The following is a 72089-nucleotide window of genomic DNA, read 5'->3' as shown; positions in this document are numbered from 1 at the left end:
GTAAATGCTGTTCATTCTGTACACATGACATCTATTGCATCTGTCCATCTGGGGAGAGGGATCCTCCTGTTGCTCTCCTGAAGGTTTCTTCCCTTTTTTCCCTGTCAAAGGTTATTTTTGGGGAGTTTTTCCTGATCCGATGTGAGGTCCTGGGACAGGGATGTCGTATGTGTATGGATTGTAAAGCCCTCTGAGGCAAATTTGTAATTTGTGATATTGGGCTTTACAAAATAAACTGAATTTAATTGAATCCAACATGCTTCCATAAGCCAAATAAATCATTCAACAGTTAAATATTTAACATCATAAATACATCTTTATTTAATGCAATTCCATTTGCACAAATATCCACCAAAATATCTGATACTAGTATCTATACTCAGAGCCATAAAATAAAATAATGTCACTGATTGATCAGGAGCGATGTAAATCTCTAAGAGGATGTGTTTACACCAGTATAACACCTATACATTACATATCTGTACAATAACAATATTCCGACTTGATCACTGTGTACATAACTATTTAGATCTGTAAAATGTCTGCTGAGAGATCAACATATATAGCCCTCATTATGCATTTTATAATATTTTTTTCTTTGGGTTATTTCTTTGACTTTGTACACGCTCAAACTATTGCTCAATAATGGTGTTGACTACAATGCAATTAACTCACAAGGTAAATTGTTTTGTCTTATTTACTGGGTAACACAGTTTAGTGTCTTGGCAGCCACAATAGTTTATAGAATTGAAACAAATAGATTAGAATAGCCAAAGGGTGGCTAGTGATTGACAGAACTTAGTATTAAATATACATACCAGCTGTTTCCGTGGATCATTTGGCTTGATTGACAAAATGTGATATTTGTCAACGTTTTGGACATTGATGTCTGTGTTCATGAATTCATTTAAATCTGTGTTAAATAGTAGTCTATCACGTTCTGCATTGCAAGTCAATGCACTTTTGCAGGCATCAAGAACCTCTGCAATAATGGTGAGTTGATGCATCATCTTACACATCTTGGGAACACTGTTATGTGTCTTGGGAGTCTCACTCCCTTCCATTTGAAAGATAAAACAGACTGTTGGTTTTAAATATGGACAAATGCCCTTGGGCTTCAATTGGGAAATTGCTAAAGAACCCCAACTACTATTATTATGCAGCTGTGACCTCCACTACTATCCCAACTTAGCCCAGTTCAACTGCTTCCACTGTATCAACGTGTAGGCCCGCACCTGCTCTGAATGGTCCTCATCCGCGCGTGGACCCGGTGGCGGTGCGGTCACGTTGGCACATGTCACTCCGCGCGCGGCTGCTCGCCACCTCGCTATTTGCTGATGTCAACGAGAGGAAAAGCCCAACTTCCTTGTTGGAAGGAGGCGTGCCTCCGCCCATGCCGCCGCCGCCGCCGCCGCCGCCGCCGCCGCCGCCCATGCCGCCGCATTTCAGCAGCGGCGACGGGACTCTTCGCATGGAAACATCGGCGGAGGGACACGTTGGCCGTGCGGCTCGTTTGAGGTGTTTTAAGGTAAGTTCTTGTCGTTAAGTCAGAACCGAAAGTCGGGAACAGAAGTCTTTCTGAAACTTCCGCAGCGCGAGTAACAACAGTTGTCTCCGGTCTGATACACCGGTCCACGTAAAGGTAATGCCTTCTTAATCATAACAAGTCATTCAGACTGGCCCGTTTTCAGAATCACATTTGTTATACAATTATAACAATATACAATTATCCTCTTACATCAAATGAACCCTTTTGTCCGTTGGGATGCTGAAGCAAAGATATAGTGGTCCGAACTGATAGATTATCTAAATATTATATAAGTATTATCTATGAGTCATTTATCACGCAAATGTGACTTTTGTCTCCTTTAAATCATTGTATAGTGTTTTCTTTCTCTGTTCGGGACTGCTGATTGGACAAAGCAAGACATTACAATGCCTCAATGAATCCACAAAATAATATGCAGATTAATCAACAAACAACCGATTATTAAAATGTTCGCAAAATATTTTTCTGTCAATCGACATGATTGATAGACTAATTGTTTCTCTTTGTAATAATAATAATGGTTATTATAATTAGTCGTGCATTAATGGGATCATCAGTTTAAAGTTAATTTGAACTACCTTGTATATACTGCTGGGTGGCTTAATCCATGATTGTGGCTTAATCCATAATAATATATTAAACTGTAGTAGTTGATTTCATATTCTGTATTAATCTGAATCTGCAACACAAGTAGTGGAGTAAAAAGTACTATACTGTCTTCTAAAACAGTAGAAGCATAAAGTATTATGAAAGGGAAATACTCAAGTAAAGTACAGGTACCTCAGCGCAGTCCTTTTATATTGTGTTTGTCCTCAGTCGCTTGAAATGGAAGAGATGAATGCTGATGATGCATTCTTCACATCTGTTCACCCGTGGAGTAAAATCCCCAACGCCACCCGTCTGAACCTCCCGGACTCTGACGCTTCTTCATGGATCTTCCCTCCACCCCTCGCGGCTCCAAACTGCTCCCGTCCCCCCTGTGAGAGAATGTACCCCAGCGAACCCGACCCCTCCCCGGGCCCCCAGCACCTGGAGGCCCAGCTGGACTTGTTCCACAAGCTCGGGTACTCCACAGCTCAGGTTCTGGCCGTTCAGCAGATGTTCGGCCCCAACACGGACACAGACAAACTCCTCGGGGAGCTGGTTAGGATCGGGGCCAGCCGGGAGGCCGGCTTGGGGGCCGAGCCGGGGCCCGTGACCACGATGTCGGTGCTGGTGCCCACAGGGGACCTCCAGACCGTGGGCCCCACGATGCAGCTGGCCCTTACCGTGTCATCTCCTCTGGGCAGAGAGGAGGGCAGCGTGGAGGAGGACGCTCTGAGACCCGTTGTTATAGATGGAAGCAACGTGGCCATGAGGTGAGAAACTGATTCACTGATTTCTAGCTTAAAAAATAGGACATTTTGCTGGTTTTCTCTGTTTTACATAATTGACGACTGGACCGATTAGTCAATTGATCGACTAGTTGATTATCAGAAAAATTTCAGAGGCTGAAATTCTTGCAAATTTTTCTGATAATCGACTAGTTATGCTGTGGCACACGACCGTAATCTGTATGTCCTTTGAGTTTTTTTGGTTGGACAAAACAAGACATTTGAACAACCTCAGCCGGCATTTTTATTTTAAAGGTCGAAACGTTTTCAAATGATTAGTTGCGGCTCTAATATAAATATACTTGGGTTTTGGACTGTTGGTTTGGCTGGTTAGTTAATTTCCCCTCAGACTTGTGATATGTAAATATATGTATTTTGTTTCTTTGGTTTATAGACAAATTATCCAATCAAGTGATGTTGGATGATTTGATGATTTCCTGCTCGAGGACGTTGAGCCCTTTTGTTTGATTGCTTGTGCGATTAGGTTTTTGCTCCTAAAGTTAATATCATAACCTGTCCCGCAGAAAACTATTAATGAACGTCATCTCAAAACCACTGATGCAATGCTCACGCTGCCTTTAGCAACAGCTAATATGTCAATACACCTGAGCTGTTACTTCACACGGAGAGACGATGTTTTACAAACACTGCTACGTTTGTCCTTTTTTAGGCGGTCGGAATGCACGCTGTGGCCTCTCCCACTTTTTTTTTTTTTTTTAAAGCATTGTGTCTTCAGCATTTCGCCGCCACTTAGACTCGTTTATGTCGCCCTTTTCCCCTAATTCAGCTTCTCCTACCGAGACATGCACACACAGTTTGAGGAACAGAGAGATAAGTGAAACACACGCACACACTTTATTTTTATTTTTCCCAGTCGGGCACGCCCGTTCTGGCACGGTGTTGGCAGACTGCTCCAGTATGTAAATCTGAGCGTATATACGGGTGTTCATATTACCTCAAAGACCAGCGCTGCTTATATGGCAAGACGTCATGTCAACAGGAACCGGCTCAACAGCATTTCACAGCCGAGCACCCCTCAAAGCTTTCCTTGTTCTTCTCATTTGTCTTGGCTTTGACACTTCCAAAAACTAGGCCTTTTCAGAGTAGAGCTAAAGTAATAGGTATTCTAATCTATCTATCTATCTATATATATATATATACATACTGTATATAATAGATACAACTATTCCCCAGAAGTAGATGATAATTAAACTTTTGCCAAACCACCACAAATACCAGAATCAATAGTTCGTGGGCATTTGTTTCTAAACTTTTGGGTCGGGACAAGTTACATCTGATGGGTCAAACCACAAATGGTCCCTCTCGTTGTTGTGCTTTTATTGTGAAATACTGGACAATTTGACTAATTGAACACAAAATGTGCAAATTGGTGAACTTGAGAGGCTGCTTCTGTCACCGAAGTGAGCCGGTCTAGCCGTCTCCAGACTTTGTGCTAAGCTAAGCTAATTTGGGGGAGTCAAAGGTTCAACAAAGCAAGTATGTGTGTTTCCAAAAATGTCAAACTTCTCTTGTAATGGATCACAATCCACAAAGAGGGAGATCATAAAGAGCTCCTCCGTCTTCGTTCTGAACCGGCTCGGTGACACTTAAACGCGTTCTCGTCCCTGTGCTCTGTGGTTTGTGTCGACTCATTCAGCCACGGGAACAAGGATGTTTTCTCTTGTCTGGGAATCCAGCTGGCAGTGAACTTCTTCGTGGACAGAGGCCACACCGAAATCACCGTGTTCGTTCCCTCGTGGAGGAAGGAGCAGCCCCGGCCAGATGTTCCCATAACAGGTAGGAAGACGGGAATTCACGGGCACTTAAATGTTTTTTACTTCCTTATTCGCCTGGCAGTGCGGCTCACACAGCGTACGCTGCCAGTAATGAGGGAATCGAGCGTGATGAGCTTGTAGTATTGTTTTCCCCTCGAGTCATCTGTGTTTTTCCTGGAGACTCCTAGTGTAGCGGGAACTACCACAGAGGCGTATTTGAGTACAGGTGTTACTGTGACTCGCGTTAGCAGAAATACAGTTACGAAACATTACAGATGTAGGTTCGAAAATGGGAGTGGTCCGAGCAAGGCCGCCGAAAGTAGGTGGGGTAGGAATTGGGTGAAGGGCCATCGTCTCGCTCCACGTTACACCCCTGGCTCAGTTCTGCACCACGGTGGGATCCCACTGTATCGTTATGCTCTTCTTTTTTTTTAATGATTTTAAAAAGTACGTTGCAGTGTGTTTTTAAAATTAGAGGTGAAGATGTAAATGTTTGATCATTCAAGCAAATGAAGGAGACTATGACTATCTATCACTGCAATAGATTTGTGTTTTAGGCCAAATTGAAATTAATTGTTAGCTGCAGCCACATTTGAAATGGTCTTTGATTTTCATAAAAGTAAAAGCAGTGAGAGAGCTCTGATGCAACAGAGTGAGCTCTATTTCTCAAAATGGGAAATACCCCATGTACGTTTTGTTCTCTCTCTCAATGCTGAAAGTACATGAGCTTTATCTGTAATCTAAATGTTTTTTTCCATTTGTGTGCCTTGCCAATACATTCGAACAGCTTTTGGTTAGCCTACATCTGGAATCCGCTACTGACGTCATACCGCTTTTTTGCTTCATGGAGATGAACCGATTGCTCTGATGAATTGTTTTATCGCAGGATGTGGTTTTAGGGCCTTTTGTTAATAATTAACCAGGTCCAATCTGCTGACTGGGAAATAACCCAAATGAATATGCAACAGTGGCTTCCTGAAAAAAAGATTATTAAGATTGAGAAGTGACGTGTAATGATTTTAAGTGGCTATAATCTATAATTGTTCACAGTGTGAAAACATTGCGACAACCTGAATCTGCAGCTCTCATTTTCAGTTAAACTCTCAAAGATCCACTGTAGATCATGTGCTCAGCAGCAAACAGCAGACAGACACCGTTAGAGACGAGCTGGAAAACAAAGTGCAGCTTAAGATACAGATATTTCCCTAAGAGAGTGAATATTTTACAGAAACCCGACTCCAAATGAATGATGGATGTACAAATATGCTTACTGATATGAAATCATCTTAAAAGATGATGTTTCTCCTGCCCCAGACTGGTAAAGAAATTCAGTAAATGCAAGTTTAACTGTGCATTCCTGTTTGGTTTCCAGATCAGCACATTCTGCGAGACCTGGAGCGGAGGAAGATACTTGTGTTCACACCGTCGAGACGCGTCGCGGGAAAACGGGTCGTCTGTAACGACGACTGCTTCATCGTCAAGCTGGGCTACGAGTCTGACGGCATCATCGTGTCCAACGACATGTACCGGGACCTGCAGGGAGAGAAGCCAGAGTGGAAACGCTTCATCGAGGAGCGGCTGCTCATGTACTCTTTTGTCAACAACAAGTGAGTTCTGCCGTGTGTGTGTGTGTGTGTGTCTCTGTCTCTGTCTCTGTCTCTGTCTCTGTCTCTCGGCTAATGTTTGAACCCATAACTCAGGTTTATGCCTCCTGATGACCCTCTGGGCCGCCACGGGCCCACCCTGGAGAACTTCCTGCGAAGGTTTCCTAAGACTGCGAAGAAACAGCCATGTCCTTATGGTGAGAGAACCTCTTTAACACATTATTGTTGTTGTTTGTGAAGGAAACATCTTTGAGCTAGTATATTACATGTATGCCAACACGCTAAAGTGACACGGTGAACATTAGAAACACTATAGTTACCAAACATCAACACGCTAGCAGTGTCATTGTGAGAATGTTAGCATCCTTGTTTGTAGGCTAACAGCTAGTTAGCATCCCACTGGTTCCCTCAACAAAAAGCCAATGGTATTTTTCCATTGGATTTTGGATTATTGCAGAGAATAAGCTGTGTAGCCAACACAAGTTAATGATACCTACACAGCTTGATATTCTTCACATTAACATGACTTTTATGATCCATAAAGTCGGTTAATGACGTTCTGCAGTCTCATTTAGCCACTTGTGAGAAACTGCCAGCATTAGAATTCATGAGAAGGGGGAATACTGATGTATTTTTATTGTAGAATAATAATAATAATATCTCTTAAGCTTGTGTGACTTAAAGTGCGACTTAAAGTGCAAAAAAAGCTGACTCATTTCGGGTATTACACTCATTCCTTCAGCACTCTATTGGTACGATGCTTTCAAATGAAAAAAACAGGTATTGTTGTAGCAGCTAATAAGAGTTTTGACTTTTTAATTGGTATCTTCATTGATTATTTAATTAAAACATGGTTGTAAAAAGCTAAACATTAATGTTAGCAGGCTAACGTTATCCTCAAAGTGTTGCTGTTCCGTCGTCACAGAGTGGCTGTAAGCACCTAGTTTTGCATGAAAATGCCCAAAATCAGCGGGGCTAAAATATTGTGTCTCGTTCTTCTTTCAGGAAAGAAATGCACTTACGGAATCAAATGTAAATTCCACCATCCTGAGCGAGCCAAACAGTCCAACCGCCTGGTTGCCGATGAGCTTCGGGAGAACGCCAAGCACCCGTCACAATCCTCAGCTCGCTCCAGTCCCGTGCCTGGACAGAGCCTCGCGCTGCTGGAGGACATGGCAAAGAAACTGACTCTGGGACATGAGAGCGGCTCCTTAAAGAAAGACCATAAACACGAACAGTTGAAGGCCAGTCACCAATTCAGCAAGAGAGCCACATCCAGAAAGGAGAAGACCGGCCAAAACCCGTCTTCTGACCATGGCTCGGGGCGGCAGAGTGGCTCTCAGGAGCAGCTGGACTCTGGTTTAGGCTCAATAGACAGTCAGCCAACAGAGGCTCCTTGGAGTGTGTGTGACCACCAGTATGGGCCGATGTACAGGAGCTCCCAGCACAGTGTGAGACAACAGTACTGCCCTCCGTGCAGCTGCTGCTCGCATGGCCCTTCCTCTCGGGGGACCGCGCCAGCTTTCCAGCACCCCAACCAGCATTACAGCCTCGGGCTTGTCAACAGCCAGAGCGCTGATATGATTCCCTACCCGCCTCACTATGCCAGCTACGGTGCACACTCAGTCGGCATGTCTGCATACAGTCAGCCGACAGACTTCCAGCGCAGCAGAGTCCACGGCCACCACCACCAGCAGCGGCAGTACTGGTCCGATCCGTCCGGGGATCATCCCCTGGGGGTCCGCAGCCTGCCGGGGGAGCGATCTCACTGGGAGCCTGCACGGGGGACGAGTCCCCACGGCGAGGAGAGGGAGGTCGTCCGGAAGAAGCTCCTCGCTATCTTCAGCGTCCAATTGGTGGACGTGGCCATGGACTCGTTTCCTCAGCTGATGGATCCCCAGATGCTGGTTGCTGAGATCCTCAAGCTGCAGAGTCAGAACAGGTCGCAGAGATGAGACGACGTCCAGCGGGCGGTCTGAACCCACGTCTTTCAATGGAAAGACACAAAAGATAAACATGAGTTTGTGTGTATTTTATGTATTGTGGTATCCACCTTGCTCTATTTGAGCGCCTTATTTTAAACTGTTACATTGCAAGTTGCCTCAATGAACTGCATAAAATGAGAGGATGTATATAGTTGATACAAATTGTATCTTTTATTTAAAAAATGTAAAAGGGAATAAAAGGGTACCAATCTTACGGTAGACTCAGAATCCACGTTAATGGGTCCACCTGTTCAGTCTAATTCCACTTTAACTGTTCTGCCATCAAATCAGCTTTTGGTATGCCTATAATGTCTCTTTGTGTCATATTGGCACTGTGTACGTTTTAGCTTTTACTACAAACTGGTGTAGAGGGTTATGATGAAAAGTTCTTGTTTATTAGGGGCAATACTTTTCATTTAAAAAAAAATATATTAATCTCAAAGAAAATTGAGATTTAAAACGGAAAACTGTTTTTATAATGCTTTTATAGCCAGTTGTGTTTGTGTATGTTCACGTCACTTTGTCCTATTTGCACCACTAGAGCAGTTATTTGCCTGTGGCTTTAAAGTCCCACCCAAAATCTACTCTGATAAATAAATAAATGTATTCATGCCTGAAGAGTATCATGTGCCTAGAGCTGCGACTAACAATTATTTCCTGATAAATCAATTGAGTGCTTGCTCCACAAATGTCAGACAATGGGGACAAATGACATTTCAAGCCCACAGGGACATCTTCAAATTGCTGGTTCAACCAAGAGTCCAGGAATTCAAAGATATATTACATTTACAAATATAATATAACAACCTAGAAAAGCAACATATATTTTGCTTCATTACTCTGCTACTGTCATTATAGTAGACGATGACCAAATACTGCTCTCTTGAGTATTTGAAGGGACTGTCTGATGGAGAATGTAAATATTTTGCTAATGAAATTGTGTTTGCACAGGTTTATCAGTCATTTCATATACTCTTTAAAGAGATGTATACATTTATTATTTACAGTGGCGGAGGGAGCATTCAGATCCATATGTAAAAGTAGCAATACTGTAACGCCACTTCGAGTACTTTTACTGCTATAACATTGTCGGATCACAATGGTCCAAGAAAAAAAAAAAGAAGGAAGGAAACGCGAATAAGCAGAACTCGAGATATCGTTTTCTCTTCTTTTTTTTCATGTATTTTTCTTTCGCATTCATTTTTGGAGTATAAATGAGGCTATATTCAATATAAATAAATCCATTCTCATCCTACACACTGGCCCTTTAAGTAGAGTACAAATGCCTCAAATTTGCATGTAAGCACAGCGAGTAAATGTACTTAGCGGAGGGTTATGACAGAACCGGTTTGTTGTCTTTGCAGCACTAATGTATTCTATAAAACATCTCTATGCAGCCTGAAGACATGGGGTCAAAAGGTCATCAGTGGTGCAGGTTAAAACAAACAGTACGAGGAACACTGAGCAGTTATGAGAAACCAAAATGAAATGAGGTCAAATGAATTTGCAAGAGATAATGATCAGTGTAGGGACTAGATATTATCAAAAAAGACAGAAAGAACAGTTGCACTTCCAAGAACTCATCCGCAGTTACCACCAACAGGAGTTACTTACTGTACATTCCCTGCTTATGTTGCAATTTGATATTGACTGAAAGCATATCAACGCGCTCACACTACGGGGACACGCACGTACAAGAGTCAGGATGTGGAAGGAAGACATGTTTTAAAGAAAACCACTCATGGCTTTGTGTAAATTAGTTACAGTGGAAATAAATATATTATGAATGAAAATATAGTATAAGAGGGCCCCATAAACATGCACTTTAAACTAGTTGTACAATACAAATGTACAGATTGAAAACACCAAGACATTCATTTGATAGCTACAGTTGAAAAAGTGAAAATGAACTTCTTTCACTGAAAGGGAACAGAGGAAACCACCTATGTTTAATCTCGTTGAGCTTCCAGCTGATCTCGCTGTCTTTAAAACCTGCAACAACTGATTGTTAAGCAACAGAACGTTGTGAACGCAACATTCATTAAATTGATATTAGCAAATATTGTTGGCAAACAATTGTTTATTTGCTCATCCAGCAGTCACGGAGCAACATTATCATTCATATGGGACTCTTTAGCTGCTAAATGCTGCGCGGTGTTCACAGAGCCGCTGTTTGGTGCTGAGCATCTCATGTTTGGGGCTTTTTGGGGGCTTTTTTTACGCCTGCTGCAGCCAGAAGGACGACGCTGCGAGAGCGGGGAGGATGAGCCAAAACAGTGACGTTGACAGCCGAAAATGATCTGATGTTCACTTTCAAGCTTTGTTTAAGTGGAGAAGCGCCGCAGGGGATACTTCTAAATTTGCATATAGCACACGCTAACTGATGATCCAATCCATGAGATACACATCGTAGATGTCACACCTTCTACCAAACAGAAAAAAGACACTCAATCTTGCCAGCACTCGCATGCCTTGGCTAGACACATTGTTCTAATTACACAATGTGGAAAATGGAAGCTTGAAGAGTGTTCTCCCTGAGCTGCAGCATAATATGCAAATATTGAGGTCGGTTCACCTGGAAGGACTCCACTGCAAAAGCACACATGTTCTGACTTGCTGTTCCTTGAGTTCAGAAGAGGATTAAGAGGAAACACTGTATTTAAATTGACGGATCTTTTCCTGCTTCCTGTAATTTTCCTCACAAGTGTTGTTCCCCTGGAAAGGCCGCGTTGAGCGGACAGCCGCACATTTGACATCCACAGCAGACTTTCTGCTCCTCCATTGAGACACAAAGTGATGGAAAATACATGTACTTAATTATAAATATATATATGCATTTATTTGAAACACAAAACATTTTGATGACTTCAGACACAAATTCATTTAATTAATAAATGTTAACGTTATTCCTTCCCAGAAAGTCGCACTCATCGATTTCCTGAATCAATTCCAATTTTTGTAATCAATATTTGTAATCATTATACAAACATTTTCACTCAAAGTTTAGGACTTGCCACTTGACTTGGGACTTGAGTGCAAAGACTTGAGGTTTACTTGGGACTTGCAAAACAAGGAGTTTGCCCCACCAATCGAGTGATATATAAAGTATTACATCAGGAAAAATGTAATACTTTAACACTTCTGCATTAGAGTACTTTTACTTTTGATACATTTTGAATTCAGGACTTTTATATAGTGGAGTATTTGTAAGACAACTGTGTTTCTACTTTTCCTTAAGAAGGCTCTGAGTGTTTTCTTCCATCACTTGAAACACGAGTAAGACAGATAAGATACCTCTCGACTACTTCATCCACTTCGAAATGCTGGTTAAATGCAGGGAGTGTAACTTCTGTCACTCCAGTTCAAAAGAACCTGACCTGATAATGAGAATGCAAAAACACTTTAGTTGCTAATAGGTGTGAAAGGTCAGAATACAGAATAAACATCAGCTGCACCTACAAATCGCCTTTCCTAGAAAAGGGCCGTTTTAATAGGGAGCTCGTCACCGGGTTACAGGTGTTGGACGATGTCGCCTCCTACTGGATTCTTTCATAAATGCAACTGTGCTTTCATGCATTTGACAGTAAAGTTGACATGAAGCACTTTGTGTTGCCTCGCTGTTGAAAGGTGCCACACAAATAAACGTTCCTTACTTAAAATGTGTTGTTATTTATGTGTTTATTATTCTTTAACGTATCTACCTCTTTGAGTGTCTTTATGTTGCATGTATTACGTTGATTCTGTAGCGCTACAATTCCTAGTATTGCATCTATTTATCAAAAGGCAGAGGTAGTACTTACAAGTCAGAGATCAGATCAGTTTTATTTAATAAAAAAAAGGAAACATTTTCGAAAGAATTTGAAATAGAATGTCTGTAGTTCCTAATAATGTGGTGACAAGCCGATATTAAACTCGTCCTCTGTAGGAGAATAACATGAGTTAAACTTTTTTTAAAGCACAGTTAAGCAGTCTAGAAATACATATTGTTTTTGTTATGTATATTACTCTGAACAATACTGCTTTGTTGCCCTCTGGTTCAGGAGAAGACACACTCCATTACCCAGGTGTCAAACGGAACTCGCGCGTGCGCAGTTGGACTCGCGTTTGTTGTCTTAACCCAGTTACCGTGTCTGCTGCTCCGTCTCGGTCATAACTACCAAATACACGTCGCAGTTATGTAGCACGCAGAAGGAGGAGGACTTCCCCCCGCGGTGACGAGCCGACGTGAGCTCACGTTACCTCTCCGGTCCGCCCGTGGAGCCACTGCGGCTGTCACCCAGCTAACTGGCGGACGAACTGAGCTAGCTTAGCTGGCGGACTAACTGAGCTAGCTGGCGGACTAACTGAGCTAACTAGCTGGCCCGACGCGATGTGCTGCCGCGTGTTTCTCTCTCACGTCTGAGGCTCACAGAGTCGTTGCGTGTGTGTGTGTGTGTGTGTTTGTGTGTGTGTGTGTGTGTGTGTGTGTGAGAGCAGCCGGAAACCCCGCGCGGCCCCCTCCGCATGCCGTCGTCCAGCTAAGATGTGGCAAAGCGTCGGGCTCACGCTGCTGGTCATCGTGGCCACGCTCGTCTGTGCGCTGCTCTTCATGCTGTTCGGTGAGTTCACGGGGAAACGTCCACGCCACCAGTTAACGCGCAGCTAGCTCCCTGAGCCATTTTGTAGCTGATTGGACGTGACTGTTGTCGTCAGTTGTTGTTGTTTGGTCACACACACACGCTAGTTTATCAGAGGCTTAATTGGCTGATAACTTTGCTGAACTCAGACGGGAATTAGGACATTGTTTAACCTGACTGTCCAGCTGCTCCTTGTCTGAGTGTAGAGTGTCTTCAGTGAGGAGTTTCTATTTTTATCCTGCGCGGACGAGAGGAGGAGTCAGAAGTCCGAGCAGAACCATGACTGCTTCTCTTATTAAGCCTCCAGACCGTTTTTTATTTTTATCCATGTCGCTACAAGAGTTTTGGTTGAGTTTATTGAATATGAGGATTGTAACATGCATGTAATGCACAAAGACACGATAGGCCAATACACTCACCTGTCCACGGAGGAATGTAATTAATAGAAAATGCATGCATTCGCATAATACATCCACAATCCAGTATTTTAAGATGTTTTAAATACTTTAAAAACAGTGTTAAATGTCCTTTTTTGGAGGATATGTATTAAGCAGAAAACACTTGTGACTGTGACTAAATGGTTTATGTGGTTTTAAGAGTGCCTTTATCATGCCTGTAAATACCAATGGTTTCCCCCTCTTCTCTGCCCCTCAGGTTGGTATGTCGTCTGGCAGCTCTTCCTGTCCAAGTTCAAGTTCCTGCGTGAACTCGTCGGGGACGGCAGCACCCCTCAGGCTGAACCGCAGCCGTCCGAAACCAAGAGCGAGCGCACCGCGGGCACCACGACGCGAAATCGGCCCCGGACCGCACGCCAAAGAGTCACCTCTCCGGAGAGCACTTCATAGATGGCCGACCGCGTGTTCCCTCCTCACAACCCCGATCGCAAACGACCCACAACTGTCAGAAGGCGCTTCCCACCGAGCCCTGCGCGCTCTACACTACGCAAGGAGCTTGTGTACACTCAGCCCGCCTCCTCACCGAGACACTTTAAACCGCCCAGGCAGATCGCCTGGCTTCAAAGGGAAAAGCCATTACTGTCACCTGTTCACATAATCATGTCCGGAGCAGCGAGCCTGGTCCTCCCGTTTGCCACGCTGCATCCTGCCGCCCGGCGTGGAGTGTGAGGACACTCCATCACGCAAAGAGGGATGCGTAGACTCTCTTTAACACACACGTTTTAATCTTGTGTTTTTAAAAAGAATGGAGTCCTACGTAAGGCAGATAAATGTAAAAAAGAAGGAAGCGCTCGTTTGCAACATTTCAACAAGAACAACTGAAGACTAAGTGAAGCGCTGATTTGTACAACTGACATTTTTCTTTTTCTTTAACAGAAATGAATGTGCGTGCTGTCGTTTAGTTGTTTCTCGCACCGCTGGCTCCGGCGTACGACCATCCCCGAGGTGACCGGCCAGTAGATAACGGCTAAAGCCTCCGAGACGAAAGAGAGCGAATAACTTTATTCCAGTTGTGTAAAATGTGACACCTTTTTTTTTCTTGCAACTTCTCTTTCACCATCTTTTTTTAATTTTTTTTATTAGATTTTATAGATTTGTACTTGAAGAGGAGACAGGAGAACGTTGGTGTTTAATACACAATGTCGGCTCAGCCTGCACCAGTGCCGGTCAAGATGGCATCCACTGTTTGTTTGGTTTCTAACTACGGGGCAAATCAATGCTGACCTAATCAATATTTCTGTATTATTCTCCCTCCAAGTAAAACTCATGTAACATGCACCTTTTTGTTTTTAATCAGCACTGATTTTCTTTTCTTCATTGGAGCAGTAGCTTCAAATAAATGATGCCATGAATATAATAAGTCTGCTTGTTTGTTTGGAAATAGGACAATGACATACGCCTTTTTGATATTTAAAAAAATAAATCACGTGTTCTTCTGAACTGGTGGAGGTATACTCAGTGAAGTATGAGAACCTCAGTCACTCAAGTACTTGACTACAATCTGGAGACACAAGCGCACCTTCACATGTATATTTTAATAATCCTAGTCTTATTTTAATAATCCTAGTCTTGGATTATTGTTGTTATTATTATTATTATTATTTTATTATTATTATTATTATTACTATGTTATCATTTGTGGTTTCATGAACACGGTGAATTAAAGTGACTTGTTCAAACTGGTGTCTTGCGGGTTTTGGATGGACGCAGTCCGGTGTTCAGTGTTTCTGGACACTCTGGAGTTTAACCACAAGGGGGCAGTGTGGCACTGCTGGAAACCAGCACCCGAACGAGCCACGAGGCGTAAAGGGGGAACACAAGGTTTGTCACACCATGTTATATTATGGTCTGTTAAGTATTTGTGATAACGGATAGATCATTTTCACCTCCAATCTATTTTATTTTTTAATTCAAAACTAGTCGAATAAAACATATTTTGACCTTTTTTATGTCCGACAGGTGTGATGACCAAAAAGACATTTTATTTTTGTTTTCATCGGTGTTGGGTTCATGAAGTTGCTTTAATATTCTGGAACACGCATGTTTTGGTTGTTTGGAGTAAGGAATCCTAGATGGAAACAAAATAAGTAGATAAAAAGAAGAACACACCTCTTCTAACTGTCCCGACGCCCTTTAAGCCATAAATGACTCCCTCCCCCCTCCCCCAGAAGTCAATGCAGTGAGTTAATCTACTGTATGTATAATGTAATTTAAGACCGTCTAGCTTTTAAAAAGACCATTTGAGTCTTTGACGAGGCTTAATCCATTTCATCCCGAGGGTCATTAGTTTATTCCTCAAAGTGCTCGAGGCCTGAAGGATGACTTTGAGCTACATTGTTTTTAAACTTCAGATTTAGTTAATTTCCCCAGAGCCTGTGTGTTTTTTTTCCTCTTCTTTTTGTTGCCCTTTTCTGCTTCAGTCGGCTCTTTTGGAAAGTAAAACAATCATTTCACAACTGCAACAACAAACGTGTCCTCTACATGCAGTTTTAACTTTAGATTTGCAGTTAAAGAACCAAAAGTACAGCAGCTAAATATATTTGCTAAAGTACCGTGCTTAAGTACAATTCTGCTATACTTTTAATGTTGGTACTCCAGGTATATTTTGATGACAAGGACCTTTACTTTAACTTGAGTATTCCTACTCCAGTACTTCATCCTCCACAATCTAATCCCACGCAAAGAAGACACGCATCTCCATCCCTTTAGAGTGAGCTGCTTGATACATGTCACTGTGGAGGCGGGTCCAACGCTGTTGATGCACTCGTCCCTCGTCTATGAGAAGAAGCCGCCCTCACGGTTGATTGACTTTGCCCCGATGAAGCGATAACGTCTCCTCCGCCTGCAGCCGGGGCAGCTCCTTCTGGGAGAAGGAAAAGAGGAGGCCCCGCTGGGAGCGACCAAGCTGTAATTTCAGAGCCTGCAAATACTTCACAGGAAATGCTTGTGGTGAACCGAGGAAATGACATAAGACTCTCCAGTGCTCCTCTAACTCTCTCTTTCTCTCTCTATATAATATGTATACAGTATATATGTATAAATATATGTATGTATAAACAAACTGGCTGCAGGTATTACACATTACCTCAGCAGTCTCACCCCACACCTGTTGGCCGCCTCTCTGTCCGGGATAGACGGGCACACGCACACACACACACACACACACACACACACACACACACACACACACACTGAGTGGGGTCCATGAGAGCTGCCAGGTCTATAATAAATTGTGAATCTTTCCGCCAAAAGCAATTTTGTTCCTCACTTGTTGAAGGCCACGATGTGTCCTGAGACGCAGCGGAGTGAGAAGCATTCAGTGGTTTTTTGCAACAAAAAAATAAAAATAAAATGTCCTGCATTCACAATCTTACTCAAGTAAAAGTACAAAAGTAAAAGTAGTCATTATGCACAATGGGCCATTTCTGAATATTATATGTTACTGGATTATAGTCATTATTGGATTAATGCGTCAGTAGTTCCTGCTCTGCTCGCGGAGCAGATTAGCAGAGAATGTCTAAAACGGGTTTGTAAAGCGGACCTGACGTCTCCTGATTTACCGTCTCTGTCTGCACTTTGTGTTCATTTAATTTATTTATTTTAAAAGTCATTGCAAATTCCTTTCTTTCTCATCTCCCCGGAGAGCTCCAAGTGGGATGCAGTGAACAATACATTTAAAAAAAAGAAATAAAAAAACAGTTGGGTAGCTTGGTATAAGTGGCAGCCTTTTATTGTTTTGTTTTTTCTTAATGAGATTTTGTGATTGGGAGCTGAAGTCTCACAGCGGCCGCCTCTTCTTCAGGCAATCAATCCGTCTATAAAGCTGCCTCTTCTCCAGAGAGACGACAGAACTCAGTTCATAATGAAAGAGGGGCAAGTGTTTCTTTAAAGTTGTGTCCTGTGGCTGCACAAGAGTGTGCGTCATCACTCTGAAGAAGGCCTCTTCTCACGGTCCAGAGGACCTCGTCCTGCACTCGGCCCTCATTATTCTCCGCGTGTCATATCGAATGTTCCCCCAAGCAAAAGGGAAGAATTATTTTTTTGACACAGGCACTCTTACTGAACCTCTTTTTAAAAATAATAAATACCCTTGTGACCATGCAAAAGAAAAAAAAAAGCGTTTGCAATCACTCAACTTTGTTCGTTGCATTCATAGAATAAGTGGCAAAAGCATTGTGTTTTTTTTTGCTTGATTACTATTTCCATATTTTTGGATCTTGACATGACACTAAGGAAACACCATTTCTGGATGTGGACCACGCTTTGATAAGAAAAGCTCTCAACTCGAGGTTCACTCAACAGCTTTTTTAGCTCGACAACGATGGACGGACAAGATTTACATCAGTGTGAAAGTCCACATTTGATTTGGAAGTAGTGCTAACAATCTTTTGTTAGCACTACTTTGACTACTACTACTGCGACTGGGCAAAACTCACAAGATACAGTTGGACGCTTCTACTTGGACCTTTCTTGAGTTCCTTTTTATGTTTTCGTCAAACTACCGTTCCCACTTTCATTCTCAAATAAAAATATCTTGTGTGATTTGTTTTCCCCGGAGTTTTTAGCTGCATCACGCTCTAGCAAAAAAAAAAAAGAAGCAGATTATTTTTTAATTTCAGTGTATCATACTTTTCAGTGTATCGTCATTAAATGTTTGAAATTATCAATATTTAAAATATATATATGGGTTTTCGTCCAAAAAAAAAAAAGAAATCAGTATCCTCAAAACCCCGATTTGGTTAAAAAGCCTGCTGACTGATCTTTCCCAACATCCCCAAAACTTTTGTTTAACGCCAAGTAAAAACTATACCACTTATACACGTATTCCTCTGACTTCATCGTACGATACGTATTCCTCTTTCTCAACTATAACGAACCTGTTGTAAGAAAAAGTAAAAGGACGCAGTCACGTGGTTAAGAACAATCCTTTACTCTGTAGAAGAGCTCCACACACACACACGCGCGCGCGCACACACGCGCGCACCCACACACACACACACGCACACACAGTACATTGACATTAACGTGATTTACTGTCGCACCCGGCAGTGAGACACAACGACACTACAGGGGGAAAAGAAAGGAAATAAAAACACAGGACATCTCATAAGGTGCTTCGTAATATGCGACAGGAATGTTATGAAAAAACGTCTACATAATCCTACAGAGAACACCAATACAGCACCTACATATATATTCATACCGTGATATAAAACAATCTACACAAAAATAGAGCATATATTTACAGAACGGATACTATTTACAACATCCAAAACTTAAAGATGAGCAGTGTGTATATATATATATATATATATATATATACACACACATACATACATACACATACATACATACATACTGTAAATATATATTTGTACTAGATTAATGGACACACAGAGTCTGTCCCCAGTCACAAGTTGGCCAGTTGCAACAACTGTTCTTTGAACTGCTGGGCGTGATGCGAGAGGTCGGTGACCCTGTCCACCATCTCCTGGATGGCGGCCGTGTTCGGGTAGTTCAGGGCGGCCGTCTTCGTGGCGGCCACCACCGTCTTCAGCAGGTCGCACAGCACGTTGCTGGAGTTCATCACGCGGTTGGCCACCTCGGGCGCCGAGGCCTGCCGGGACAGCGTGTCCCCGATGAAGACCAGCTTGTGGGCGCTGAGGATGACGAACTTGCTGTGCGCCACAAAGATGCGCGGGGGCTGCCCGCCGCCGACGCAGCCGAAGAAGGCGTCCACGGCGCCGAGGAGCGTGGCGAAGTGCTGCCCGCACTGCTCCGAGTAGAAGCCCAGCAGCTGGCGGTCCCGGGCGCACACACGGGCGGAGGGCGGCGGGGCGGGCGGCGAGTCCGCGGTGGTGGCGTGGGGGGCCGGGGTCGTGCCGGCGTGCTGGTGCGAGATCCACTGGGTGACGTCGTTCTCCACCGGCTTGATCACGTCCTGCTCCAGCTGCTTGAACTGGTTGATCTGCGAGGAGGACAAAGAAGTTCCATAAGATCTTTAGATTGAGTGAAAGTAGCAAAACCACAGATGTTTGTCTCCCTGTCCGGCTTCACACAAAGAGACCCTGAAGGTCAACATCTGTGTGTTTGGGTATGAATAAATACATGAATATACCTTGTGATGATAGAGAGGGAGAGAGAGAGAGAGATAGATAGATAGAGAGATAGATAGATAGAGAGAGAGAGAGAGAGAGAGCCTCACCTGCTCTTGGCCCAGCTGGACTTGACTCTGCTTGATGATGTTTTCTTTGTCCAGCAGCTCCTTCTGCTGACGCTCAAAGTCTTCTTTGCCCTGTGGAGGAAAACGAGGAGGTGAGAAGAGGCGTCACACAGCCCGGGTTTTAAATGAATTGGACTATAGTTTAATAGTTTAAAGTCAGTGGAAATAAAGGAACGATAAAAAAAACTATAGACATGCTTTATATCCAACTCCTGTGAGAAGGATTTAACCTTCTCTAGACCTAAAAATACATTCTGGTCCACACAAATGGACGCGACCCATGGACTTAAATCAACGGGCTAAAAGCATCACTTAGGTTGTTAACATTTTAAAGAAAACACTTCGTACCTGCAGGTGTACGTAATCGTAGTCCTCCATCCAGCTTTTCACACACTTCTCGCTGTTGTTCATGTTGTCTTTGTCCGGGCCGGAGGGCACGGGGAACGGCTTGGTCAGGCCCCCGTAGTTGTCGTTGTCGGGCGAGCTGAGCGGGTGGACGGCGCTCTCCTCCGGCGTGCTGCCGACGGAGAACGAGCCGTCGGCGTGCGTCCGCCGGAACAGCAGCTCGGCGCTGCTGCCTATCGTGGAGGCCAGCTGCTTGGCGTCGTCGGGCACCGTCCGGGACACCATGACGAAGCGGTCCAGGTCGTCGCTCTTGTTGTGGTGCTTGCCGGCGGACGCCAGCGCGTTCAGGGCCCAGCTGCAGCTCTCCAGCACCTGGTAGATCTGCAGGAGGATCTGCTGCGAGTCCTCCAGGCGCGCCAGCTGCCGCCGCAGCTTGCTGTGCAGGCTGGAGTCCGACAGAGCCGTGGCGTTCACCGCGGCCCCTCTGCCGAACACGACAAAGTCCCCGAGGGCGGCGCGGACCCGGTCTAGCACCGCGCGGACGTCGTTGGCGTGGCGCTCCATGAAGGGGAAAGTCCTCCAGTGAGGGGAGGCCGCCATGGAGTGCAAGGCGCCGACCGAGGCCTCCACGGCCTGCTGCAGGCGGTGCAGCCGCTGCACGGCCGCGTCCACGTCCAGAGCGAGGCGTCCCTCGGAGCCGCAGCCCGTGGAGGACGAGGAGGTGGACATGCTGCTGCGCGTGCTGCCGGTGCTGGAGAAGGAAAGGCGGTTCACGCCGTCCGTCACGTCGGCGGCGGCGCGCGAGTCCTGAGCGGCGGCGGGGATGTCGTAGACGCCTTTGCTTCCGTCCCTGTCGGCGGGCGAGGCCCTGTGCTGCTGCGGGGGCTGCATGCCCCGTGGGACGTCGTACACGTCGCTCTGTGACCCCGCCCCCGAGTGGAGGGCGGGCGGAGGCACGTCGTAGATGCCTTCGTTGGCGTTGAGGTGTGGGTGATGGGCGGGGGGCTCCACTGTTGGGGGGAAGTCGTAATGCGACTGGGGGCTCGGAGCGGGTTTGGTGAGGGCGGTGGGCGGGACGTCGTAGATGCCCTCCTGCTTGTGCTTGAGAGGCTGCGGGAAGTCGTAGTTCCCCTCCTGGAGGGCGGGGTTGTTCCTGCAGGGGGGCACCGAGTAGACCTGCAGGAGGAGGACAAGCGTTGGTGCCAACTTACAATCTCTGCGTTTACGTTTGCTATTTATTGTGTCATGAAAGTGCACATGGACTCCCTACACCACAGCGCAAATATTGTCTCTACAAGTGAAAATTAAAGTCTGCTCGACTAACGAGACGTTATATTTAATAATCCTCTTCTGCACGCAAGTAACCAAGGTTACTGTGGTAACCCGGTTGATGCAAATCTGTGTGTGTAGCTGCAGCAGGTTAGTAATCAGATTACTCCACAGACCCCTAACCGGATTTCGTCACCATAGCTTTTCTATTTTAACTTTAGAAGAGATAGACGCCGCATTTAGACTTCCAGGCTACTTGGTAAATGACACATCCACACATGCTGCTGAGGCATCACCAGTTTGTAGTAATCAGATTCTCAACATCTGCGTTCCAGTTACTAAGAAATCACCTGACTGGAAGGAGTCGACTGAATGTCAGCGATTTCCTGTCAGCGATTTTCAACACACTTGTTGCAGCGAGACAAAGCCCCCCCCCCCCCCCCCAAAGAAAATGCAATCAAGAACAACGCAAATAACACGTCGCGGCGTATTTCAGCTCAATACTAACACACCGATGGCGCTCTGCCCGGTCGGTCTGCTTAGAGGGTCTGGAAAGAGAAGAGCCATACGGCCTTGACGTTTTATTTTCTTTAGCTCAGATGCAGAACCACTTCTTTTTTTTTGCTGGCAGGCAAAGCTGTCATTTAGTGCCGCCGCAAGAACATCTTAAATATGAAATTTGACGTGTTTTTCATTTATCGCAGACAATTAAGAGAAATGCCGGCGGCTGTGTGAATAAATAACTGCAGCAGCGACCACTTCCTCAAGTCAGGCTTTGTTGGGCCGGTCTACTCACCCCTTGAGAGGAGGGGGGGACGTCGTAAACGCCTTGCGTCCTGAGGTCCATCTGAGACGGAGGGACGTCGTAGACTCCCTGGTTTCTGCCGCCGGGAAACATCTGGCCAGGAGGAATGTCGTACACCTGAAACGTGAGCGGAAACATAAATGCCGGTCGACTCGTAGCACCGGTTGTGATCACGGATTGTTTACTTGATTGAGGCCAATTTGAGGCCTTTTTAATGCTTTTAAATAATGCATCGTGCAACATTAAAAAGTCTCTTTCTTCGATTGAGGTTTATCTGCAGACACGACGACAGGAGAACGGCTTCACAGTCACGGATCCTTTCTGAGAAAAGTGGGGTCAGTGCAGAGAACAGGATGTGTGGTGGATTGAAGTACACGCGGGAGATCAAAGAAACACACACAAACCTCACGCTGCAGCTCCATTCCTGCAGAGCTGACTACTGACATTTTGATTTATTGTTTCTATACAAATTTTAAATATTGCTTTTTGCATAACAGTGGTGGATCAGAGCAAAAGTTGCATACGTGACCTTTTCCCAGTTATATATCCACAAAACTGGAACTTATTTAAGGAGCCGTATCAGTGCCTTTGTGTGCTTTAAACTGCTCACATTTTTGGATTTATTCATTTCTGTGCTGGAGGAATATCATTTGGTTTATCTTAGAAACATGTTTGAGTTTTGTAATGCGCCACAGTGAACTTTAGTGAACTTTGATTAAACAACTCAAAAGAAGGATTTTTTATTTACATACGGATGTTAATGGAACAGGCATCCACAGAGCACGTCGCACTGCGCCTGTTTGTTTTGGTTTTGAAGGGAAAGTTGGCATTTTTCGTGCAAAATATTGACTTAATTAGTTTTTTTATGTTGTCGAGTCCTTTATGGGTTTTTACATGGATTAATAAATTCCAGCTAAAATGCCACTTAAATCCTCCTGACTGGTGGTTATGCCCATTACTAGTTTCAAGTGTGTAGAATGGTCATACTGGTCGTACTGTGGGAACACGAGACACTCACCCCCTGTGATCTACTGGGTGGGACGTCATAGAGGTCCTGCTGGTTGTGCTGGCCGGGGCTGAAGGTGTAGGATTGTCCCACTCTGGTCGGGGTCACCACCTGTCCGATCACAGAGGAGGGGGGGGGGGGGGGACTGCTGTTAAAAACCGACACGACACATGAGACACAGCGGTGCTGAAGAGAAATACTTTGAATCACAAAGTACAAACACGATCCTCCTGCCAGCAATATAGTGTTCAATATCTAGTACAACTGAAAATACTAAATAGGAGTCCAAAAGCCCACAATGTTCTCCTCACAATGACATAAAGAACCCTGACACAAAAGCTAGAGCACAGAGTTCACCGTGAATATAGAAATACTATTTCAGCCAACCGCTCTACTGGAAAAAATACAGAATAAAAACTGAATACAAGACTCAGTTGAGCAATTATATTTTTTCCATTCTATCTTCTTTTTATTTTATTTTTTTAATGGAGCAAAAGTGCAACTTCAGCAGTGCTTTGTGAAACCAACGGGAAGGAAGTTGAAACCTTGAGGACTTCAGTGAGAGGGGCTGAAGTCATCATCGGTCATTGGGAGTGAGGAACAACCTCAGATTTAACACACCTGTAAAACATTTTACACCGTGGTGCAGACAGGATTACTGCTGGGAGAAAACACACACACACACACACACACACACACACACACACACACACACACACACACACACACACACACACACACACACACACACACACACACACACACACACACACACACACACACACACACACACACACACACACACACACACACACACACACACACACACACCATTTTTGCCCCCGTTTAATTTTCTCTTTTAGCACATTTTCCCTCCTCTCAGTGCTAATCAGTCCCTCCACACCTCCTAATCCCAGTGTTTCCATACCCCCCCCCCCCCCTCTAAAAGCAGACCTCCACGCTGCGTCAGACAGACAGAGGAATGCTGGGAATGTCCCTCCCCGGGCCCAGTGCTCCTCTTCTGCCCCCGCGCACCACTACCGGCACACCGGGTTCATTAATGGGGCTCAAAAATAGAAACCATACGCACGGCTTCCTGGCAGAGGGGCAAGTCTCCGGGGAGGTAATGAGACTCGAATCCCCGGCATTCACTCATGACTCTCGAGTTAATATCCGAATACGATCTCCCGGACATTTATCTGAGCGCGAGCAGCAGGAGCTGTAGCCTCGGCCAACTCTGACTGGGATTAATGTTTCTGGGGAAGCAGCAGCAGGGATGGAGGGGAGAAGGTGGGGGTGGGGGGTGGGTTTGTAAAAGAGATTTATAAGAAAAGAAAAAAAACAGTGGTGGAAAGCGAGAGGAACGGAAAATGAGAGCACGTCGCCTAGTATGGAAAGGAATGCCATTCATCTGAGCCGGACTGAACCGGAGTCCATATGGTTCTCATAAGTGCGGTCTGAACCATAAGGTGTCCATTGTTGGCATTCCTGTCCGTGCGTACATCATCCCAACAGGGCCCGTGGGGTCAGAGCTGGAACGCACACCGGCGGCTGAAATAAACCGGCAAAGGAATAAATAGCGCCACTGCCTCGGGGCTCCAAACACTTTAGGCTGTTTACAGTGGAAGTGCAGTGGTGGACACATCTGGCTGTGTAGGACTACATTAAATAATATATATATATATATATATATATATATATATATATATATATATTGGAGTAAATTACACAAATTGGAGTAACTGTTTTGTGCGTTAATGGTCTCTATGTCGGTGTGAAAACGCAAGAATTGAGAGCTGGGCTTCACATTAGATATTTTTATTGTTTGCAGGATAAAAATGTGTTTTGAAAGAAGGCTGTCAAAACTTCCAGACACAGCAGATAGAAAGCCAGCCTTTCACTGAGCAACAACAAAGTGATGCTCGCTTAAAGGTCACTACAGCCCGGCTGCTGTCCCTGGTGGCGCTGGCAGGCTGCTGATAAAAGGGGGGGGCAGGATGCCTCCTGCGCCGGTTGGGTGAGTGAGTCACGGCTCGCTCAACAACGCCGTGTTTACTTTAGCACCCTGGCAGGCTCGGGCTTTAGCACGTAGGACTTTTCGGCTTTACCTCGGAGTCATTTGAGAGGCGTCGCCGAGAGCTTCAACAACTACCTCATGTGTTTGTTCTGTGCTCCCTTCCATTTGACGTACGGCTGGGCAGCGTGAAAACGTTTCCCTTCAGCCACCCAGTGTGTCGAATGATGGACTTCTGTTGGATGGTAAAGAGACCAAATGCACTTCTGACCTGCTGCTGCTCTCGGGCCTTTTTAAAAACGTTGGCCATTGCCTTTTACTACCGTCATTTTTGGGACGACTCAATAATACTGAATTACTTTTTATCTTCTATCTTACTCTTTTTTAAAAATCCATTTGTGACTTTTGTTACGTCCTTCGTCTTTTTGTTTAAAACCTTGTGTGTAAAGCACCTCGCTCGTGTTGCCGTACATAACTGCTGTGGTCCGAATGAACGAGTCTGTGGAAGCGGTTGAGAAGACGTTGGTCACCTGTCATGCAGAGCGGTGGACGCAGCTCACAGCTGCCGGACACCAGTGAGACACTTCACAGGTGCTTTCGGCTGTAAAATAATAAAATTAATCAAAAAGATTTGAGTCTTAAAATATCATGTTTTCAACCATATCGCCGTTGATTTCTGCACGATTGTCCGTGCGTGAGTTCAGGTCCTTTGTGTGTGTGTGCTTAACAGGAAATCATCATGTCACACCTGTTCATAGATCACACACACACACACACACACACACACACACACACACACACACCCGACGCTAATGGCCTGCTGACACAAACCAACAACCAGAACGAGGCTTTTCACACCAAGGTCGGCTTCATAAAAGACGCTGACAGCAGCGTCAACCGTCAAAGGGGCGCTTTATTGCATCCCATCCATCTCCTCCTTCACGCCTCCTCATCTGCGCTCCACGCGCGCTCATCCATCCGTCTGGATGCTGACAAAAAGACGACCTCCGGTGGGTTTCCACCTCTTTAGCTACGTCAGCGCTGGTGCACCTCTTTTCTTTTCCTTTTTTTTTTTTTGTGAGCGCCAAAGGGCACCAATCTGAGCACGCCAATCTGAGCACGCCAATCTGAGCACGCCGTCACACACGCATTAGGTAAGGGGGTGTTTTGTGTATGACTGCATCTCCTAAACGACGGGGTGTGTTGCTGCTCTGCAGTAACCTGCCCTCGTCTGCTTTGCTGAATTACAGCTCGGTGTTGCAGGCCCCGACAACGATGTGCCCGTGCCCCCCCACCCACAAGTGCCAGCCTATAAGTGCCAAACTAATTAATGCAGGTAATTAACTCGTGAGTCCCGCGAGGCTTTCGAGACGTTTCTCCGCAGCGCGTCCGAGTGGCTAAACCCAAACAGACAGCGGGCTTAATGAGGAGCATTAAAAAAAAAAAAAAGATATAATAAAAGAGAACGCTCGGATTTTGGCGCTGCGAAGGATCATCGTTCATCCGCTCTGATCATGAGCCGTTTGCCTGCATCTCTATAGAGAGCCAGACTAAGAGTCTACAGATTCGGTGAGGCTCCACTTCTACCGAATGCTAATGCTAACATGCCTACAATGACAAAGCTAACATGCAGATGTTTAGCAGGTGTGTTGATACCATGACAAAGTATTCATCCTCTGGGGAATATGAATGATTGAACCAAATCTCGTGGCAATCCACCCATTAGTTGTTGAGTGGTGGAGCGACCGAACATTTCCTGCTTTTCTTTGTCTCCTGTGATGTAAAACTGATTCTCTTTCAGTTGGTTGGATAAAATCAAAAGGGCAATTTGAAAATTAAATGTGGGCTTTGCCATCAGTTTACCTCTTTATCACACCCTCGGCTAAAAACGTTCAAGGGGAGAGCGTCCTCAGTACGCACACACGCCGCAGAGAGCAGATTACTCTCGGTACGACTGATTTATGACCTCGCTCCCTCCGGTCAGGCCTCATGGGCCAGCGATTCATCACAACGGCGACAATGGCGAGCAGACGGGTTGTCTGAAGGAGCTGGCTTGCTCCAGGAAGAAATAACTCACTTATCTGGTGCCGGGATTGTCGTGCGCATGATTAGGCTGAGAAAATATGTCCCGGGCAAACAAACAAGCCATTCATTTCACATAACCTGGTTACATCCAAGATAGGACTTTTTATGAAGGTGAATGGCACACCCACACGGGCCCCGTAAACGGCCATCAGGGCCACTTCCTCGAGTTGTGTGGGAGTTTATCAATCCCTTTGTTGCACCTCTGCCTCTTTATGGCCCCAACGAGCAGATCGGATCTATGGGTACGACACAGAAACGGGAGGAAATGCCCGTACAAGGAGCAGAACTCACCAAGTCAGGAAGTTGGGGAATGAAAACGGGTCGTCTGGTAGGAGTAGATAAGAAGCTTGGCAGAGATCTTTGAACTCTGAACCCAACCCGTCTTTGAGCCCCGGCGGTGCGAAACAGACACACCTTTCAGACGAAGGAAGACCAAGAGCGGCGGGCCGAGATGAAAAACGGGCCTTTTATGAGCGTACTGATAAAAGGCTTCTTCCGTGTGAGGAGGCCTCTTTGTGCGGCTGAGAGCTCCAGGCATCAGGCACGGTCCCAGCTCGGAGGCCTTGAAGGAGGGAGGGAGGGGGGGGGGGGGGGGGGGGGGGCAGCTGCGTAGCTCACCCTCCCAGGAGGGTCACCCAGGGACAAGGCCGCGGCATCAAACAGCCAGAGAGGAATGGAGGGCCAAAGAGCATCAGTGGGCCTTTTATGTCGCAGAGCCCTACGCCACATGAAGAGAAAGCAACCCAGTCGCCAATCTGGGTTTGCACTGCGGGGTCGGCATTTGCAAACCCGCAGAGAGCGCATGCACGCATGACTCTGCACAACACACAGCGAAGGACATGCAGGAAGGAGGGGGGGGGGCTTTAGGGTAACATGAGAGGGGAGTATCGGTCCAGGAAGCCCATGTCGGTCTCCATAATCATTTTGGGAAGCGAGCGAGTGTCACCTGACAACAAGAGAATGGCTGTTCTTTCCCCCCTCAGCTCCATTGGCCGATTAAGACGGCATGCTGGGTGAGTCAACGCTCCGCGGGGTCCGTCATCAATACCGCTGCAAGAGGACGAGCAGTGGTAAACAGTTTGGTGTTTTGAAGAGCAAAGGTCACGGCTTGGATTTCATGTCAACAGGCATGATCTCCACAAATTCTGTATTACCGTGCCGACAGAGTTTCAAAATGGAAGGAGACACTTTAAAGTCCCTCGGATGATTCTAATTTGACTCCAGGTTTATACTGTGGTCACCAGTCAGGCTTATTCTGGCCACTTTGGCCAGTAGTTTGCCACTGTTGTTACTGTTGCTATGGAGAAGAGGCCACAACAAAACACCACATTGTAAACTTCACCAAACTGAGTAGCACAAATCGGACATACCATGCTTCATGTCCCAGATGTTTTACATTTGTTCCCCCAAAATATAAGATTTTTTTGTTGTTAACGAACTATAATTAAATGAGGGACGTGTTGAGGTCAACCCGCTGAAACATTCTGGACTTAAAAGATGAAATGTTGTATTTTGAGAAAAGCCAGCATGATTAAGGCAAGACGGCTAAAAAAAGTTCTGTTTTGGGAAGAGTTGTGCGTCATAATGAACGTTGACTGACTTTCATAGAAGCCCAAACGTATCCTTTACCTCAAATAAATAAATAGTTGTTTATTGACAGTAAATGGACTAAAACAGGTTAATGCATCATCCATTTTCTTATCACGAGCTAACAGAGTCAGTCTCCTCGTGTAAAGTCTTCATGCATCTTTGACTTCTAACCAAAGAGCTAAATTACTGCCTGGAGTATCTTTGAATAGACAATTCAACCACATGCATGTCCATCCAAGCCTTTGAGGGCAACACATTTACATTGTCGATGCAAAAAAAAAAAAGGGGACTTTAAACTTTGAACCCAGGACGCCCAAAATAACTCCTTCAACGTCCACTCTATAAACCCTGAACTGGAGATGTTGCTGGCCACAGAGGCTGATGGCGCTTCTGGCCAACCGGCAGATACGTCACTGGAAAAACAACAGAGCCTTGTCTGAACTCTGAAATACACCAACAGTCAAAATCGCTCTATTTAATAGACAGAAACCACCGCCGGGGGGGGAAAAAACTGCACCACTTTGATAACCACAGATTAGAGGGAAAGTTAAACGTCCAAGATTTAATTTAATCTCTCCAATAACATGATTACAGCCCAATGCACACTGTCATTTGATTTTCCATGTTATCACCGAAGCTTTTTAAAAATTATTTCATTCCGCTCCTCGCGTAGGCCGCCGGGGCTCGTTAGTGGTAACGAGAGGTGTCGGTTGGCGGTGTGCAGGTTGATTGGCAGGTCTCTTCCTCTCGGGCTCCGTGGCTCTGACTGACTATCACAAAGTCCTCTAAGCCTTCGGGCGCCTGCTGCCTATTTACCTTCTGGAAATGCATACCGTGGCTCATTTCTATGATGGCTAGAGCTGATTTGATAAAAAAGAAAAACACCCCTGGGGATTTCAAAAGCTCATCCAGCATGTAATTACTCTCCGTCTCCTGGAGGGATGATCTGGTCTCAGGTGCTAAAACTAGTTAAGCGGTTGAATAAACAGGAACAAATCTTCCCTCCTGTTTAGGCACACACCTGCCAATGACTTCATTTTTGTATTGGAGGAACACTGGGCGCACACTTGTCTGACTGGTGCAAGACTATGCAAATTTAGCTGAACAATGGCCACTAATGACAATTTATTGGGATAATAGGAGATTATGAAATGTAGTGTAACAGTAGCACAAAATGAGAAGAGGAGTCAAATTAAATGACAATGGCGTCTGGATGCGTGGGCTGGCAGCGAAAAGGGTTTTTGAATGGCTAAATGCCAACACATGCATGATGCAGGATAATTGGTGAGATAAAATCATGGTGTGAGTTTTTCTTTCAATAATTGAGACTCTTGGACTTCACGACGCTCTGGAGTTATTGGAGATGTTTCAGTCACACGAGGTGAAAGCCATGCTACGCAGCCACCACTGGGATTTAATTCTACAAATAGTACAATACTAATAAAGGTGTAGCCGGATGCTTATCGGCAACCGTGCAGAAATACCGTGTTTCTACACAATAGACAAAAAAAAGATTGGGAATTCCAGTGTCAACGTTATGGATGCTTCAAACTCCTCGGTTGAGCTCCACTTCTACTTTAGGAGGGCACTACTATTTTACTGTCCATTATCCAAATGATATACCATCTAGTGGGTACAACAATGGAAACACTGCTAGGGGGATTAGCTCCATGCCAGGTGTAATGGGTTGGCCCGCCTCCCTTTGTATAGCATTCAAATACCCAAAAAAACTACTTTCAGGCAGCTGGGTTCCACCAAAATAAAAAAAGAAACAGCTCTGTACTGTTTGCTTTGCCACAAGTTCCCATATTCACTGCCCATCTGTGGCTTAGACTGGCTCTGCTACACACCGTGTGCCAATATACATATAAAGCCAAATGGGAGCCCTGCACAAAAACACTACCCTGCTCTGTGGTAAGCACCGGGCCCGGCACACCCTGTCCACATTTCACATCGCAGACCCACAATCTCTCCGGCCTCTCGGCTCCCCGTGTGTGCAATCACACTGATGAGAGTCGTGGCAGACTGGCAGGATAACAGGTCCCGGTGTAAATGCCATGTCCCGTCACATCTAATGACCCCACGCATCGCCAGTGAAGGCCACATTCACCGGAGTTTACATTTCAAATCCTCTCCGATCCCAAACGAACCATCGTTTGGCCTTTGAGTGTTGAAAAGTTTGTACTCCACTACTACTTGAATACCCAATCACATAAATGATGGAAACCCTTTGCAGAAATGTCAGCTTAAACGATTAGCTGATTAATTGACATTCATCAAGGCATTTGGCCGCATTTCCAGCCTATCAAAAGTGAGGATTTGCTTTTTCAGTTTGTATCATTGGGATTTTGTTATTCTTTGGGCTTTGGACTGTTGCTTTGACAAAACAAGCTATTGTAAGCTGTTTTTTCTTTACTTTTCATTGACTAGAGAGCCAATAGTCCACAGCTGTTCCTTCCAACCAGCTGGTTTCCCCACTACTTTAAGGAAAGGCTAAAACAACAGATTTGGAATCAATGAATAATAAAAAAAAAAAAAACAGATTCACTGATATTGAAAATAGTCCTTAAATGCGGCCCAAGGAAAATGCTAGCCCTCTTTCTGACTCACCTTGCTCGGGGTGTTATCAGCAGCGAGAGTACTCCGTGGTGGGACTTGGTAGATGTCTTGTCCTGGTGGGACTTGGTAGATGTCTTGTCCTGGTGGGACTTGGTAGATGTCTTGTCCTGGTGGGACTTGGTAGATGCTCTGTTGACTCTGCTGCTGTGGACTCTGGAGGGACGGTGGCACCTGGTAGATGCCCTGAGCCCCCCCCGAGCCAGCCTTCTGCTGATATGCCGAGCTCTGCGGGGGCGACTGGGCAGTGGCGGCCGGCGACTGGGCCTCGAACATGGGCCCGATCAGCAGCTTGAGGCGATTGCCGGGGGCGATGCCTTGGCGGCCGTGCAGAGAGCAGAGCCACCAGCCCTCCAGGCCCCCCGTGTTCTGCTCGATGACGGTGAGGATGTCCCCTTTGCGGAAGGCCAGCTCCTCGGGAGACTCCGGCATGTTGTCATACAGCGCTTTGGCCATCAGGTTCTGCAGAAAAGACAGAGCATCACACAATGTCAGTTTTCAGGACATTCATTTTAACATAAAAAGGAACCTTGTACTTATTTGTTTCTGAGCTAAGATTAAGATGAGAAGATCAATGCCAGTCTCATTTCTCTACTTTAAATATAAAGCCGCTTAGCTTAGCTTAGCATAAAGACTGTAAACCAGGGGAAACGGCTAGCTTTCTTCTGTCCAGCCTTCCAACGCTCACCAATCAACACATTAAATCTTGTTTGTTTCGATTCGTACAAAAACAAAAATGTAAAAAAAGACATTGGTTCTGTGGTCTTGATGCTAAGCTAAACAGCTGCAGAGTGTAGCAGTGGTAAAGACAGTGGTGTCACTCTCCACACAAAAAAGCCAAACTATTCCTTTGAAAACACTAGCGTTTACGATCAACTGCGATACTTATCTATGGCCGCTTCAAAACGCTTTGGCGAAGGACATGCTGGTGAACCTTTCTCTGCATTTTCCCATCAGCCCACAGCTCCACACCAGATGCCGGTTCAGACCAATCTGAACTTGATGGGATTTTCTCAGCTCGCTCTCTCCGCTCCGGGGCACAGTTATCTAAAAAGGGCCAGCGAGGGCTGAGGGATAATGACTTAAAACCACAGATTTTGGAGATAGGAAAACCCCCAGAGTGTGCCACTTCTGTGTCTGAGAGGGGCATTTAAAGACTAATTGCCTCAGTAAATACATAAGTCTTTTCCCTTTAGCCTTTATTCATCCATAGAGGAAGTTAATTGAGTATGAACGCTCCACTTCAGCTGCTTCGTACGCGCATGATGACAAACTGTCCAGCACAGCAACAGTCCCATGCTTTATATGTTATCTCCATAAATACAATTAGGGGATTAACAGCCTTGCTCAAGGGCACTTTAATGTTAGATACTGGGGGAAAGGAGAGCGCTCGGTTTTCCCAGCATGTCTCTGAAGCGAACAACTCAACTAACATTTATTTTTGCAGCAGCACCACCACCACCCAGTCGGATGGGGCCCTTGTGAAGACAATATAAAACAATAAAATAACTTAACTTGAAGGTGCTTCTGCAATAAATCTAATAATGAAACTGAAGCTTCAGACCGGAGATCAAAAAGCGATATCTCGATCATCAGCAATGCTTAAACAAGAAACAGTGTTTGGAACTTGTTTTGAAGCATCTAAATACAGCGTTTCTCAACAGTAAAGTATCATTTAGTTTCACTGATCTTTCTAGTACTTATTTTTTTTGTGTCGCCCTATGTCATTGTCGCCTCATGGGAATGAGGAAGCCCTCTTTAAAAGGCTTTCTTGAACCCTCGTTGGCCTTCCTCTTTCCTACCCGGCCTGATTCATGCAGTTCCCATGTGAAACTCTCTCTGCCAGTAACGTCGTTATCTCTCGCTGCAGGGCCTGGCCTCCCTGGCTATTGTCTGGGCGCACTGTCAGGGCCATTAGCCGGCAACACCAGTCGCACAATCACCCCCCAGCCCGCCCGCCACCAGCTAGCTGCGGCGAGTTTCGCTGTGACCCCCTGAGTTCGGCGTCTCCCAATGAGAGCGGACCTGGATGTTTGCTCGTCGCAATAATTTGATCAAGTATGGCAGAGGCATCCACAAGGAAAAAAATGTTCAATTAAATACCGATTGCTGCGATTGCAACTGCAGCTCCAAATAGGAGTTTGAATCTATATTTGAGACATTGGGCCTCATGCTAGAACCTTGCTGATCATAAACTCCTCCGGGACGTTTGTTTGTACAGGATTCACCAAACTTTGTAATCTCCACTAAAACTCACTCACTTCACGTTTGTGAGTTTGATCGTTAGCAAAAATTGCCATGTGAGGCCGCAAGCTGTGTTCTGATTGTGAAGTTTCACTCCCCAACATATTTTCCAGAAACAAAACAGTTCCACACTACGGAGCTTTGAGTCCCGCAGACAAACAAGTTTAACAGTCTCCGGTGGTTATGGGACGCAAAACAAACCAGTGATGTAGGTTTAACAAAAAACTAAAAATAGATCACAGAGTAATATGAGTGATGAGTGATGTTACACTGTCGGGTACAACAATGCTGAATAATGGATTGATTTCCTGAAACAACACTGAAACGTAAAAGTTTTCGTGCTGAAATGTGCCAAAAATAATCATAACATTAAAAAAATGTAATTAAAACTCTTTAAAGTAAATCAAATTACAAAGCCTTTACGTTCGATGACGCTCACGAAGCCTGAGCAGCGGCACGGGTGGCGCCCACTTTAGTCTCGGCTAATTACAGCGATGCGACCAGCTGCCAAACCAAGAACGCTGCACGTGCGCGCGGTCACAAACCCACGTGCGCACAACATACACCGGACATTGAAAATAAGACAAGCTCAACACACTGCAGCCGAAGAAAAAAAGTGTGCCGCACGTGTTGGTGTCAAATTATCGAAGATGTTTTTCTTCATTTCCTTCTTTTTTTTTTTGTTGCTCTACTTGCATGTGCTTTCAGGGCCGCCGTGCGACTGAGTGTTTAGTTTCCTGTTCCTGGAGTTTGGTGCAATAGCACGGCGTTATGGTCACGTTTGTATTTCCATCAAAGTTTCCACTTGAAAATGTTTATACTTTATATTCAAATAAGGTCATGGGGAAAGACTAAACTAAACTATTATTTTTTGCAGAAATCTTTATCATTTTTACACCCGACACTGAGGACACAAAGCCAACGTGAATTACACATAAATACTATCACCATCAAGATATTAATGACACACCTCTTTTAGGATTGCCGACACCTTGATTAAAAAGCTTTGAGCCTCGGAGCCACGCATCACTTTGAGCTTGTGTTAAAGATGCTGCAAAAAACTGAACAATAACCCCATAATGCGTGAGCTTTGGCCACCACAAGGAATCCCAAGAGGGAAGAGTTGGGACACAGTCACCCAACCTTCATGCTCACTGAATGATGGTTGAATGAAGGTCGGGGCAGAGTTTGTGGGGAAGCAGGCACACAAATGGTGATCACTTCGAGAGCGCCTCCAGTGAGTCATTCGCTTCAGTCGGCTGCGTGACCGTAATCGCAGCAGGTGAAACTGGCTATTAAAGCGGGCGTCAGATCTCTGGCGTAAACATTGGTTAGTCATGACACGGTGACTCCACCGCTCGCCATTGATCCTCCTACAAACACATGTGTTTGCCATTTGTCAGTGGGCAGATGGGAGGGGGCTTATCCTACAGAGAGAGCTTCTAGGAAGTTATCCGCTGGATGTCGGCGAGGCGAGAGGCTTCCCGCTGCTTCCCAATGTAAATATGCGGCGTTTCCGGCCCTGACCTTCAAATCCTAATGAAATCACCCGGGTTGGCAGAGGTTCGTGGGGTTGGACGGTCAAAATGAGGTTTTATCTCTAGTCGACGTGTCAGGTCTTTTAATGGCTTTGCTCTTTATTTCAGACCTCGTATTGCGTCATACGAGCTACTGAACAGGCTTTTTAACGTTATTTCAAATAATAGTGAATTAGATATTTAAATACTGGATACATGAAATGTCTTATTAAAATAGACTTTCATCAGAAGGTTTATTGTGATTTTTGCCATATACATTTGTTACCAGTGAAAGCTTCAACCATTTGTCGTGATTCAGAGCTGCAACGATTCGTCCATTTACGATTACCCGTCTGACAAAGAAATACACCTGCAACTATTTCACACCGCTACAATGCCGTACCCGGATAAAATAATGTGAGAATTTCTCACTTTTCTGTGTCACACCTGATTTAGTTTCATCTTGAGCTGCAACAAACAAACATTTTCATTGTCAACTAATTGGCAGATTTTATTTTGCCAATGAATCGTTCCTTCTATGAAAAATAAAACTAAAATAAAAAGAATCCCAGAAGAAGTACTTGCCCTAAACAACTAATAGTTTTGAGATGTTAAAGATGACAAATGATGATGCGCCGGATGAAGAGGCTTCAAAAGATAAAAGGTGGTGTAAAACTCCTGTACACGTCATTTTATTTTATTATTTCGGGGTCTCCCAGGTCACATACTGCCCTCTGCAACATCTGGTTTCGGAGATGCTCTCACGGCCTCGTGTGCTTTTCCGTCATTAGAACCCGGCACTCGATGCACAGCCTGAAGACCCGGCTGTCTGAGCCCTTCCACTCTTGACGCTCACACATCTACACCAACAATGCAGCTTTTTTTTTCCTTCTCCCCACCAGCATCCAGCATCTTGCGTCAACACAAACAGCATAAAACGTCCTGTGTGGAAAGCCCGCGGTGACCATCCAAAAATGTAAAAAAGGAAGACCTTATGTAACTTCACCGGCCTGCTGAAAGGGCCCACCTTCGCTTTCAGTAAGAGCTCTCTGGGTGGTTTTGGTTTCTGCCTCTGTGGGGTACACGTCAGTCTAATAATAATAATGAAGGTGGCTTTGGCTAAACAAGCGCACAAATACAAGAATTCCCCCCGCTGCCGCAGCCAAAAGCACAACCAACACAACATACCAGAGACACAGCGTCCCCACGGCAACAGGAGCAGTCCTACTTTCAAAAGGGACGTTTTCCACCCAAACAAACACAACCTGCTCCCAAAAAGAAAAGTGGTACGCTCCGACTGTGGGGCCGTACCAACCGTGACGCGCGCGTCCCTGGGTTGGTTTTCGCCAAAACGGGACGAACCAGCACACTCATTTGGCCTCATTTCGCATGGTTAAATATAGAAAATAATTATAGTAATGACGGTAATGAGGACCTGATGACTTTTTACGAGCCGTTCCTCAGAGTACGGGTGAGAGCCAGTTCAAATAAATGGGCCGTGTGAAGGGCTCTGGGTAGGAAAGGGCTCATGGGAAGCGGTTCAGAGCTCGGAGCACATGGTAATTTCTTCATTTGGACAGTTTTCAGGAAGGTTGACCCTCTGATTACAGCCCAAGCCGGTGGGCCATGCATTAACGTAATTACACAGCCGGCTCGGTGAAACTTCACCTCCGCTATTTCAGAAAGAGCCTCGCGGAAAATGTCACAACTTAATGGAGCTTGGCTTTTTCAGTCGGGGAAACGTGATCCAACTCCTGCACGGCTGCCACACGACTTGAATGATTGATGTATCTTAAGCAAGCCGCTGTAAATCAATAGTTTGACGCAGTTACCCGGATAGAGTTTGAACTAAAAAAAAAAAAACAGATCGATAGGCTATTTTAGCTGTGTGACCTACATCATGGTCATTGATTAGAAAAGAATAGAAGTCACGTTGTTTGCATGTTTGTTTTGCTTCTATTCCAACGAGCTTAAAAGCAGAATTTAGTTTTTGTGACTGAAGATTTTCATGAGGCCACAGACGTCAAGACGCACAGCGCACCAAGCTCCTCCAGGTTGATAGAAACCCTTCTATTCATTCTGCATACAAGACTATTGTATCCCCAGTGTAAATATGACACCCACCCCCTTCCCCTCGCCTCTCATTTGTGATTCACGAGCTGCAGCGGTGCTCCGAGGCAAACCTTCGCACCCTGAAACATCTCGAGACAGCAACAGCATGGCCACTGGTCTCTGAGACAGGATGTGTGATGTGCCGGGTCGCGTCTAACCGCACCGCGAGCTGTTTTAAACCACTGATGCTCCAAAACCATCTCTGTTCTAACACGCAAGCCAGCAGCTCTAGCGCCAATCAGTCACAATAACTGTTTGAGGTCCTTTATATTTGTCATCATCTGTGCACCTAAGTCATCCCTGACATTATGTTCTCAGAATTGTGCATTATTTAATTCAATAAGTAGTTGCTGAAGACTTGAAAAACAAGCCCTCAAGATAGCGCGCTTGCTAACCGTCTTTCAGTGAGCTAGGTAGCTTGGCTGCTATAACTTCAAAGTTTGAATTGTATTTGTACCAAAAACCTTTCTCACTACTATCTTCAAACTCCTCCCCCTTTTGTGGAGCCTTTTTTATATTTTGACAGACAAGGGATACTTAATTAGTTCATAATACACGGCTTATACTGTATTTTGGACTCTGCGGTTGGTACTGTCAATGTGGATGAGTTATATGCAACAGTTTGCTAACAAGTTTGCTAATAATAAGTTTGCATTAGCTTGTTTGTTTTTTTGCTGTCAGTTATTCCTCAAGGAATTTAACATATTGGGTTGTTACTATGTTGTTATCGTATTGGAGTATTTCTACTACAGCTGAAACTATTAGTCGCTTCATTCATTAGTCGGTTGACAGAAAACATCAATAACAATGATTTGCAATGATAACAATGATTTTCTAATTCCAGTTTATCAAAAGTTGAGCACTTGGAATCTTGCAATCCGAGATCCATAATTCTTAAGTTACCTAATGTGAAGCCAGTTGCAGCAGTAATAACCATGATGCAATACGACGTGGCCCGCCAGCCACTTTTTTGATGAAGCCACAGGATCCGATTTGAGAAGCTTCTGTGGTTACAAATGACTCTTAACCTCCTCACTCTGTCCAGTCATCATTTCCGTTTTTTATTTCTTTACTGTCACATAAACTGCGAGGTAACTTGACATGGCGCCCTCCTCCTTAGCCTGCAGCACTTCCTGCGTCCTGCAGGACACTAAAGTGATCCAGGCTGCCAGAGACCTCGTCTCTTCTCACGCCGGTCCTGGAACACCGAGCACAACCTATAATTAGACGCGAAAGCCACACTGGAGATATTCCCTCAAAAAGTGTATCGAGTTCTGCAGGGGAAACGCATTGTGCAACTTTTAACTTTATTGCTTATATTCTGCAGAGTCATTCCAGGGAAGGGAAACTGTCCTTCAATTTTAAGGACCCTTATTGGCCTCATGCTGTGAATCTCTGAAGGTAAGGTTATGTTTGGTTGCGAACGCTGACCTCTGACCTACAAAAGACAATTTACTGCATCTACAGCAACACACACACACACACACACACACACACACACACACACACACACACACACACACACACACACACACACACACACACACACACACACACACACACACACACACACACACACACACACACACACACACACACACACACACACACACACACACACACACACACACACACACACACACACACACACACACACACACACACACACACACACACACACACACACACACACACACACACACACACACACACACACACACACACACACACACACACACACACACACACACACACAGAGTATGGTTGGTATTCATGGGGCCCCAGCCAAGAGGCACTCCGCATTGGCAGAGCAGAGAGGCGGATTATTTCCAAGCTCGGCATTGATGCCAAACGAGGGTACACAAGTGCATCGCGGTAACCCCCGGAGACGAGGGCTAATCCCTCCAGGGGGCATTCGCCGAGAAGTGAAATATGTCTCATGGTATCTCTGCAGGGCCACATTGAATGTTTTTTTACATACAGGAATAGCCAATGGGATGGAGATTCACTCCAGTGTCTCCTCGATTTCACGCCGTGCAAAGATCTCCCAGACACAAAGAGACAAACAACTGGGGCTGCCATCTTCCCTCTTTGAGACAGGAAGGCCATCTGAGATGAAAGGGGAATCCTTTTGTTTACTGCTCACCATTTTGAACACTTTAGTGCTTTTGGTGATGTACTTTTACATGTTGTATGCTATTTATTTCTGTCAAAGGTTGGCCATGCTGCAGCTAATCTTTATTATACATTTATTTGATGAGTATTTTTATAAATCGTTTTAATTTAAAAAATGCCCATGAAAAACCTCTCAGAGCCCAAGGATCCAAAGTATTGTATTGTCTAATAGTCCAAAACCTAGGATCAGAGAATATTTAGAATTATTGCTGATAAAATGACTTAATTGAGTATTAAATAAGTTGCAAAAGTTGTTAATAAGGTGGGGTTCAATGGCTGACAATATCCTGAGTAATCATCATTAACGTAGTGTTGGCTTCTGTTTATTGTGCACCAACCTTCAACAACCACACAGATGTAACAGAGGAGGATCAGATTCACACTTATCTACCAAGCCAAGCCTCACCAAACCCCAACAGTGCTAAACCTACAGCTGAAGTCAGAAATTGGGACTACACTATCATTCTCCATCATGAAAATAAGTCAAAGTAAGAAGTTCAGACATCCGTTGAACCCTATTTCAAGAATCTGCGTCGATGCATAAACATAGTGTATTACAGGAAGTGGTGAAACAAATGCCCAATATAGTTTCCCAGAGCCCAAGGTGGCGGCTCAAATGTGCTGGTTTGATCAAAACAATGGTCACAAATCCAACAATAATCAGTTTCATTTCCTATATGACAAAGAAAACGGTTAATTCTAACCGCAACATTTTTCCCAACGTGCCACGTGTGTTTCGGCAAGTCGAGGTGCACAAACACGTACACTACAGGCTGAACTGATTTAGTGGTGTTTAAACACTCTTTCTTCTGCATCTCGGAGAGATGACCCTGCAAAATAGCTAGCATTCCTTTAAGGGGGAGGGAAGGAAGGAAGGAAGGGGGGGGGGGAGAGAATGATTTCCAAAGGTCAAGCATGGAAATGATTATATTGCGGCTGATGTTGCGTAGTCTCTCTCTCTCTGTGGCTGAAGTGAGCACACAATGTAGTCTGTCTCTCTGCTCTGACCGTTTTCAAATGTTAATGACTAGCTCTCAGGGGGGGGGGGGGGGGGGGTGTCACTATTCACTCTGGCTGGGGGAGCAAACTTGAAGACCGCGGCGCACAAAGATGTCGCGAAAGAAAAACCCAGACGTCAAAGTGTGATAACGGCGAGACTTTTCAACCGGCAGGGGTTTGGGAAACGGTTTGAATTCAATCTCAGTATTGAGACGGAGAGCTTGTGTAAAAAGCTATTTCACATTCATCATGCAAGGTTTTTTCCAAAAAGGAGCGGTTTGCCTGGGTTTCTTTTCTTCCCCCGAGAACACGAGTGCCTCCTTCTGCCCGGCGTGGAGACGAGACCGTGAGCGCCCCGGCGCTGCCAGACTCATTAACAGCATGAGGGCCACATTGAAACAATCATGTGCATCTTCCCAACAACCTTCCCACGCACGATCGCCAGGAATGCTCTCATTCTCACGGGGCGCTCCTTGACCTCCAGGGCCCCCCATCCACCCCCAACCCCCCTGCAAACCCCACCAGCCAATACATCCAACTCTGTTTGCCCTCTCGTCTCCCCCACACAACTTCCTCTTTCTTTCATTTTTTTCTGCAGGCCCTTTCAGCATCGCAGATCCTCCTCCTCCTCCTCCTCTCAGAACAATGTCTGCTCCGCTCTCCTCCAGCCCTCGCTGCTTTTTGGACCAGTGCCTGGAACCTGAACCCATGAAAAAGAAACACTAAAGAACACACACACACACACACACACACACACACACACACACACACACACACACACACACACACACACACACACACACACACACACACACACACACACACACACACACACACACACACACACACACACACACACACACACACACACACACACACACACACACACACACACACACACACACACACACACACACACACACACACACACACACACACACACACACACACACACACACACACACACACACACACACACACACACCAGAATGTGGGTTCACCTAATCACTCCTCACTGTGGTTGTGAAGCTATTTCTGCAACAGTTACGTCAGCTGCGAAGGAATGACTTTGAAGGTTGTGGAAGTCTTTGGGTGAGAATGTATCTTTTCTTTTCTTTTTTATTATTATTTTGCCACATAAAGTTGTGTTGTAAAGCATTAAAAGGAACATTTTGACACTTTGGGAAATACACGCATTGTCTTTCTTGTGTAGAGTCAGACAAGAAGATTTATAACAGTCCTAAATCTAAAGCCGGGGGACAGTTAGCTTAGCATATAGACTGGAACCGGCTAGCAGCAGCAGCATCTCTGAAGCTCACTAATTAGCATGTTGTATTTTATTTAAGCAGTACAAAACTAAAAGCAACAACTTGTGGTTTTGGGGTGAGTTCAAAGAACGAACAACTACTCTTTATTCTCTCTGCTACGCGTAGCTTCCTGGCTGCTAGCTGCCGCCTTATATTTAACGGACAGTCCAAACCATTAACCGTTGCCTCCGGTTTTATGTCTCCCGCACAGACAAGAGTGATATCAATCGTCTCCTCTAAAGCTGCGTTCAGACCACGAGCGGCCAGACGTGACCCGCTACATCGCCGGCAAAAGTCGCCATTGAAGTGTTGCCAGTTGCAGGAGTGACGTCGTTAAAAAGCACTGGGAACGAGCCAACGGCATCTCTTTATTTTCAGGGTCAAACCAAAACATCCGATTGGTCGCCGCTGGGAAGAGTTCAAGCTAATCATCAGTGTCCGTCTGTAGCTTTGTGTCACCTGCTCGCCATTGAAATGGACTTGCAGCATGAAAATAAGCCCATTTCCCCAAAATGTTGAACTATACCTTTAAACCTCTGGGCCTCACGACGCTGTAAGAGATCCGTCTGTGTGCGAACACATGGGGGGGGGGGGGAATACGCATTAGGTGACCTATGTAAGACAAGCCTTCTCATTCACACCTGAACACAAGTTGGAAACTAGGAGGGAGGGAGCGAGTGTCTGGCCACAGCACCTCACCTCAGGACACGTGACGGGGAGGTTTGGGGGGCCTCCAACCGGTTCGTTAAAAGCTTATGTTGAAACATTAGCGCTCTGTGAGGGGAGAGTGGTGCTTAATATAGCTGTGAATAATTCATCTGATGGAGGTGTGGGGGGGAAGAACAAGGTGAACTCTGGCACTGTTTAACAGATTTTAACCAGCAAGACGATCCATGACTACGAGAGTAGCGACACACAATGTGCCAGGCATTCCCCCTCTGTCCTCTGGCTGTGTTGCATGAGGCAGATATGTTTATCATAAGCAAAGAGCACTCTGCGTGGGTTTTCTACGCTGCCCCTTATCTCGCCCGAGGCAAACAAAAGAGGTGCAGACACAGATTTTCACGTCAGAGATATAAACTGAGATCCTGATAGAGGTCCTTTCCCTCCTCTGATGTCCTTGTTATGCTTCACCGTGGACAATGACTCAGTTCGGACCGTGACGCACACAGACACACACCCTCCAATCACACAACCGCACCCTGCTAAAGGGTGACACAAGGCCCAATGGACTCCGAAGAAAAAGGGAGGCCAACTGTGTCAAGTCCAATGTCTGAGGCATTGAGCAGCTACTTCACACTTCAGCAAACAGCCACTGCCCTGAAACAAAACCCAACAACCTCTGAATCACCCAAACACAAAAGCACAGTTTTGGCCTCCCAAATATGGCGAGGCAGACTTCAGACTTAAGTGTAGGCGAGATGACGACGCTACGCAGCAGCAGTTCGAGGTGCCAAGTCTCCATCCGAATGGCCGGTGTTTCACAAATGAGTGTCTAAAAAGTGAAAGAGACTTTTCCACGACGAACAATCCAAACAAAAACCTCCATGACTGACGGAGAATCCTCCGATTGGTCACGTGTCGTAAATCTGAGAAATTGTGTCTTTTTTTTTTGTTGGAGGTATAATCCAAATAGAAAAGTCACATGATCTCGGCGGAAAACATGACAACACAGTTCATGGTACAAATGAGCGGCGTCTTATAATTATATTAGGTTATGCTGACAGGACTGTTGCATCATCGTGATGACGCGTTAAGTCGTGTAACTCACAGAAAAATAAGAAAAAACTATGCAAAAATCACAGAATATCGGGAGCTGGAATGATTACCCAATCAATATATCCACCGACGGAAACCCACTTGTTTTGACAGTCACTTCAACTTCCTTCCTACAGCGTCTCACTTGTGAGGATCTTGCTGCGTTTCTTTGCCCGAAGCGATCAAAAAGGTTTTTTTTTTTTTTAATACCTCAAGAATATGGATTACCAATTGCTGAATCAAAACACAGCACAGTAATAGATGGTGACACCAATTGTTTAAAGGCCCACCCCCCTCTGCACAAAACATATTTTTGAATTTCAAGGACATGAAGACTTGACCCACATAGTCCAGCACTAGCCTCATAAGAACAATAGCCAGAAAGCCAACAAGTAGTGTCTTTGAAGGGGTCATGTCTGACTCTGATACTAGGTGGTAACTTGACCCTCAGAAGTGTTTTACCAACCAGGGACTCTGGAGGGAGGATGTGAAGCAACCTATTTCTGCGTCTGAACCTATTTCTAATTTTTTTTTTTAAAAAGGAGGGGGGTGAACTCTCATTTACGCCCCTGTAATAAACCTAGCCCCAAGGCAGAGGTGATGCTGCTGCGTCAAAGTAAGACAAGACATGCACACACACCGAGGAACCGCAAACACTGACAGGGAACAGTGACAGCGTCCGTTTGTTTGTTTTTTACAACCAAAAATCGATTTCCGAAACGAACCCGGATGCACCCATTTAAAGAAACTTTTACAATTGACCCACATGAAACCGAAAAGCGGAGAAGTTTCGCAGTCGTAGCCCGCCACGTAGAACACTCTTAGCTGCAAGTTATTATAATTTGTTTCTGCCCCAAGCAGATATTATGACGAGAGATAGAGAGAGAGGGGGAGAGAGAGAGAGAGAGAAATTAGCGACCCCCAATCACTTACTTTGTATTTCATGTTGTCGCTCTTCTCTGTGACTCCGGGGAAAGTGAGTAGGAATATCCGCTTTATGGCGTTCAAGGAGCGCGCATCTGAATAACGGCTTGTCGTGCGCGGTTAACCAGCCATCCGGAGCTTCGTGGACGGAGAAACACGCGCGTAGGAATCTGTCTGAATCCGCACCGCTGCTCTCTACTCCTCTCCAGCAGATCGCTCCTCACCACATTGACGGGTCGGACCAGCTCATTTGCATCAAACGCCGCTGATTGGAGGAAAACGCTCTTGTCTCCGCCCCCCTCCCCCCGCCCCTACCCGCGCGAACTGCTCCGTTACTAATGTGACGTCATTAGATAGATAGATAGATAGATAGATAGATAGATAGATAGATAGATAGATAGATAGATAGATAGATAGATAGATAGATAGATAGATAGATAGATAGATAGATAGATAGATAGATAGATAGATAGATAGATAGATAGATAGATAGATAGATAGATAGATAGATAGATTATTCATCCCTAGGGGGACATTTGGTTGAAGCAGCAGCAAGCAAGGTTACAATAAAAGTAAACAGAACATATTAATATTAAGTATGAGCAGGACATATTAAATGTAAGAAAAATAAATAGGGTATATTACACAACGGAAAGGCTTTATTCCTTTAACATAGTTATCCTGTCATCACTGGTTAAGTAGGTAATAAAAAGAAGAAGTAAATATTGATTGTGTAACAATGTAAAAAAAGCGAATATCTGGGGGGGAAATCATGCTCTACATGTTTTAATTGTTATAATGGCACCATTAAAAAAGTGCCAAATTAGCTGTTGGATGTTCCTGTTTGTATTGAACCGCACGACAGTGGAGATGTCACCCCACGCACTCAGCTAATGGAGGTGACAAGTACACGCCCGAGCTGATCTCTATCGAACTCGTGGGAAAGCCTTGGTCTCTGTGCGTGTCGCCCCGCCAACACCTCCTCAGTGCACACAGCTCCTCTCGGCGCAGCATTAGTAATCGTACTCGAGATCTGCATGTCATGAAACACAGGAAATCACTGAAAAAGGAGTCGCTGATGACGCCTCGCTCACATACAGTTCCCGACGTGGGCCCGTCTGTTTGTCACAGCGACTGTTTTTCTCCCGATGGGGTAGAGATCTCCGGTAATTAGCCCGGCCTCTCATGTGTTTCCGAACGCTCTAATTTTCGTCGGCTAGTTTATCACAATCACAAGGGCCCTATCGGCCCTCATTGTCCCCCTTCCAACAGTCACATCCTCAGATGAATGCTTCTTGTAAGGGCACTCACAACACTCGTTTGTGTAACATACACCATGCCCAGCTGGAGCCCATTCTCTTAGCCACAAGTGGGTACTGAAAGGGGGGGGGGGGGGGGATACTGTTCTGCGTATGGCTTGTGAATATGTGCTTTTGAGCACCTGTTTCCTATGACAAACAACTAATTTCCCTATCTCTTTATATCAGCGCTCTGGAAGAAAACAGCCTTAAATACCCCCCACACTCATAACAAAAAGGTTGTTTATCCCTTATCCACAACATTTGGCAGGATTGAATGAGTCCATTAGTCTTCAGTCTCTGGTGGCGTGTCATTTCGTCTGGTTTCAACTCAAGCCTGACGCGCAGTGTCTGCCCGTCGCTGGTAGAAATGAGAGATTCAGAAAAACCTGCCATCTTGAGTTACAGTCCCCCACCCCTAAAAAAAAAATCCTCCTTTTGAATCTCAGCAGAGAAGTCATACAATCACAGAGCGGTGGAAGCGATTTGTACTGGCATCTGAGCGGCGAGCCCTGGTTGCCGTGGCAACTGCAACCCACGGGGCCCAGCGGTGTTTGGTGCTCTCACACCTACTGTATTACTACAGGAGCAGACAAAAAAAAAAAAAAAAGGCCTCCAAAGGTCTCTCGTGGCATCATGGCGCATTTCAGTGCAGAAATAGCCGGCAGCGGCGCGAGTGAAAAATGAGCCGCCTACCTTTCATCTTCGGCCAGGTGTCTGTGATGTTTGGGTTACATGAACCCCCCCCCCCCCCCCCCCGCAGATCGGACCCCAGGTTTGGCAGAGCAGCCATACATCTTCCATAAGTGGAGATCATTAGGCTGCGTTGCCCCGAGGCCGGGGATCCTCGATGGACAGAACCAGGAGGCGACAACAGCTCCTCTGTTGCAGGCCGGGCGGAGAGGTGGTCTCTCGCCATGTGAAACACCGTCCCTCAAACTCTCACAAACCAGCTCGGGCAGATTTATGGGACCACCACCACCCTAAACACCACGGCCTGTGCTCATAGACGCGAGGCCCCCGCCCCCCTCGTCCTCAGTCTCTCCCTCTTTGTGACCTCGGGCATCCTTGTAGCCCGGGAGCGGCAGAGAGGAATGTGCAAAACACCCGAGAGACGAGGAAGAGGGACAAAATATGAGTCTGACACGCAGTTGGGGTTGTGATGTTTTTCTGCCATTCGTACCCTAAACTTTGAGAAGTTGAAACGGTTGCTCTCCATGCAGAAGGTTTGGGCTTTATTTCTTTGTTTTTTTGCCACCGCCCCAATACAATGGAGTCTGAATTAGATTTAGAAATTCAGCAGCAGCATTTTTACAGAAGGAAGCTGTCGACAGCTCGTTCTCTGGGTTATCCAGAGGAACAGGGACAATGCTGCAAAATCATTACGTTCCATGACGTTGGGTCCTGGTTATGACTATAGTTACTTTGCTGTATGGTTATAGTCAGGCAGATCATTTGGTAAAGGTTAGGAAACGATTGTGGTTATGGATGGTTGAAGGTTCTCTGTACAATATTCAGACTTTAATGTAGAATCGATCAATCATGTCGACCCGAGCAGAGAATGAACTGGTGTTACAACTGGTGTTGTAATCCGAGCTTCTCTGTGCTTTGTTGACACAGCCAGACCGGCCCCCGCGTGCCCCACTGGCCGGCTAATGGCCGCCCCTTTTCACTGCTGCTACAGCTTAATAACCGCATCCCGCACCGCCGGCTGCTAGCGAGGCAATACACATGCTCTGAATTTTGAATTCAGCACCTTCTAATCAAAAACATGGTACACAAAGTCTTATTTCCTGCATATAAGTCAGAGTTGCGACACAAGCGTCCAACCCCCCGACCTCCACACCTTAATGACACACCACTACTACTACTATACTACGATTAACTCTGCATGTTGGCAATGGTCTGAAATTGGGAGGTTTGTATTTGTATTCAGCTCCATTGAAGTTGAGTGGAGGCAGAAATCTTAAAGAAATGATGTTGAAGCCTGGGCAAATGCAACCAAAACTATCTTAACTTAATTCATAATTGATCTCATAAATTGTGGGTGAATCAACCCTTTAATTGGGAATAAAAAAACAGCAACAGGACAAAAAACCTCCACCTGCACTGTCAACAAGTTTGAAGTGGACACATTCTCATCTGTGTACCAGTGTATGAAATGAAAAGATGTGGTTTGTAGTTACACAACTGGGACCAGTCTGTGCCTCCCTCACACTGTTTACTTTTCCTCCTCTCATAAATTCTAAAGTATCTCTGACTAAACACCTTTGCCCTCTGCTTGGACTTGCGCCAGCTATTTATTCTTCATGTCCTGTTCTTCGGCAAAGAGGGATCTCGAGGTGCGGCCATGATGGCATAAAAAACAAACAAATATCAAACTCAATATCCTCAAAGTGTCACTGACTGAATCTGAAGCTTATGTTATTGGCAGTAAGTTACTGTCAGGATCTGTAGTGGATCTGTAGTCTTGTGTCGTGTTTCCTGTTTTATTTTGAAGTCCTTGTCTCTCGTGTCCTCTGTTTCTCTGCACTTCCTGTCCCTGTGATTGTCTGCCCTGTCCCTGATTGTTTCCTCCTGTGTCCAATCACCTGCACCAGCCCTCTGTATTTAAGTCCTGTTCGTGTCATTCCCCTTTGTCGGTTTGTCTTGTGTTGATCGCTGAAGATCTTGTGTGTGAGCTTGTTTTGTCTGCGTTGAAGCCTGTTGTGCAATAAAGTTGCCTTTCCCTCGTTGACGACGTTTGGGTCCAGTTACCTGCAGCTGCACATAACAGTTACTTTCTGGTTAAAAGCTCAAGGAGGATAGTTAAATCAAAAGAAACAATCCTGATGTAATAAATCTATGATGCGATTAAACATGGTACACAGGTTAAACCAGCAGCAGACTGAAGACAGTCGGAAAAAGAGGTATTCTTTGGAACGAGTCCGCTTGATGCCTCGGAACCAAGACTCGGTCTAAATTACAAGTATATTAAGTCAAACAAGGATTCATTCATTTAGTATTTTGGCCTAACTTTAGTGGATCATAACATCGGGTATGGAAGTAATCTGCGGCGGCTCCGGTTCAAAATGGGACCAAACGTTTCTGTGGATGTCACAATAAGCCACAGTAAATGAGGCCTGCAGAAGACTAGAAAAGGCTTGTGTTTAGCCTAGCCTAGTATATTGCATGATAAGCAGTAGACAGACAGACAGACACACACACAGACACACACACACACACACACACACACACACACGCACACACACAACTGGACACATGATCTCTCCACAGACGAAGATGATAATGTGTTTTTTGTGGCAATGAGTGTGAACTGCAGGTGAAAATGACATGTGCTGGAAGTGTTGGTGGTCTCTCTCTATTTGGGTTTCTTTGGCTCGCCCGTCTTTTGGATCGAGTCTAATCAGCCCATGGACCCATTTTGGATTATTTTCCTGACTGTCCTCAACGCCGTTTCATACCAAGAAGTCCCCAGTTTAAAAAGTGAATATTATGCACGTCCATAATACCACCATGAGTGGACACAACGATTCATGTTTTGCAGTTGAATGGTGATGTGATTGCCTCAACATTTAGGGAAATAAGCATGAGGAGAAGCTAACGCCAGGAGATGATTAGCACAGTTTAGCATAAAGACAAGAAACAAGAGGGCGGGGGGGGGGGGGGGGGGCAGTTAGCCTGGCTCTCTCATAAGCACCTCAAGCGTACTAAATAACTTTTGCTATTAGAATTAATCTAGTTTAGTCTATATTCAAACACAAATGTGAAAACGACAATTTTGTCTTTGTTTTGCTCCCGGTCTTTATGCTAAGCTAGCCTAATCGTTTCCCGGCTCCAGCCCCATGCCTTGATGTCAATCTTCATCCTGTAACTCGACTCTTCCTTTTTAACGACAACACACCGACTAATGTACATAAGTGGCCACAAATCTTTGCGCTGAGTTGGAGGAAACAATTCCATTTACATGATCTGCCGATCTCCACCTCCAAACTGCTCTCTCAGCTCACATTGTGCGCAGCGCTTAATGTCCTCAGTCCAACATTACAGTAGATTAATTCCCTTCTGCATCATTAGCTGAGTCAAGCACACATCAGAGGAAACAGTCACTACACTATGAGCTGCGTAGCCTTTAGCAACCAGCTCCTTGGCTCCAGTCTGACCAAGCTCTCTGACATGAAGGCTTTCATTTACGTCTGATTGTCACAGTTGTGTTTCAATGACCTGAATAGCTCCTTGTGCGCAGCTAAAAGCGTTGCTTTATTTGGCCTTCAGCTCGGCAGCAATATAAGTGATCCTCGCTGGATGAAAAACAAGGCCATAAAAGTCGGAATTAGACTTAGATTGCTCCGCACACGTAAACGCTCACTGTGAACGTGAATTACTCTCAACTGGATGCCAAGGCCATTTTTTAAATCCAGAGTTCAATGTTCACGGTTGTATTTATTTTCTTCAAGCCCTCTCTGGCTTGTTCATTCTGTACACACCTTCCCCCCCCCCGTGAGTAATTTGCCTCTGGATTGGTCTTGTATTCTGCTGCAGAGCCAGCTGTTCATCATCCTGTCACCGGCTACCGCAGGATAATGCTTCAGTGTCAAGAGCAGTTTTAAAATTCAGACGACATACAGATCCTCGCATACAGCAGAGCTTTATTAGTGGGAACAGGAGCGGTGAAAAATACCCTTTTTCCACTTTAAAATGTGAGGACGCCGAGGTCATGCCTGTGATATTGACACAGTATTGGCTCCGGTCTTGCTCCCAATCATCCACTCCACTGAACGAGCCGGTGCATGTGCCACTCAACCCGCATACAGCAGGAAATCTCTAGTCAGACACAGACGCACACATACGTGTCTGGATGTGAACACAGTTTGTAAAAACTCAATAAAAAACAAAAAAATTCTGATTCCAAACTCATTTGTCACGTAACTGTCGTACTCAAGTAAAGCCACTTAAGTGACGCCAACTCCGTACTTACTTTGATCCAAACATTAACATCAAAAGTTCATTTAACCCAAACGTTGACTTATTCGTCACTTATACTTAAGTAACGCTACTTCTGCAGGTATTTTAACCCAAATGTTGAGGTATTTTTCACGTAGCTTATATACTTAAATAATGCAACTTTCGTAGTTATTTTAACCCACAGTCTTTTCCTAAACCGGTCCAAGTGGTGTTGTTGCAGGCGCAGTGGAAGCTTGTGTTGCTGGACATTCGTAGGAAAAAAAGCTAAATATGTTATAGTCAGTTATCATATGAACCGTCGTATGAGGATACGCTGCACTCACTTCTGGGCCATGACAATAAATGTAAGAGAGAATACAAATAGAAGTACTGCATACAAGAAACATACATATAGAATTAAGAAAATGAACAATAAATGTATGACAAAATAATATCAAAAAGATTTACAATACAGCCAAATTCCCAAAAATATTCTCACAATATAATTTCCTTATTATTAAGTGTTAAACAACATCCAGTTGGAAATCCATCCACAGCGACACACTTGCACATGAAGGGTGTGAATGGAGTTCCTCGGTCTGAACGGGGCTGTGTGTGTGTGTGTGTGTGTGTGTGTGTGTGTTGGGGGGGCAGACTGTAAAGGTAAACCCGGGCTGAGATTTGAGGGCGATGATGCCTGATAACGTGTTGACACTCACATTTCGGCTTCTCCGCCTGGTTGGAAGCTGGATAAGACCTCCGGTTGGCAAGGTGACAGACTGAGTGTATTGACCCCCCCCCCCCTCGGCTCTGTCTGATAGGGAGGGATGTTTGTGTGCGTGCGTGTGTGTGAGTGTGTGTGAGTTTACTGTATGTGGTGTGTTACGGGGACGTGTGAGCACACGCAGCTTTAATCAGGCCACAAATCCCTCGGCACTTTCAAGCTGCGGCATTGCGGGAGTGAAATGAGACACTTTAAGCCGAGCATGAGACGATGAAGCTGGTTATTTTTGTGTGTCTTTGTCTGTGCAGAGGGGCTGCATAACCGTTATTCTCATCAGTATACATGTATGTACATATATTTCTAATCAATCAATGAACTGTTTGGTTTATTGTTCCAGTATGACCCCATGTTGGCCGAGAAGAAAGTGGAGGAACATCAAACCAGATGAAGATTGAGTTGGTTAGTTAATTCATCTTTTGTTACCAAGTTAAACAAAGTCTTAGTTTGGGATCTTTTTGCCTACAGCTAAATAGAGACACATGTAATGTTGCTTTAGGCTAATGTTTTGTCCAACCAACACAATAAAAACAAACCAAAATATTAATTTTGGAAATGATAAAACAGACAAAAACTACAATAATTCAAAGTTGGAACAAAAATATAGTTTGATGGTTTTGCTTTAAATGACCAAAATCCCTTAATCTATTGTCAAAACTGCTGATTAATTTTGGGTTGATGGACGAGTCGACGAATGATTTCATCGCTGAATCAAAGTGATGTATTCAGAGGATTCAGCTCCATTCTTTTCAGACAGAACAAACACACCATGACGCATTATATCAACACGTATTCTGTGTTTATAATCTCGTGTGCAGACAAGTCAGTCTAATCGGATCACATTACATTTCAGATCACGTTTTTTCTTCCCCTCTGTCTGCAAAATCCTGTCCTCTTTTTATTTTCCCCTTTTTACTCCAAAGGCACATTTGGACGGCTACTTTCTGGAAGGAGCTGTCCGGGGGCTTTGAGACGAGGCATGGTGGAGAAAAACATGGTGGTTTGGGCTCTGCTCTGCTGGTTATTCATGGAGAGGATCCATCCATCCTTTTTGATGCGGGCAGGGGCGATGCGGGTGGGAATTCTGGGAAGTGAGGGATCTAAATGGGGCAACAAACCCCCCCCCCCCCCCCCCCCCCCCCCCCCCCCCCCCCCCCCCCCCCCCCCCCCCCCCCCCTCCCCAACACATGCGATCGGCCTCAGGCTTTCGAAATACGGCGCTCCAGAGTGCACTCTCGTTTAAATATGCACAAAAACAAACACCGTTCTAAGAGGGATTCCTGTCCTTTAACTCCACCTCCGGTCCAGTTACTTTTTTGTTGCAAGACAAACGGCTCCCTGCCAACTGACCTACTTTTAGCTTCTTCTCACTGCCCTGTATGCATCCACCTTGATTTGGCCAGCACTTCTCGTGTTCACTATTCCTCTGTTTTTACACCTGCGTGGACATGTTTTCTCAACTAAATGCTACACCAAAAACACAAAAGCACAATCATACCAGAAGGGGTCGAGCAGAACCTGTGAATACGCAGGAAGGAAAGCCAGGGATACAATGCAAGCCATCCGGTGTATTGGAAATGGGGTTCTGGTTTCCTGCATACCCCGCTGACTGAGACGAATGGGCGTAGTACGGGCAGTTCCTAATGAACTCATAGCAGGGTGTAGTCTGGGCTGGCGGATTGCTCAACACCCAGTCTGGAGCGCTACAACTCTAATTGTGGCCGTTGCGAACGGGCTCTGACTGCTCTGATTGCTCTCTAGTTGCTGTTGTCAGGACGCGGAGCTCTGCCCGGGATCTGCGGGCTGAAAAAGTCAAGCGAGCGCTCGGCTCACATCTGGATTCGGTGGTTGGCCCGTGGGTGGATGAGGCATGATGGGACTTCTCTGGTATTGACGGCGCTGTGTTCAATGGGGAATGGAAACAAACCGATTACATCAACGAGCATGAAAGTATGCCTGGCACCACCCTGGAGGTCACGTGACAGCGGCTATCTGTGAAACGATAACAATGGAAAAAGTGTGTACTGATGTATATTTATTTAAGCCCTGTACGATAGTAAATCTTTTCTCCATTTTCTGCAAATTTATATTTATTTGTCGGATTAAGATTAATAATACAACATATAATCAGCACATGACTTGGTTTATTGTTATGGATTATGATAATATATCACTTTATTGATACTTTATTGATTCTACCAATGATAGCCATGCTAACATCTCTTTAAGGTTGCTAGGCACATTGGGACTTTGAGCTAAATGCATAGGGTGACCATATTTCCGAATGCCCCAATGGACCCTGATTGTATCACATCTTCATGCACACGCACGTGTATGCGCTCATGCACTAGGCACGCTATTGTATAGTGCTGGCCATCTAAATATGATCTCAAATACCAACGTTTCTACCAATAGTTGCCGAGACATTTCCTTCAGGCCAAACCTAATGGTGGCACTAGTGGAACAGTCTGTGTGATTTGGATTCATTATCTGAAGATCATTGCTGGCATGGCTAAAAATAGAAAGTCGCAGTAAACTTAGCACTACGGAGTGGTTTAGCCCGAGTTTAATCCAAAGCACGAGAATATAGCGACATTTGATCGTCCTGGTTGGCTGATAATCTGAAATGCCATGTTGTTTTGTCAGAGGATTCGTTTGTTGGGAACAGAGGCTCCTCTTTTTTGTTTTGCTCGAACCAATCTGAAACAGCACTGAAACCAAAATGCCCCCAAAATACTTAAATTCAGACCATGTGTGTCTGCGCTAGCATAACAATTTAGCAAAACAATAAGTGTAATAGTTTTTGTTGGAAAGCCAACAAGCGGAGAGCAGGGGATGGATATCCTGCATGTGACTTGAACTGAAGGACAATATTCCATGCGCACCCTCTCTCTGACCCCTCTTTCTGTTTATGTGCGAGCGTCTGCCATGAAAACATTTGTCTACAAGCCATTAGCACATTAGCTAGCATGCAAAACAGATGTTTACATCAAGGCGGCGATTGTTAGCACACAATGATCCATCTGATGTTCCAGCGAGGAGAAAAACCTCAGCGTCTGAGCAGAAGTCCTCTCATATTTAGAAAGTCACCTGAAAGTCCTCCGCTGTCTGTTTCTGACCCACAAAAGCAGCCAAACCTGTGGTCAGTATGATCCAGTTTCGGCTCACGGTCATCCGGAGTGCTTTCGCCTCAATGTCTCGTCCTCCCCTGCGCAGTCAAAGTCAATCTGAATAAAAGGCCACACATTCAGAAGTTATAAACAAGCCTTTGGACTGAATGTATCAAGTGTTTTGTAGAGTTGAGAAATGTTTCTGCTCCGCAAAGTACCAGAATTGACCAGAACTGTTAGCAGTTTGTTCTTTTGACTCCAACTTTAACTAAAAACATCAGATTTGCTTCGCAAGTCGAGCGTAACCGTCACGTGGAAAGTGAATGCAATTTAATGAAAGAGGTTCTTCAGATGCCAAAAAGATCAATTTGTTTACTGTTTACTGTAATATGTATCCAAAGCGTCAACATTTCTTTTTTTTGCTTTGTGACGGGGCATTTTACCGACAGTCCATTGGCAACGGCATCAGCAAAGTCATCAATGTGTCACGAAAAAGTGAGTAAACCAAGTAAAATGTAAACCAAGTAAAAATGTAAACCAAGTAACGTAATTCCAGAGAGCGTATAACTCCAAATGGACTTTGGGATACTAACACCAGTTTCCTGGTTGAAGGTCCTGTGTTGGTTTCATACTATGTCATCACACGTCGTCCTCGGAGCATTTTCTCTGAGTGTCTAATGGTGATGCAGAGGTTTGCATTGTAGGTACTTTGAAAGGTGCCTTGTGCGCAGGCGAGGGGGCGTGACAATCGCCACTGGCCAATCAGAAGGAAAGCAATCAGCAAAAGGCGGGTTCCATTGGCTCGTCGGTGTGCTTCTGAAGAGATATTAAAACAATACACATTCAACCGTAGATGAGCTGAGGCCCAAGAAAAACAGTTTTATTCAGCCGGAAAACAATCTATTAGTAGGTACTTCTAGATTGTTTCACGGATGCATTTCATCATCGTGGAGTACAAAGTTTCATATTGTGAGTTTAAAGCCTTAAAAACATTAGCATGATTTTATATTTTCTTTCTGCAAAATCGGAATCATTACCCCTCCCACCCCCCTGAAAAAAAGGCTTTTTAAAACAAGTCACCGCAATCACATTTTCTTATGATTTATTTCCCTTATGAAATGCCAAACTATCCCCTTACAGAACGAATGCCCAGCAGGTCTCTGCACCCTCACACGGAGCGAGAACATTTCCAGAAACTTTTACCACCTCGGATTGATGCAGTGATGCTGTTCCAAGCAACAGATGCTGCACAAGAGACAGATGAGAAACCCATTTGGTGAAAGAATGTGCAGGAGAAGGCTCGCTGCCCGACTCAAACCAGCCATTTGTTTTCCGCTGGCGGAGTTCATCTGGACGCAGGAACCTTTAAGTGATGTTTTTATTTGTATTCCTCTGGCTCGCCGCAGTTTCAAATGCGGGGTGTAAAAAAAGGGCCTCGCTGTAAATCTTTTCATATTCCAAAGCCGTAGAGAGCTTGAGCTCGAGTCAGACACGTGATGCGTCGTGATCCTTGTCACGAAATAACGGCGTGTGGAAATTTAAATCGTGTGCCATTTGGTCTGCGTCTTTCGCCAAAGCTTTTTCCAGTAATTTTTTATGTGATGGAAGAGGCTGCATAAAAAAACTTAGACGTCTGCTTTTCACGGTGCACATTTCCCTATTTAGCTGAAAGTATGGATTCCCCATCCAGTGCTACCTGGGGCTGAACCAATTCCACCAGAGCTGGTCCCATAGCAGACGTCTGCAATGGAAACAGGGCAGGATACCGACTCCGCCGGCCGCTGCAGGGGATCCAGCTCCAATCCTGACCTCATATAACCCGCCTGCATGAGCCCCCCCCCCCCCCCCCCCCCCCCCCCCCCCCCCCCCCCCCCCCCCCCCCCCCCACCCAGCAGGCTTTACTGCTGCTGAACCAAGCCCAGCATCACTCGCTTACCAAGACCACATTTCATCTCGTTATCCACACCAACTGTGGGGAGGCCACGTTGCGCTCTGAGCGAGGGCGTTTGTTTGTGAGCGAGCCGAGTCGTTGGGGCGCTCTAACGAAAACCCCTCGAGGACCGTAAGACGTTCAGACTGCACTCTATTTTTACCATATGTGCTTTTTATTTCTTTGTTTGAGACGAGCTTCCTGATAATAATCTCCTCTTAAGAAAGCCAAGACAACTTTCAGCTCCTCTTTTCAGTCGAGCACAATCAGCTGCTAAAGCTATACACTTTTTTCACTCCATGAAACAAAAGTAATTCATGTGGCTGTCACCCTATAAGATTTTTTACCAGACGGTTATTGGGGCTAAGAATTTGCGATAACAGTATTAGCGCAATATTTGTTTCATGCACGCTTTGTCTCTTCTTGGCAAGTTAATTAAACTCGAAATATGAGAATAAGGGATGTAGTGAAACAGTCTGTGATCATCACTGTACAAAAGTGTCATTTATGAGGCGCCGAATTACTTAAGATATTATCATTTGTGTATTATTAACATGATATCAGTATTTTATTTTAAATGTCACAGTTATCCGTACTTGTATATCACGAGCCCGGTAGTCAAAAGTCTGACATGTTAAACAGGTTAAAGCAGTGGTTCTCAAAATGTGGGGCGCGTCCCTCTAGTGGGGCGCCGTGGTACTACAGGTGGGGTGCAGGAGGAAATGCAGAAAGACCTTTTTTTGAGAACTTCACATTTACACAAGTTCAAAGTACACAGACATACAACTAAGTCATTGATAAATACATGTTGAAATGCCTGTACCTTCGTGTACATGTTTACGTTACGCCGTTAACAGGTTGCCAAGATTCTTGGCGACTCGCTGATTCTTGGCATTTTGCTAAAAGCCGATCTTTGTGAGATCGGCTTTTCTGCTGTTGCCCTTCAAAACAAAAGCTCAACTTCGAGCATGAATTGAGAGTGGTTGTATCAAGCCTGCAACCGCGTTTATTTTGTAGTGGAAAGCAGGCTCATTGCAGCCACTAATACTAATAACACTGCATTAATTTTGTTTTGCACAGGTTGCACGTTATTGTTTTGAAAATGTATGCAATGTATGCAAATATTTGAACTTGTTTTGTTTAGTTTTTCCACAGGTTGCACTTATTGTTATTATCTTGAAAAGATATCCAGTGCAAAACAGGTTAATTGCAGCCACAATAAGCTTTTTCTTTGCCAGTGTGCTTTTTTTTTTGCACTTTATTTTTGTTCTATAGTGATTGCACATTTGATTTACTTGAAAGTGATTGCAATTTTGGAGGAGCATAGACCATTTTGTTGATGCATGAACATTTTTCTTCCTCTAAAGTGGGGCGTGACAGAAGAAGTTTGACAACCACTGGTCTAAAGGGTCATTTTGGGCCAAAACAACCTGTAAAATGATTTAATAGGTCAAATTAGCCCTCTTCATCTTTATCACACTTGATGATTTGCAGTTCTTTTTTGTACTCTTTCAGACGTATGCTGATTGCTGCTTCGGTCATGCCTCACAATCACCGGCTCATTCTTCAGCTGCCGGGCCTCCAGCTGATTTGTAACGTCCAATCACATTCGATCCGATTCGTTGAAACGCCGGAGCCTTTTTCCTCCAGTCCAACTGTGTAACCATTTGCTATAAATAGTTTTAATGACCTCCATCCATTGTTCTCACATGTTATGATGCAACCCGATCTCATGGGAAAGCGTACAGATCGCCTGACACTTCCAACATTTCGATGTGTCATTATCATTTTACACCACACAAAAAAAAAAAACGGCTTGAAAAAACCTAACGTTAAAAAACCCAACAACAGCATCTTGGGGCACCGGTCTCCAAAACGCTCTCCTGGTTTTAAGCCCATATCCATCAAGTGCACATTGGACCTCTCCACATCCATCTGGTGTCACCGTCGTTCGAGGGGGTCGTGTTCTGTTTATTTTGGCCCTATGGAACAGTTCCTCAACAGAATTTCCTATTCCTATTCTCACATTATGCAATTCTGCCGCTGGACGCGTGACCACGTCCTGTTATAACGACCCGTCTCTCTCGCTTGTCACTGCCGTCCTTCGGCCCCGTTTCCAGCCTGCAGGGCCGTTAACGGTAAATCACTGGCTGGATTCCTCTGTCATTCGGGATACCGCATTCCCATTATGAAACGACCTGATTTTGTCGAGAGCTATGAATATGATTTAAGCTCGTCGACCGCAGGGCTTCTTTTAAATGTTCATTGTGTCTGAGCTACAATGCCATGCGGTGTTTTCAGGACCAAACAAGCAAGCCTTTATTCCGTGTTTTCAGACATCAGCCTCCCCGGTGCTCCCATCTCCTCTTTCTCTCGGTGGTGTTTGTGTGAGCTGTATTTCACCCTGACAGCTCCGCCGAGGTACGTTAACACCGCCACGCCCTGCACTCAGCTCAGCCCTACCCAACAAAAGACCTGCGTTCAGGGATTATACTGTACAGGATGTAGTTGACTCCAAACAACAGGGTAAGCCTTTCACTCTCCTTGTTTGTTTGCCGTACCACGTCTCTGGTGAATGAACACAAGGGCAACTTGAGCCCTTTTATTACCCTGCTCCACAGGAATTGCTGAACGTTCGAGTGGATCTCAAAGACATTCTGCAGGGTGGGGGTGGGAGGGGGGACATATGCAAGAAACACAATGTGCTGTTTGCACAAATATGAAAATAAAGGTCTCTAATCACTTGTTTGCAATCGGGCAGAAGGGCTCTCAGATGAAAAACACAAGAACACCACGGCTGTTGTTGTCGTTGTCGCCAACGTCAGTTTAGAGACAATCTGTGCGCCCCCTTCAAGAAAGCAGGAATTTACTGGAGCCGTAGGAAACATTTTTGGGGCTTTTTTTACGAGGGATTTTTCATTAAATGATGTAATCAGACTGCACCAGGAGCTCGATTTTATTATCACAGGTGTGTGTGTGTGTGTGTGTGTGTGTGTGTGTGTGTGTGTGTGTGTGTGCGTGAACTAACCTTATTGTGAGGAAGAAAATAAGTGTTTGTGTTGTTAAGGCTTTCCAACCAGTTAAGCCAAGTAGGACATCTTTTTAACTTGCTGAATGCATTTTTGAGCTTTATTTGTTTTGGTTTTTTAAATCAGCGGTTGACAGTATTTGAAGGCTTTTGAGACTAACTTTTCATTAAACATGTGATATCACCTATTTTTTGTTCTTCATATACATACAATAGCCGACTACTCTTACGATGGGCACGTCTTATACAATTGTATTAACCTTGTACTTTGCGTTAGCTCATGCTCCTCTTTCCTGACCCTTCTAAAAGTTGTTGCAGCTGGTAAATGTGAAGCTGATTATAATTATTTATATACTGCTGGGTAGCTTAAACGATAATAATACATCATCATTTAATAGGTGATTTAAAGGGGACACATACATACATCTGGGTATCTAGGGGACCGACCAATAACTGTGAAGTAAGACAACCCAGTCAGTTTTGTGTGGGCTGCCTAAATCAGAAAACAGTCACTTAAAGAGACAGGCGCTAAAACGGTCCGTTTCAGACAGAGGGTGAACACAGGTTTATTCAGATGGACAGTATGAGGAAAATAATGTGTCGTTTGAACAATAAAGCGTGGAAACATGTTCTAAAAATAAACCCCAAATACAAGTATGAACCTACAAAATGTGCACGGCATGTCCCCTTTATGTTTTGTGTTAATAATCTAAATCTGCAAAGCAACTGAAGCTGTCAAGTAAATGTAAGTGCAGTAGTATTGTTGTGGAGTAAAAAACACAAATGAAGTACCTTCCTGGAATTGTACAAACGTACAGTATTTAAGTGAATGCACTTTGTTGTTTTCCAGCACTGTTAACAGGAAATCCATCAGATTCAACTGCCCTTTATGGGCAGACACTTTCCAAACTGCAAGAGCTCATGAAGATGAAACACAGAAGACATCAGATCCAGAGACGGGCTTCACATGGAGCGGAGAAGAAGTGGGTCAAGGCAGCTGTTTCCTCACCAGACGGCAAAGCGCAGCCAGACCGCGGAGTCCCACCGGCACGACAACCTGGACCCTTTTCCACCGCTGCTACATTGAGGTTGGGGCTCTGAGGATGAGAGGCCTTTGAAACACGTTCTCTAGCTTGTCACAGAAATCAATGAAATATTGAGAGGTTTAACAGGAGGGGGGGCAGAGCGAGAGCACGGAGGCCCGCGGGGATTCATACCTGCTCCCCTGCCGCTCTCACATCCGCCTCTGCAGAAGAACAGATGCAGCTTTGTCTTACCGAGCTGTCTCAGCATCACGTTTTCAAGGCTTGCTCTTCGCTTATCGACTGTTTACGTCTGTCTGCATTTAGTTCACAGTCTCCCCAATTTGTTGCAGCGTGTAAAACGCAGGCTTTTTCTTATATTAACATATTTCTTATCTGTCTTTTGTTGTTGTTGTTCTTGTTGTTGTTGTTGTTGTTGTGTCAGACCGAGTTTGAAATTAACTGCTTGTTCCAGCAAAACAAAGACACACACATTTTTCACCACACATTTTGACGGTTTCTTTGTGCAGGCAGCAGTTGATTGACAGCAGACAGAGACAATGACGCACAATGAAACGAGATGACAAAGGGGGAAGAAAAAAAACACAGATGATCATCACGTTTGAGGAATTAGCGGGGATGAAATTGTTTTTTTTTTCTCCAAGGATAACTGAATGTCTGCAACTATTATTCTCAATATGAACTGATCTGCTGATAATCTGGTTCATAACTACCCAGAGCCCAAGTTGGTGTCTTCAAATGACTGGTCTTGTCTCACCAACTGTCCAAAACCCAAATTTATAATACAAATATTGGGCAATTTATCGTCTGTAAATTGACCAATTATTTTTATGGTTTTTGTTGATGGTAAGAAAGATGTAAAATTATCCAAACTGTCCTTTGCCGAATATATATCCATGTGAACTGTGCAGTACATAAACATGTGTACATGCATAAACCCACTTAATTTCTACAAAGTAGCTAAATACATACCCATTCACTATTTATCCCAGCACTCAGTACATACACTGTATGCATAATACATATACATGTGTATAGCCTTGTTATACTTCAGCTTCATGGCCCTTGTTTTTATTTGCTATAATATTTAAAACAGAAATAATAAGGAAATTGTTGCTAAGTAATTTTCTGCAAATCTCTTAATCTCTGTAGTAGGTGTTACTATCACCACTGGAAAGAGTGCAAAGGCTGGAGAGCTTCAAAAGGCTTTCCAGTGGATATTTAGGAAAAGACTAAATAGAAACAAACTGGAATTATTGGGAAGATATGGCTGAAAATACCTGGAGATGGACATGTGGCCCCTAGACATAATATATGTGTGTATTTGAGAACCCAAAGGGATCACACCATTGTTTACACACTGGGAAATCCCTCCAGCCTCGGGCCGGTGGTTGAGGTCACTGGCTCGGCTTTCCTGGTGCTCAGTCTTTATGCCAGACAACATGAAGAGCGCCCAAGGGAACAACTGAGGTCAACAAACACGTTTTCACTGTCAACAAACCGGCCGAGGGGGCGACGGCTTCTACCGGACACAACGAGCTGATTTTGAGATTGACCAAAACAATTTATCCTCCAATCCGGATAAATCTTTTCATGACTCAGCATAGCGTTAAATCTGTCACTATTTTCCGGATAATAACGTTAAGTCCCCGGTCCGTTATGCCCAAGGTTACACGTGTCCAGAAGAAGAGCCTACTGCCCGTCTCCCTCCGCCAACCTGAGCATGTTATTTAGGAAACATCCCAAAGCTGGTTTCAGTGTAAACTAAACAGACTGTTTCTGTCTTGCACTTGGATTCCTCATCCAGACCATCAGCTGACCTTTTAAGTCAACCCTGAATGTCCCAAGTAAATCAGTTGGGAGTAGGAGAGGAGCAAACACAGACACTCCTTTTCATTAGCACATTTAGTCATTTTGCAGACTATATATTTTTTTAATTGTAGAAGACTTAAGCAGCTTCCAGCCAGCAATCGGCAATTTTCAATTGTTGCGACATTTGGATCAACTGTAGCTAGCAGGCTAATTGCGCTAACGTAGGAAACCTTGCCTTGATCACGTTGCTGTTTCTGTTTCTGTGTTCATCAAGTGAAGAGAACAGTGTTTTAGGATGAGGGCCAACTCTAAGTGTGTTTCTATCCACCTGCTTTTATATCATTGTTTATCGTTCGAGGTTCAACCGGCTCCCTTTTCAATTAAGTCATCTTGTCGCACCCTCTCGTTCTGAAAGCCCGACAGCTTCCAGGACTGGCACATACATCACAGTGGATTTGCTCGTCTTGAAAAGGGGGCGCTTCTTCCCAATGTAACTGGCAACCCAACAAACTATTGCCGTTGAAGTTCCCCTTGACGCTCGATTCCTTCCGTGGGTTGTGAGCTACTCAGCCAAACATGCTCACGTTCGCGGCTAACTATTGCTCTTGTGTTTTGGGTCTTGGACAACAACAAAAAAAATACAGCAAAAACACAACAAGTTCTTTCAATGATGGCTTGAGTGAACAAATGATATAGCGGATAGACACCGTCTAGTTTCCTATCTATCGCCTGAGCTTTAACTAGCATGGTCACACTGTGAGGAATGTGCTTCATTGACTGGTCGGTTTTTACTGCACAACAAAGCCAAAGAAAAAGCCAGTTGTTTTTTGCCTTCGCCTCCTTTTGTCTGCTTAAGAGAAGCCCATAGAAAGCTCGCTGTAGGTTGAATTAACAAGCTTGTTTCCCATGTACTCCTCTGCCCTCCCAGCAGCCCCCAACAGCGGGAACGAGACGCACTTAAAGAGGGAAACCAAGAATTCTTATGTTCATCCAGAATGGGTTCATGCTGGAAACCAGTTTGTAGCGTCTGAGGTACAATAGCAATCCATGGCAGGGCTCTGTGCCTGGTGGTGGGAGTGTGCGGTATTATTGTTTTTATAGGAGGTGGGATGGAATATTGCTGCAGAGCCCCGTCGGGTAATTGGAGCCTCTAAGTTTGTGAATTGTAAGTTTAAGATTTAGATGAAAGCTTATTGAACTCAAAATGAACTGATTTGATTTCGCTAAATCAAAAGTATGTTCTTGTGACTTTACATTTAACCGTAAACCAACAGACTCCACAACGAAGACGGCGTCTATTCAACTCTTCTCTGAAACGCACTCTCGGATCTGTGACAGAAGTCCCAGAGTCGCATGCCGGTGTTAAATATTCACCTCCAGAAAGCCACTTCCCTCAATAACGTCTTGTTTCTGGTCCGTCTTCTGGTCTGTGAATGTATGCATGAGCACACACACACACACACACACACATGCACACATGCACAGAACCCACACACGCTGTGCTGTATGCATCTCCACCGGAAAATAAAACATCCCCATTGTGCTGAAGCAGAAGATTCCTTCTTTATTTCAAGAACCAGACTTTTGGTGCGATGCCAGAGGGGCGTTAGGCCGAGGAAGGAAAACAGGGCGGATGTTGTAAATCTGTTACATGCAATGTCAGCATTGATGTAGTGGGAAATGAAAAAGGTGGTCACATTATTTGCAGCACAGTTCTAAACAGTTCGAAACAAGCAAATGCATCCAAATAGATATAGACATATGTCTTAAAATGTCTTAAATTAACTTAGAAGTTACAGGCAGATAAACAAAGTGAAGCTTGGTTTACATGGCGCTATATCCCTGGATGTTGGTTTATGAGTATTAAGTACTCAGATCCTTTACTTTAGTCAAAGTAACAATGCCACAGTGTAAAAATACAAGTTTAAAAGTAAAATTCCTTCATTTGACATTCTACTTGAGTCAAAATACATGATATTAGTACCATATTTGTATCTTTTGCACACAAGATAATAATGGACGGTCTTATCAGCTGCATGAACACAGTGCAGATCCACTAAACGCCACTACGGGCTACGTAAACAAAGCACAGAGACGCTCTGACAACAACACACACAGGCGGAGGCTGAAGCTGAGTTTCTAGAGTGTCGGTGTTGAGACTGCAATGCCTGATGGTAAAAACACCTGTTGAACCGTGACGGACGGAGCTGAGCTGAAGACCAGCTGTGTGTCAACCAGACATCCATCAATTTGGACGGGTTTTTTTTGGGGCTGAATGTGGTGGTCTCAAAGTGTAAAAAAAAATATCTTGTTTGATGATTGTGAATTATGGATTGCAAGATATCTACACGTTTGAAGCTTGATGGCGGTGCACGTTAACGCTCACTAGTTGTTGACGGTTCGACTTACGACAACGGTGAAGAAATGACTTCATGGAAAGAACAATAGGAAAACGTTAGCACATAACGCATGTGTTGCCGGTTTGGCACACACTCAATATATCTCTACATTATGCAGTGAAAAACGTGGTTGCCCCCTCTTGTACTATGCTAGGCATAATAACAAATACCAAATATGATATATACAATAATAAGTTTAATCCTTTTTATTTTGAGCTCATTCATTTTGAGTTCATTCTTGACCTTAGAAGTTTAGTAGCTGACAAATAAAAAAGAAAAAACTTTACTAAAGTGACAACTGGGCGAACTAACAGATGCTAAGGAAGACTGTGAGATGCACTTGATAGATAAACATTTTTTTTAATACATATTTAAAAAAGTATATTGTTGACACTTTATTTAATTGACCAAAACGTTCCTAATGTATGACCATTTCAACTCTATAAAGACTAAACTTGAGGCAGAATTTCCAAAGAAACTCTCTAAAATGATTGCCCAAATAGCAAATATGTTTTGACCGTGTTATATGATGTTTTTATATTGATTTTAATTTGATCATTATCATGATATATATTTAGTAATAAAATTGATACATTTAAAGTTGTAAGAGTACACTCCTTCAGACAGAACCTTAAATACACCAAAAGGTTAATTATGGTTTATGATATTTAATTATTTTGTATCAGAATGAGTTGGTTCATTGCTGCTGTTTGGGGATTGGAACATTTTCTAGATCGTTTTATCGCCCAACCCTATTGACAATCTAAACAACCTATACAATCTATAGTATATTTATGTTTATCTAATCCAGTGTCAGCTGTGATCTGGTTTTGCTGGAGATACAAAGAGCAAAAAAAGGCTGAAGTCACTTCATCAGTCATTTTGATATTTGATATGGTGGGGATGAATACATCTCCACTGCACTTTTCTGTTGGATCTCTGCTTTAATGATCAGGATCACACCTCACGCTGTCAAAAAAGTGATCTGTGGGACTTGCAGACAGTTCAGCAAAGGTCATGGATTAAACTACCGGAGCTAGAGTAGAGATCTGACAAGCCTGAACCTGGCGTGGCCCTCTCACGGTAAACCCGGAGTCAGACGTGGGAGCTGAAAGACGATCTCCCTGCGTGCTCCGATCCCTTCGGCCTGGATTGAGGAGAAAGGAGTGTCCGGTTTCCAATGTTTCATGGAGGACAGAACGTACTGTGGGAAAGAGCCTCACCCCCAACGAAGAGAGTAACCTGAGAGCTAACCACTTAAAGCACAAGAGCAATCAGGTATTCCCCTACCTTGTTAAAGGGAGTCCTTGGGGACAGTGGAGGGGACACAATGAATGAGCAGGACATATGTCACCGTATCGTTTATTGAGATGTTAACTCACGAGGCCCAGCGAGAGAAAAAAGGGGTTGTTGAGCTGAATAGCCCGTCATTGATGACGCAAATTCAGCATTCAAGCTGTTAAGTATCAGGATCTGGACAACTGGGTACTTCCCAGGGGCCCAAGTGGTCAGGGGGCCACCTGGGCTTCACCTGCAAAATGTCACTCAAAGAGATTCAAGATGACAACAAAAGGCAAATTACCACATAAAGACACAAAACCGCCACCAAAGAGACACAATTGGTCCCCTGAAAGATGAATAAATTGTCCACAAAGTGACACAAAAAGACCACTGAAAGATGAAAAAATTGTCCACAAAACCACTACATAGAGACACAAAAAGACCATAGAAAGATGGAAAACGACATCAAAGAAATGACAAAAAAGCAAAACGAGGACAAAGGCACGCACAACAACCTCAAAGAGATGCAAAACAAGTATAAAGAGACCCGAAAAGACCACAGAAAGATGCAAAATGAGCACAAACAGACAAAAAGATTAGGACATTGATACAAAAAGATGTCAAATGGCCACAAAGATGCAACGCAACCACAAAGAGATGCAAAACAACTCGCCTCGTTGTGTTGTCTGGCTGTCTTGCTGCCATGTGTAGGACATGTGTTTTTGCTCAGGGGCCTGTTGTCTCATGATACGTCCATGGTCAGGAGAAACAACAATGATGGACTCTCATTCAACACCTCTGACTTTATTGTCCATAACTAAAACAGCTTAACCTCATGCAGTCGCATCACTGAATCTGTGGCGTCTGCGGGATGCAGCGCGGGTGTATGATTTAAGTTTAAATACCTGAACCCTGCCCCCCCCCCCCCCCAGACCCGTGACCTTTGCACTCATCACGTAGCTCACACTCATCTCGTCTTCCGGCCGATCCCAGGGGATTCATCCACAGACAGACTGACAGCACAACGTGTTCTCAGAGCTGCTGACGTTGAGCTGACAGCGAGTGTTTTCTTGAGGGACTGTCTCCTGTTTGAAAGGAGAACAAACTAAAAGAACAGCTTGTTTTTTTCTTTCTGGGCCTCAGGAGAGTTCAGTCGATACAACTAACCCTTTGCCCTAACGACACTCAGATGTGAAATGTAGCACAGTCCTGTTGATGATGAATGGAGCACAACGTTTGTTTACTCGTGAGGTTTTTGTTTTTCCGGCTTTTTCACCCAAATGAGTTTCAAATCTTTGCTTTTCATGCGTCACACCGAGAGGTCCAGCAGGGTGAGGCCACAGTAGCGAGAGAAGGAGATTGATAGAACGCGTTATGAGTGCACTAGCTGCTCTTTTGCTTTATCATGTCAGCATGCTAACGGGTAGAAAGCAAATATGATGCCACGAGTATCCCAGTCGAAGCAAGTATATCCCCAGCTTAGAAACATTGCTACATGGCTGATTTGTGCCATCTCACAGGATTTGTTGGTATTAATTCCAATTTCTGAAGTTACCAACGTGCAAAAAGGGATAACTACTTCAGAAATTAGACTAATATTTGCTTTCTCTCCCAGAGCTAGAGACTGAGACAGGAGGCAATTAGCCTAGCTTAGCGTAAAGACTTGAGACGGCTCTCTGTCAAAAGTTGAAAAATCCATACTGCATTTCCATTTTAAAACGCATATCTTTTGCCACGTTTACACTGAGCGTCCACACTAAGAAGAGCTTTAGAGCACGGAAAAAGAAGGAGTTTGGAAACGCTCCCGAGGACAGATAAGTTTGAAAACTCTGGGGTTACGTCCTCTGTTTTAAAACGAAACCGTATTAGTGTTTGTGATTATGTGATTATTAGATGTGGCCTGAAGCTCACTAACCAACATGTTATATCTTGTTTATTTAATTGGTAAATCAACAGTGACAGTTGTGGACTCAGAGGTGGTCTCTAATTCTCTGATTATTTTCCCTCTTGCGGTCAATGATAGATGTTTTTCCTGGTTGGAAAAAACAAATGTGTAGGTTGAATGAACAATGGGCATGGCATCGTCCTGTGTCACAGAAAATGGCAACAGAAAAACAAAACGTGATCACGAGACACAAAGCTGCGACAAAAAACACGCAAAATGACCACAAAGAGACGTCAAACAACCACAGGTGCAAAACGACTACAGGGAGATGCAAAAGGACCACATGAGAGACACAAAGTGACCACAAAGAGACACAAGAGGACATTAAAGAGACACACAACCACAAAGAGATGCAAAGTGATCAAAAGTGGAACAAAAGGACCACAAAGAGCCATCAATTGGCTACAAAGAGGTGCAAAACGACTACAAACAGACACATAACAACAACTACGGGACTACAAAGAGGCGCAAGATGACTACAAAGAGATGCACAGTGACTGCAAAGAGACACAAAACCACTACAAAGAGATGCTAAATGATCTTGAGATACAAAAGGACCAAAGACACGATGTAATTCTCCTTTGTGGGAGCCATGGCCAAAAATGGCGACTAGCGTGAATGGGATCGCTGGGGCTGTAAAGAAATTTACAGAATCAACAGCTCTTAAATACATTTTTTATAATGTAAACTGATGTGACAAACATGAACAAAACCAGTGTATTTTCCACATCTTATAACACAAACTGGATTTAGAAGCTTGCGCCGAGCCCGACATTAACCTCAACAAACTTCATCTGTAATAACAAGTTTAACAGCCTTAATGATACCGTTGTGACAACTCTTTTTTTCTCTGTTGTTGCTGTTGATGGCAGTCCTACTATAGTGCAAAAATATAGTGTGATCGCAGCGCAAGTTTCAACTCATCAGCTCTCTGATGGTTCTATGGTTCCTTTCCAACGATAACTGTGCAGACGAGCGTGACCTCATCACGCCGCCTTTGGTTCAGTGATCACAGACTGCCACTTACTCCAGGAGACATCCCACGTGGGCAGTTTATCATCGGACAAGAGGCGAGCCAAAACGTCACTGGGAGATTTACTGAGTCTAAGTTCGAGTCATCGGGGATTCAACACGGAGCACGATGTGCATGAGCACCGAGATCTGTGGGGTCATCGGTGGAAATATATCAAGCATTTCCATTCCTAAGTTGATGTGTAAAAGTCATTCCTTGGTTCTCTTTGGCTTCTGGCTATTTTTACGATTTGCTAAATTGGGTTGAACCATGACAAATGACAATGTGTAGATTGTTGGCTCGGAAAAACCTCTGTAGTGCCGTCCAAACAAAAGCCCCCCCCCCCCCCCGGCATTGCATTTGGGGGCGTTTAGCGCAAACAAAATGACTTAGACGATTGTTTAAAAGAAATAGTTAAACCTACAAACATGGAGCCTTCACAAGCTGTAACATAGCTCCCAAACAAAATAGTGTTATCCTTTTTAAAGGTAGATATGGAGTATTTTTCATAATGGGTATCATTCATTTTGTGACTTTAGGCTGAATGTCTTGACTTGACATACAGCTTCCAATGAGAAGGAGCTAACCATTCAGGCTAAGCTAACTGACGTTATTTGGCTAACGTTACTGATGAACATTTTATTATAATTATATATATATTAGGTTATCTTTGTGAAATGTCATTTAAAACCATCCTGGTCTAAATGCTGAGTGCAAGAAGATGGACTGATAATGTTAAGCGCCACTGGGACAGCGGAGGCGGGACAGGAAGCGGCGGCGGGTGCAGGAGGCCGCCGTCTCTGTCTGACCTCAGCGGCTGTCTGTGGCTCCACCTGAAAAAGCAGAAAAGCAGCCATCAGCATTACGGCTGGACTCCCTGACACGCCTGTCTAAACACGGACGGAGGCTCATCCCTGTCACAAACACACATGTCGGCTCTATTAGTGGTTTGAGTCAAAGTCCAGAGGCAGACGTCTGCGTCACGAGGTTCGTTCTCTCTCTAATCAGCACCGTATTCATGCAATCCTTACAGATGATTTTAGTATATGTACATTTAGTGCAAAATTAGAAACAAATATATCATCTAAGTGTTACTCTTTTTTAAAAAAAAGACAATTATTTGATCACAGATAGATAAAAGTCCAGAAAGCCATTAAAACAATGCAGTTGAGCTTCTGTAGGTCTTTGTGAATATAGAAAATCAATTAGTCGTGCAGAAGAATTAATTTGTATGTGAGTGGAAATTCTGTTGTGGTGTTAAAAACTTGGCAAACCATGAGTGACTCCCATTTCCTCGGAGGCTGTCCGGGTAAAAGTACCAAAAGTAATGTACTCATTTCAGAATGATATATATATATTATATTACTGCCTTATATAATCATTGATGCATTATTGTGTTCATCATAACGTTGCAGCTGGTGAAGTCTGAGCTCATTTTAATCCTTTTTTTACTTATAGTTATAGTCATTCTTAAGTTATCCCTAAATATAATTCCTGCCATTGTGTAAAAGATCTTTTCTTACTCGTCCTGGTACCTTAAATCCCAAAGTGACCTCAATTGCTGAACTTAAATACAAGTTTTTCAAAGTAACATAATCATCCCTTTGGTGTAGTCACGACATTTACGAGCCTTTCTTTAGCTTGTTGTCGCTGCGGTCATGTGATCTGATAAGGAAACAGAATCACATCGTTACCTCGACATCAGAATCTTTAGAACAGTGAACCTCCTCATGTCTTCTGTTGTTTTCCAACTTTAAATCACCAAAATTACTCCCCCATATGCATTTGTGATTTATTCGTGATTACAGCGACTGTGATGCTGACATCTGTTCGGCCTTGACGGCATTCAGTCTGGAGGAAACGTTAACTCTCACCAATCCGCCAAGAGACACTCACAAGGTTTACTTTGACAAAGGCTGGATAACGACCAGCTAATGAGCTTTCCTCCGCGGGTAAACAATTAATCTCAGAGACAAGCATAAAAATGGAATAAAAAACAAACAAAGGAAGAAACATGGAAAACGTGTCGATAAATAAAAATTTTAAAAAATCCGCCCTCACTTTTCTTCTGGAAGACGCCATTAGCGATGCAAACTGAGCTGAATTGTTGCGGTGCAGCCAAGTGGTAATTATTTCTACGATTTGCATTTAAAATTCAATTCCCTGTCATGGAAGACGGCGGGATAATAACATGCAAATGAGTTCATCAGAGTGAGAGAAGAAGGAGAAGAAACCCTGATGAGGAGCAGATAACGGAAACGTTCTTCTTGGCACTGCTGATAATTTGGGAGACTGAGTTCATTTTACTACGGTGGATGGAGACAAAGGAAGAGTTCCAATATATATATATATATATATATATATATATATATATATATATATATATATATATATATATATATGTGTGTGTGTGTATATATGTGTATATATATGTACAGTACGTATGTGTATACATGTTTACACAGATAATATGTAGGTAAATAATAAAGTAAATGCACAGTTTCTGTTCTCAAGTGAATTTGTCAAAATGTGTCAAAATTACATTCACAAAGATATATATCCGCTTGGTGAGATACGGTCTAATGAGAAACTTTACCTTGGAAGAATTCTGCCTCCATGACAGTTATTATTGTTGCATACATTATAATCATATTTAATGGTGGGTATTGTGGGATTGTATTTACCAATCAGCAGACAGTACATCTGCTTTCATGGTACACATACAAAGCAACAATATAAGATTTGATTTGTGCTAGTCTTTATTGCTGGGTCACACCAGCATTTAAAACTACGACATTTAAATAAATGACTTTAAATGGAAGCAATCAGTGAATTTACTTACAGCCGGGCTTAAATAAATCCATCATGTACTACAAATAGATGCAAAATTACTATAAAGAGACACAAAGCGACTTTAAAGAGACACAAAATGACTACAAAGAAATAAAAAATGACAGCAATGAAATGCAAAATGACATAAAGAGACAAAAAAATTCTACAAATAGATGCAAAATGGCCATAAAGAGACACAAAACGACTTTAAAGAAATGCAAAACAACTACAAAGTAAGAAGGAACTATTGTAAAGAGACACAAAACGACTGCAAAGAAATGCAAAACGACTATACAGACACACAAAATCACAAAGTGATTCAAAATGA

The 72089-nt window shown here is 44.4% G+C and overlaps 3 protein-coding genes across 3 annotated transcripts; 2 read left to right on the top strand and 1 right to left on the bottom strand.

The window, feature by feature from the left end:
• Positions 1-1413: 1413 nt before the first annotated feature.
• On the top strand, positions 1414-9541 carry si:dkey-206d17.12 (uncharacterized protein LOC563108 homolog). The gene is made up of 6 exons (XM_034545915.1): positions 1414-1528; positions 2366-2907; positions 4580-4719; positions 6070-6304; positions 6398-6498; positions 7307-9541. Exons 1-6 carry the CDS (start codon positions 1433-1435, stop codon positions 8254-8256), a joined length of 2064 nt encoding a protein of 687 aa, XP_034401806.1. The 5' UTR covers positions 1414-1432; the 3' UTR covers positions 8257-9541.
• A 2814-nt stretch (positions 9542-12355) lies between these two features.
• On the top strand, positions 12356-14709 carry smim13 (small integral membrane protein 13). The gene is made up of 2 exons (XM_034546054.1): positions 12356-12884; positions 13557-14709. The coding sequence occupies exons 1-2, from the start codon at positions 12809-12811 to the stop codon at positions 13745-13747; spliced, it is 267 nt and encodes an 88-aa protein (XP_034401945.1). The 5' UTR covers positions 12356-12808; the 3' UTR covers positions 13748-14709.
• A 3557-nt stretch (positions 14710-18266) lies between these two features.
• Positions 18267-44573, bottom strand: nedd9 (neural precursor cell expressed, developmentally down-regulated 9). The gene is made up of 7 exons (XM_034544721.1): positions 44356-44573; positions 31305-31772; positions 23018-23116; positions 21991-22116; positions 19929-21101; positions 19563-19652; positions 18267-19325 (listed from the first exon to the last, which is right to left on the bottom strand). The coding sequence occupies exons 1-7, from the start codon at positions 44365-44367 to the stop codon at positions 18768-18770; spliced, it is 2526 nt and encodes an 841-aa protein (XP_034400612.1). The 5' UTR covers positions 44368-44573; the 3' UTR covers positions 18267-18767.
• Positions 44574-72089: the final 27516 nt, after the last annotated feature.

Source organism: Cyclopterus lumpus, chromosome 11 (assembly GCF_009769545.1).
Source record: "Cyclopterus lumpus isolate fCycLum1 chromosome 11, fCycLum1.pri, whole genome shotgun sequence".
In the NCBI taxonomy this organism is placed as follows: domain Eukaryota; kingdom Metazoa; phylum Chordata; class Actinopteri; order Perciformes; family Cyclopteridae; genus Cyclopterus; species Cyclopterus lumpus.
Note: the sequence above shows the minus strand (reverse complement) of the source record. Positions and strands in the feature narration are given on the sequence as shown.

Excerpts from the sequence above, each read along its gene's own strand:
- si:dkey-206d17.12 (XM_034545915.1), top strand. The coding sequence starts at position 1,433 with ATGCCGCCGCATTTCAGCAGCGGCGACGGGACTCTTCGCATGGAAACA. Across the intron at positions 4,720-6,069 it reads GCCAGATGTTCCCATAACAG|ATCAGCACATTCTGCGAGAC; the intron begins GTAGGAAGACGG and ends TTTGGTTTCCAG. Across the intron at positions 6,305-6,397 it reads TACTCTTTTGTCAACAACAA|GTTTATGCCTCCTGATGACC; the intron begins GTGAGTTCTGCC and ends CCCATAACTCAG.
- smim13 (XM_034546054.1), top strand. The coding sequence starts at position 12,809 with ATGTGGCAAAGCGTCGGGCTCACGCTGCTGGTCATCGTGGCCACGCTC. Across the intron at positions 12,885-13,556 it reads GCTGCTCTTCATGCTGTTCG|GTTGGTATGTCGTCTGGCAG; the intron begins GTGAGTTCACGG and ends TCTGCCCCTCAG.
- nedd9 (XM_034544721.1), bottom strand. Across the intron at positions 21,102-21,990 it reads TCCCCCCCTCCTCTCAAGGG|GTCTACTCGGTGCCCCCCTG; the intron begins GTGAGTAGACCG and ends CTCCTCCTGCAG. Across the intron at positions 19,326-19,562 it reads TCCAGCTGGGCCAAGAGCAG|ATCAACCAGTTCAAGCAGCT; the intron begins GTGAGGCTCTCT and ends TCCTCCTCGCAG.